The sequence below is a fragment of the Anser brachyrhynchus genome, assembly GCF_964034855.1.
Source record: "Anser brachyrhynchus genome assembly, chromosome: 3".
NCBI lineage: Eukaryota > Metazoa > Chordata > Aves > Anseriformes > Anatidae > Anser > Anser brachyrhynchus.
In genome coordinates this window covers 96,787,930-96,860,018 of record NC_137696.1, presented here as the reverse complement: position 1 = coordinate 96,860,018, position 72,089 = coordinate 96,787,930, and the positions used below count along the sequence as shown (strand labels likewise).

The following is a 72,089-nucleotide window of genomic DNA, read 5'->3' as shown; positions in this document are numbered from 1 at the left end:
AATTAGTCTTAACATGCTGAACCACATAGTTTAGGATAACATTTGATTTAATAGGATGTCCTGTCTTTTGTGTGTTTTATGTGTGCGCATATATATATACACATATATATGTAGATATGTATAATATGATTTACATGAAAGTGACAGTATTAGATTAAGGATTATGAAGAATACTCTGGAAAACATTAGGTATACCTGTGAAGTATTCTTTAGATAAACAGTTTAGTTTTACTAGTCAATAAGTGCATTTTATGTCAGAAGAACAGCTTGCAGATCTGCAAGCCAGTGCTTTGACTATCATAAAATATAATGTGGGTGGAGAAGTGTAGCATGTTACAAACATTTTTAAAAGCTGAATGAAGAAGGAAAGAGGAGGTGAGTGAAATTCAGATGTAATGTTTAGATGTTTGTCTACTAAAATGGGAATTTGAGTAAGTTTAGGATTTGAGTTGGCTTATGTTACTGGGGTGAGTTGAGTTGACTTACATTACTGGGAAGATTGTGAGGGAACTACCTCCACTAGCATTTTTTGACAAAATGTTTCCATATTTATGTAAAGATATTTCAGGCATTGAAGGTGTAACAGCATTGGCAAATAGAAATAGATACATTTCCGTATTTCCAAATCCAGCATTGGTCCAAGGCTATGAGCACTCAAACAATGATAAACAGGTTGGGCCTCAAAGTTACACAGTCAAGTGGTTTACATACCACTCCTAGTTGAGATTGCCAAGACATCAAAGCATTCTTATGATTCTGTCTCATTTACAGAAAATATGGTAAGCATACAAAATCAAAAAGTATTTCTGAATAATCTAACTCTGAAGTAGAAAATACTTCTCTGCAGCATCCTAGTGAGGATAACTTGCCTGATAGTGTTTTCTTCGTCTATAATGAAGTGTACATAATATTTCGAATACCTGAACCAGCTCATTCAGAATGATTCCAAATATGTATTGAACTCTTAGTTTACTTAATTCTGGACATGACAAAAATCACAATAAAGAAAAGATTCTGAAATGTAACACTAGGAGTTTTACTGGGACTGAAGACTCAAGGTGTCCAACAGGACATGCAGCCACATATCACGGAAATAAGTAGGTAGCAGTACAAAAATCAAGAGAGAAATCAGTGAAGGCTCCTTAGTAAATTTCTGAATTTTATTGCCATTTCTGGAGGTAATTTGAAGCCCAAACAATTAAGGTGTAACTTACAAAATCTCAACTCGTGTCAGTTCGATCTGCCAAAGCAGGTGTAATCTCAAACCAGTTCCTCCATGAGAATTTTGGGCCTCTAATATTTGATCAGATCATTCATCAGTTCTTAATAAACCACTTCACATTCAGATCATTAAGAAGTTTTGAGCTGTAGAAAAGTGATCACAACTAGTTTAAAAGTGGAGCAAAGATCGAGGTCATCTTAGACCTGGAAGACAACTGGACTCTTAGCCTTGAGCTAGTGTATGCAGAGAAGTAGAAATGAGAAATAGATGGGTACTTAAAATCTAACGTGCCTGAGAGAAAGAAACTAACCTTTTAAAAGGTCTTATTCCCATTCCCTTCACATAAAACCACCTGGAGATGCATGCAATATTCCCCTGGTAACTTTTTCATTTTATACTCCATTAGTTAAAAGTGCTTGCTTGCTTACAAGTTTGCAAAACTATTGCTGTTACAAAAATCTAAATTCCTAATATCAAAATAAAAGCACAATTACACCATATGACTAATATGCAACAATTTGTCTTCCTTTATTGTATAAAAATGTATTGTCTATTGAAAATGTTGTTGGTATACTCTTGTAGAGTTACATTTCTTAGTTCTTTTTATTTACTAGAATAGCCATATTCGTGGAACATGTTCAAGCCAACAGTACAGATGAAAACTCATAATGAATCTGAGGAGTTTTCTGAAAGTTTTAAACTTTTATATATATATATAATTGACAAAATAAATTATTCATTTAATTTAACAGAACAAATATATATGATTCAATTAACTATTAAAATGTATTTTCTCATGTAAAAATACATGTAGTTTGAGTTCTGAAAAACTATAACTAAAAATATATATTTATCAGGATATTTAACTCAACTTTTTTGTAATTATGCATCCTATTGACTAAAGATTGAATATTCTTATTTTTAAATTATTGCTCTCAACAGAAACAGTATTACTAAATGCAAGTTCACTTGCTTTATGATGGTGCACAGAAAGGAAAAATTAAAGATGGTTCTTCTTCCTGAAGTAGTACAGCTTCCTTCTATAGATATGAGTAGGAGCTTTTTTTTTTTTTTTTAAAGCCTCGTTTAAAACTATTTAGAAAATGAAACCCATAATCCTTTCTTGTTTGTTGCATTACAACATTATTTTCTCCTTTTTAATGCAAAGCTTGAAATACATTTTCTAACCACAGAAGCCTAGAGTTGTAGTGCAACTGAATTTTCATTGATTTTTAAGGTTTTGTCTTAGCCACCAGTTGAATATCATCATATGACTGATAGGAGTTTTATTTCAAAACAGCATGTGTCAGGCTGTAAATTAAAGACTTATCTTTTAATAAAATGTTTATTTAATAAAAGAAATTCTGAATGTTGCATGAATACATTTGTGTCTAAACTCATACCTGTTTATATTTAAAGATCTATTCTGTGTTACAATGTCATATATGTACAATATGGTGATCTCTAAACTACTATAAATTTGGTTTATGCCAAAAAAGGGGATATAGATAAGTATGCAAAATCTTATTGAGGACACAAACTAAAATGTGGCACTAAACCTCACATTTTATATTTATTTCCCTGTGCCTCTTCCCTGTATTAGTTGAAGTCAGAAAAATATTAGCATATACAAGGGCTAAAGATAAACCAATGTATTTCTTTATAAAGTTCGGAGAGCTTTTTCATGGTGTTCAAGTACAGGCAAAAATTTTAGTCAGTTTTCACCCTATCCAACTAAGTTCATTTACCTATTATAAAAATACTGGTCTCAAGTAATGAAAAATAGTTCAGCAACTAGAAATGCAGGAACTCTCTGAACCAAACATATTAGTCAGCAAAATGAAAATGTTGAATTAATTTCATTGTATTAAAATGTTTTTTGTTCTGCTCTATTTTCAGTTTTTATTCCTCTCTCCTTTGATTCTCTGTATTGTGTCATTATCTGAAAATTCCCTTATTTATAGCTCATTTTTCATCCAAGTACTGCTACTGTTCACGTTCCAGACTGATTCACGATTATAACTTTCAGTATAATTCTGTCAATTTCAATGTGATGAAACTATTTTTTGTTGACTTTACCCTAGCATTCTTCTGAAGTCTGATTCCTTTAATTCTGAGTACAAAAATGTTTGTAGTAACGTATCAGGATCATACACTGGCTGTTACATGCAACTCTAAAATACAGTCTTTGGCCCTTTCTGCTCTAAATAAATCCTGTGTAACTCTACTGGATTTTGGAGGAACGGAGGGATGTGTCTCATGGTAAAATCTGTTCCCTAAACTATATGTACAGTCTCCTGTGGATACATTCTCCTTTGCTATCGACACCAGAGAAAAGGTGATGCAGATGTTACAGAAGCAGAAAGGAGTTACTCCTTTGTGAGAGCAAGTCACTTCCAGCAGGATCTGAAAAATGTCCCCCAGAGAATTGTACAGAAGTGGCAGACACTTCCAGTACCTTTTGAAATGTAGATGCCATTTATAAGTGGAGACGTTAGCTTTCATTCAAATATAGGAAATCAATGAATCATAGATTTCTTTTCTAAAATAAAGTTTGTCTCGTGTTCCTGCTTTCTCAGCACAGGTCAGAGCCATTTCTGAAGCCATTCACTCTTCTCCCCAGTGGCAACGGTAGTGACCTCTTCTGACCAGGGACAACATTACAATGTGTGGCCCTGCTCAGTCAGCAGCTTTATGGCAATTCAGAATATGGAAGGCTTTGCTCTTTGGAAGTGCTCTGTTTCATTTTATTTTCTGTTTCAATTATTTATTTGCATTACTTTAGAAGAAGACTTGAAAGAGACAGCTCTCTATCCTGCTTTGTGATTGATGGTGGAGAAGACAGAAGAATGTACATGCTCTCAAGAAATAACAGCTGTTTTCAAACTCTGAAACAGAAGCAGCAGAAAGAAAAGACACTACACCACATTGGGCCCAGGGTATGCTGCAGGTGCTCAGCACTTAATGTGCATAAATCGGTGTGCAACTTGATGTTCTTAGACTGCAAGAGGTTATGGAGCCTTTTCTGTCAAGCTTTTTGTTCTTGCATGTTCACATCAGCTCTGATATTATTTTCATGTTCAGGATAAAATGAAATGCCAAAGTGCAGTTCAGGTGAAATCAATATATTTTACTTGGTCTTGTATTAAATCCAGGAGAATTACGTTGTTTTAAAAGAAAATTACAACAAAGCTGCAGTATATGAAAAAAAAAATAAAATCTCATAGGCAACGTTTAAGATGTACGAATAACTGAAGAAATTTAAAGTGAACTAGAAAATGTTTGAAAAGCAGGTGTGAGCAAAAAGATGTAAATTTTTAAATATACGTAATTAAAGATTTAGTGGAAAACAAAGCGGAAACCCAGAATCATTTATTATTTGAAATGTCACACCACATGAAATCTAATTGAAGTTTTTCAAAGTTCCGCCTATACTTTGTATATCACTGAGATATGCTGAAAGTTAAATTTTTGGAGAAGGAAAGATAAATTTTGTCATGGACTTACGAGAATACACTTTTTTTTGTTTGTTTTTGGTTTTGTGGTTTGTTTTTTGTTGTTTTTTTGGTTATGTGTTTTTTTTTTTTCCCTCTACGCATGTGATTTCCATAAGAAAAAAGCAAAAAAGCTAGGTAATTTTAGTAACAGACTCGTTTCTTTTTCCACTCCATTGGCAATATTTTTTTATTATTATTTTTATTACACCTCCACTGTTTTCAAAATTTATTGGGTATAAATTGCTCACAGACCTTGGGAAGAGAAAAAAAAAAGAAAAAGTTGACATACAAACAAAAACTGTACATGGGAGGAGAAGAAACAAGCTAACTACATCTACAATATGATGAACTGTAAATTACTACTGTTCGTGAAATAAATAATGATATGAAAATATTAATGCTCAGGAGCAGAAAAAAAAAAAACACAAATAAATAAAAAAAAACCACACATCTGGTGTCCTTTCATCTTGAATACTGCACTCAGTTCTGACCCCCTTCCACAGAAAAGGAAATAGCATAACCTATAAAGGTACAAAGAATGTGATGAAAGCTGATCAGTAGTATTACACAGAATTCTTATGAGGACAAATTCAATAGCCAGAAATTTTTCAGCTCAGGAAAGAGGTAGCTGAGGGAGAAATGAGAGATGGCAACCAAATTATAAATACAGTCATGAGTGAAGCTAATGAAGTACTATTATTATATATTTTCCAGAACATCAGAAGTTGAGGAGTCAAACAAAATCATCTGAAGGTAGGTTCATACAGAAAAAGGGAAACTATTTGCATACCTATTTTCTTTTTTTTCTTTTTTTTCTTTTATTATTAAATAAGACACGCTGTGGGATGCATTCCTTCAGGATGTTTATGAATCTGAAAGCTTAGAGACTTTAAGAGATAAAGGAATAAACCTACAATGAAGACTATTAAAAACTGGCAAAACCTCTGACACGGTTGAGTTTTTAGTCTTCTGATGCTTAAAAACACTGAAGTATTTTGCAAGGATGATATCTGTATGATTGCCCTGCCATATTTCATTTCCTTGAATATCTTATGTAAGCAACTATCAGAGACAAGATACTGACAAAGGCAAATATTAAATGTTATCCAGAAGAGCATTTTTGACCCAACTGAGAAATGTATACAAAATGTAAAGCATTTGAAGATGTAAGATGATACCCAAATGCAAACAGAAGTAACATCCCAATGTTTGCAAGTATCAAAAAATACAAATAAATTTGTGAGAAAAACAGAGCATAAGAGATAATAACCAGTAATCTTCCTCACACTGTCTGTGTCTAGGTATATACGTATGCGCACACACCAACTGTACGGTCAGCAAAGAAATGTGCTGATTAAGTATTCAGGATTACTGAACAACAAAACTTAATTTATTCCTTTCCAAAATCTGTTAGTGGGTGAATTGGTTGGTTAAAAAAAGAAAAAGTAAAATGTCATAGAAGTCATACTTTAAAACATAGTGTTGTATGGTCAACTGTCTTAAAAATTGGATAGTTCCTTGAATAACTGCAAAGTGGAAGGACAGTATTGTTTCCCACATCCAAGAATGTACAATTAAACTTATATAAATTTCAAAAGTATTCACTGACACTCTGTCAACCTAGCACATGTACAGTGGAAAAGTTTTCACATTCAGTGAAAAGCTTTACCAGAGAAATCAGTATGTTGTAAAGTATGCTAGCAAATGCTGTGTAATGCCAGCTTCTACACATTGATCAAAGAGCCAGTGAACAATGCATATTACTAAGGAGAAAGATTATGAAAATGCCAAGTTTTGAAGCATTTTCATAATTGAATATACGTTTTATCTCTTACTTAACATGTAAAAAGAAAAACAGTTAGGGAAAATATGGAGCATGTTTGTTTCTGGTAGGGGGGCCTGTGATTTTTCTCTTCTTCCTTAAGTTGTTCTGCATTTAATACCTACTAAAGTTTTTTTGGATGCAGTCCATCTTGTACAAAATAATCTTTTGTCTAGGTACTGAAAAAAGGAACCAGAAATGAAAACTAGAAAGAATGATGATTCAGAACCAAGAAAACAGAAGCTTTTGCTGGGTTGAGTGCAAGATATGATGTCAAAGAAAGAAATAAAAATATTTGAAAAAATGGACACCTCTCTTTGAAGCTGAGATCTTTATAAATGATACGACTGCATGAGGATGATGGCTGTATATCTATTTTTTAGGCATTGAGAAAAGAAGGATGTGAAAGACAGAGTACTGAAGGACTTCCAGAAGAAGCTGGAAGAAAGAGAAGAGGGAAAGGGAAAGGAGAGTTCTTCTCCAAGGGCCTTCTAACAGAATAGTTGACATAGGACAAGACAATGTGGATGAGTTCAGTAAAGAAATTATGCGGTGAAAAGGATTTCTAGAAGAAATGGTTAAAGATGCTGACAAAAAACTAAAGATGAATAAGGCATATGTGTTAATATTTAGGAGGCATTGTGCATCATTGTTATTGTTTTCAGTAGTCTAATTTCTAAATAAACAGCAGACTAAAAATATTTGCATTAGTTACCTCTGAGTATTAAATTCTCTCTCATTATTGCAATTCAGTTCTCATAATTGTGGCAAATGTTTTTTTTTAACATGTAAACTATGCTGAGTTTAATTTCAGATTGCCTCACCTGTTTTTTAATAGTATTGAAACAGTTGAAGACACTCAGTATTTTGTATTTATTTCCCCCTGTTGTGGTTTAACCCGGCTGGCAGCTAAACACCACACAGCCGTTCGCTCACCCTCCCCCCTCCCTCTCTGGGATGGGGGAGAGAAACGGGAAAGTGAAGCCGGTGAGTTGAGATAAAGACAGTTTATTAAGACAGGAATATAATAATAACAATAATAATAATAATAGTGATAATGATAATAGTATTAACAATAATAATGTGTAAGAAAACAAGTGATGCACAATACAATTGCTCACCACCCGCTGACCGATGCCCAGCCTATCCCCGAGCAGCCGGCCCCCCACCCCGGCCAGCCACCCCTATATATTGTTTAGCATGACGTCAGATGGTATGGAATACCCCTTTGGCCAGTTTGGGTCAGCTGTCCTGGGTCTGTCCCCTCCCAGCTCCTGCTGCACCCCCAGCCTGCTCGCTGGCAGGACAGAGCAAGAAGCCGAAAAGTCCTTGGCCTGGTGTAAACACTGCTCTGCAACAATTAAAACATCAGCATGTTATCAGCGCTCTTCTCATCCTAATCCAAAACATAGCACCCTACCAGCTACTATGAGCTACTTAACTCTGTCCTAACTGGAACCAGGACACCCCCCTAAAACACATCTGAAAAATATATATTAGGTTAAATTAAATGAAAGTCCTAATATCAACACAATCAATATTATAACATGTCCAGAGAAGGTCTGAAGCACCTCTCCTATGAAGAAAGGCTGAGAGCGCAGGGGATGTTCAGATGCAGAAGAGAAGGCTCCAGGGAGACCTCATTGCAGTCTTTTGGTACTTAAAGGGGGGTTATAAAAAAAAGGGAGAACAACTTTTTACAATTCAGATAGTGATAGGACAAGAGGTAACAACTTTAAACTAAAAGAGGGAAGATTTAGATTAGACATTAGGAAGAAATTCTTTACTATGAGGGTTGTGAGGCACTGGAACAGGTTGCCCAGAGAAGCTGTGGATGTTCCATCCTTGGAGGTGTTCAAGGCCGGGCTGGATGGGGCTTTGGGAAACCTGATCTAGTGAGTGGTGTCCCTGCCTGTGGCAGGAGGGGTTGGAACTAGGTGATTTTTAAGGGTCCTTCCAACCCAAACCATTGTATGGTTCTACATTGTGTATCATTCCACAAAAGTGAAACACTGCAGCATCAAAGAAAGCATTAAATATCCATCATTGAATAAAAATGTATTTTTCCACTTAACTGTACTAGACAAATTTGCTGTAAACAAAAATCTTTAAAAAGTCATTCCCTTTTTTTGACCCTTTTGAGAATGTTTGTAGTTTTTTATATATATATATATATATATATCAGCATCTCCGTAAATCAGAAAAAAAAAAAAGTGAGATAAGTCCAAGGACTGTGCTTTTTTTTTTTTTTTTCTTCTGTTTCACCTTCAAGAAAGTTCTTTCTCTACTTTTTCACTTCTATCTCTGATATTGCTATGGCTTTATGAATTTAGTTCCTATTATTTGCATCTGTCGATGTGCACATGTTTTTGTTTGTTAGCATTTATAAAAATGTTGGAAAGAAAGAGACAGAATGGGAGAGAAAATAAATTTACATCAAGATATTAGAATATTTTATCTCTTATGAAGGTGAAAGAGATCTGAGGTTCAGTTGTTCATGCTCATACCTTGTGCCATTAGTTAGAAGAAATTCAGCTTCTAGGATGAAAGAAATGTTTTGTAACAGTTTTGTTTTGTTTTCAAGTATCAGCACACTAAACCCACTCATTCTGATTTATATATTAGAAAGAGAATTTTTACAGGAAAAAAAAAAAAAGTGATTCAAGTGGTCTGTGTAACAATCAGCTTTCCTGTCTACATGTGGAGTGCGTGTATCTATTTCTTTGTATCTTCTAAGCAATCTGCTTTGTTTCCATCCTTCAAACAACATTAGAAGTTAACCTCTTTATTGATTGTAATTACTGCTAGTGATGAAGTTATAGGTATGTTGAGTGTTCACACTGACTGGTCAAGTACTCAATTGAAAGGGGTCAGAAATTCTCATTACTACGTCAAGTATTTGTGTTTTTCTGTAAGATCATGGTCAATTGATTGAAAGAAGATCAATAGAGGCCTGTGGGACTGAAGGAGTTTGCAGGGAAGTAACCAAATTGTATAGAATAGCAATTATATAAAGACTATCACTGGGTAATAGCTTAAATCCCTTTCTATGTGTAGCTCAACAGAAAGGAATTCCTATTGTATAGCTAGCAAATGGACACAGCAAAAATAGCCTGTTACAGTACAGTGCAATAAACTGGTACGTCCATTTTTAATTCTTCTTTTTTTTTTTTTTAATAAATTTTTGTAGTCATTCAATCCTCTTCACAAATCCTTTAAAAATACAGTATAGGAGTGAGAGATCTTTGTTAAAAATCTTCCATCTCATGCTAGAGGAGTGTATAACCCACTATTTTACCCATTCAAATTATTTAAATTATTTTTCCTGGCAATACTATAAAAGAGTCCACTGAGAACAGAGTTTTTTAATGCTGTACACAAATTTTAACCAAATTTTAAGCCAGTTTTAACCTGAAATCATAGATAGAACAGACAAAGGCATGGAGAAGGGAATCTGATCATCAGTTTCTATCAAGAAACTGAGGCAAAAAGATACAATTCTCTACTAATATATTTTGCTTGACTCTTTCTAAGGACAGAAAAAAAAAAGATAGGGAGGAAAAACCTGATAAAACTGATAGTCAAGCTAATACCCTTGTCTTAAAGTAAAATCTGGGGTATAAGGACTGATAATTATGCTTACAGCTGATGGCTGAGGCAGACTCAGAATCCAAGTTCCATGGGACTACAGCAAAGTTAAGAAACTAAATATGAAGTAATCCTAAAAGCAAAAGTGAAACAGAATCAGAAACCAGCCTGTGCATTGTCCAGGAAAGCACTTGTCTACCTTGACAAAACTATGCTAAGAAACATGCTAACAATTATATAGCGTGGGCAACATATATTTTCATGTTGGTTCCTTCCTCTGGCCTAATTATTTTTGGTTCTCTCTTCTTTTATCATGCTCTATTTAAATTGGATTGATTGATATCTCTAATCAGAATGTTGTATAGTTTAGTAGTTAGGACATTTTCAAGGATAGATCACTGCAGAAACACTTTTAAAACTGCATATATGCACAATTCCGCATAAATATTCACATTTGTTTTCTGGGAACATTTTGAAGAAACAAAAATCACAGCTGGAAGTGCTACAAGGAAATTAATAAAAGAAACCGTAAATACTAACAAAGTAAGTTTCATTTTATTTATTTATTATTATTATTCAAAAAAAAAAGTTTGTATAATTTACAGTGTCTCCAAACTCTCTTCATCACTGTGTTGTGACAGCATTATTTGTTCTGATAATCCACTATGCATTTTATTTTTGTCATATCATCTAATATTATGTAAAATCACGAAGTTGTATTTTCCATGTTTCTCTATGGTGTTTTTTCCAAAATACAAAGTATAGCATAGTACCATATAGCTGATTTGATGGATTCAGTTTAGAATCAGATAAAATGCACTTACTTGAACGATCCAGTAATTACACTGAATCATGTAATGTGTCTCTAGAGCCACTCTATTCTACTTTGCTTAAAGAACAGCTGACTCTGAAAAACATTTTGTTTACAACCCATTTTGTTTCTATATTTCTCAATATTTATCTTACATTGTTCTTTATTACTAGGAATGTTTGCATGAAAACAGGATCTTTGTTTTTCAGGAGTCCATCTGCTACCACTGCTTAGTCTCAGCCTGAAGTCACAATCCAGTCTTTATGACATCATCCTAACATTTAGAGAAACAAGAAAAATTGTCATTAAAAAAAAAAAAAAGAGAGAGAGAGAGAGAGAAAACACCCTCAGATTGATTCTGCCTTCCAACGCAGTTTAAAAGGAGAAACTAATGGACTCTTAATGACAGAAATTTTTATTTTTATTTTTTATTTTTTATTTATTTATTTATTTTTACAGATGTGCATAATAATACACAGCTAAGAAAACAGCAAAAGAATTAGAAACTCCTTTAAAAGGTGTGAAAGATACTCTAGGGAGCTGGGGAACTAGATTTCAGAAAGTGTATTTTGCTATGGTAACACCACCTACACCTCTTAAATTCTCTAATGTCATTAAAACCTATGCTGATTTTGCTTAATTGCATGAATTTCTTACTCAGACAAATTCTTACTTATCATAGAGAATACTGGGAGAGATATTGTCATGGCTTTGAGGAGACAGAATCATTTGCACTTCAGATGAGGTCCTCTCACTTAAAATAAATGATACTTTTACAGTTGACCTTGGCAGTATAATGACTTTGGCTGCAACAGAGTTAATTTTCTTTGTAGAGGTTTGTGTTCAATTTTTGATTTTTGATGGAAATAGTGGTGATAACACACTAATGTTTTAGTTGTTGCAGAGCAGTGCTCACACAGAGCCAAGGACTTTCCAGCTTCTCACAGTGCCCTGCCAAGGAGGAGGCTGGTAGTGCACCCCAAGCTGGGAGTGGACACAGCCAGGACAGCTGGCCCAGGCTGTTCAAAGGCATGTCCATGTGGCTTCAGGCTCAGCAATAAGAGCTGGGGTAAAGACGGAGGAAGAGGGGGACGTTTAGACCAATGGCATTTGTCTTCCCAAGGAATCGTTACACATGATGAGCCCTGATTTCCCGGAAGTGGCTGAACACCTGCCTACTGATGGGAAATAGCAAATGAATTCCTTGTTCTGCTCTGCTTGGATGCACAGCTTTTGCTTTACCTAGTAAATTGTCCTTATCTCAACTCAGGAGTTCTTGCATTCTTACCTTTCTGATTCTCTCCCCCACCCCACCTGGGGAGAGTGAGCAAGCAGCTGTGTGTGCTGAGCTGCTTGCTGGGGCTAAACCACAACAGGCAGAATGCAGATTTATATTTGGATACAGAGTATCTTTTATTATAGTTAATGAACTAGAAATCAGATTCCAGGTGCTGTGGCATTCTTATATATATATAAAAAAAATTTAATTGTCGAAGTTTTTTCTCTACTTGCCATAGAGGGACAGCAGCTGCGGAGGACAATTTACCCCTACAAACCCTTTATTTCTCTATTGACTTTCATGGAAACATAGATGACTAGCTTAAGGATCCTAACATTTAGATATTTGATGTCTGGTTAGAGAGGTCATATTCCAAGTAATAAATACAAAATGCAATCTCAGAATAGAGCTGTTTTTCACTGTTTCCACGATACCAGTCAAACAGTTCACAGTATCACAGTATCACAGATTTCTAGGTTGGAAGAGACCTCAAGATCATCGAGTCCAACCTCCGACCTAACACTAAGTACTCCACTAAACCATATCGCTAAGCTCTACATCTAAACGTCTTTTAAAGACCTCCAGGGATGGTGACTCCACCACCTCCCTGGGCAGCCCATTCCAATGCTTAATAACCCTTTCGGTAAAGAAGTACTTCCTAACATCCAACCTAAAACTCCCCTGTCGCAACTTTCGCCCATTCCCCCTCGTCCTGTCACCAGGCACATGGGAGAACAGACCAACCCCCACCTCTTTACAGCCTCCTTTAAGGTAACTGTAGAGAGTGATAAGGTCGCCCCTGAGCCTCCTCTTCTCCAGGCTGAACAAGCCCAGCTCCCTCAGCCGCTCCTCGTAAGACTTGCTCTCCAGACCCCTCACCAGCTTGGTCGCCCTTCTCTGGACTCGCTCGAGCACGTCCATGTCCTTCTTGTAGCGAGGGGCCCAAAACTGAACACAGTACTCGAGGTGCGGCCTCACCAGAGCCGAGTACAGGGGGACAATCACTTCCCTAGACCTGCTGGCAACACTGCTTCTTATGCAGGCCAGGATGCTGTTGGCCTTCTTGGCCACCTGGGCACACTGCTGGCTCATATTCAGCCGACTATCAACCAATACTCCCAGGTCCCTCTCGGCCAGGCAGCTTTCCAGCCACTCATCTCCCAGCCTGTAGCTCTGCTTGGGGTTGTTGTGCCCCAGGTGCAGGACCCGGCACTTGGCCTTGTTGAACTTCATACAGTTGACCTCAGCCCATCGCTCCAGCCTATCCAGATCCTCCTGCAGAGCCTTCCTGCCCTCGAGCAGATCGACACACGCACTTAGCTTGGTGTCATCTGCAAACTTACTGAGGGTGCACTGGACACCCTCATCCAGATCATCGATAAAGATATTAAAGAGGACCGGCCCCAGTACCGAGCCCTGGGGGACACCACTAGTGACCGGCCTCCAACCAGATTTGACTCCATTCACCACAACTCTCTGGGCCCGGCTATCCAGCCAGTTTCTAACCCAGCGAAGCGTACGCCAGTCCAAGCCACGAGCAGCCAGTTTCTTGAGGAGAATGTTGTGGGGAACTGTGTCAAAAGCCTTACTGAGGTCAAGGTAAACCACATCCACAGCCTTTCCCTCATCCACCAAGCGCGTCACTTGGTCATAGAAGGAGATCAGGTTCGTCAAGCAGGACCTGCCTTTCATAAACCCATGCTGACTGGGCCTGATCGCCTGCTTGCCCTGCAAGTGCCGCGTGATGACCCTCAAGATAATCTGCTCCATGAGCTTCCCTGGCACTGAGGTCAAACTGACAGGCCTATAGTTCCCCGGGTCTGCCCTGCGGCCCTTCTTATAGATGGGCGTCACATTGGCTAGCCGCCAGTCAACTGGGACCTCCCCCGATAGCCAGGACTGCCGATAAATGATGGAAAGCGGCTCGGCCAGCTCCTCCGCCAGTTCTTTCAGTACCCTCGGGTGCATCCCATCCGGCCCCATCGACTTGCACACATCCAAGCTCCATAGCAGGTCGCCAACCATTTCCTCATGGATAGCGAAGGCCACATCCTGCTCCCCATCCCCTTCCACCAGCTCAAGGCACTGGGTATCCAGAGAACAACCGGTATTGCCGCTAAAGACTGAGGCAAAGGCGGCATTAAGCACCTCAGCCTTTTCCTCATCCTTAGTAACTAGGTTTCCCCTCGCATCCAGTAAAGGATGGAGATTCTCCTTAGTCCTCCGTTTCGCGCTGATATATTTGTAAAAGGATTTTTTGTTGTCTTTAACGGCAGTAGCCACGTTGAGCTCCAGATGAGCTTTGGCCTTTCTAATTTTCTCCCTGCACAGCCTCGCTACATCCTTGTAGTCCTCCTCAGTGGCCCGCCCTTTTTTCCAAAGATTATAAACCCTCTTTTTTCTGCTAAGCACAAGCCGCAACTCTCTGTTGAGCCAGGCCGGTCTTCTTCCACGCCGGCTCGTCTTTGGGCACGTGGGGACGGACCGCTCCTGTGCCATCACAATTTCCTTCTTGAGGAGCGCCCAGCCTTCCTGGACTCCTCTGCCCTTCAGAACCGCCTCCCAAGGGACTCGGCCAACCAGCATCCTGAGCAGCTCAAAGTCAGCCCTCCGGAAGTCCAATACAGCAGTTTTACTGGTCCCCTTCCTGGCCTCGCCAAGAATAGAGAACTCTACCATTTCGTGGTCACTCTGCCCAAGACAGTTTCCGACCACCACATCTCCCACCAGTCCTTCTCTGTTTGTGAAGAGAAGGTCTAGCGGGGCACCACCCCTGGTAGGTTCGCTGACCAGCTGCGTCAGGAAGCTATCTCCCACGCTCTCCAGAAACCTCCTAGACTGCTTTCTCTGTGCCGTGTTGTGTTTCCAGGATATGTCCGGGAAGTTGAAGTCCCCCACGAGGGGACAAGCGCCGACGATTTTGCAACTTCTGTCAGTTGCCTATAAAACTCCTCATCCGTCTCCTCATCCTGGTTCGGCGGTCTATAACAGACCCCGACCAGGAAGCTAGCCTTGCCGGCCTTCCCGCGGATCCTAACCCACAGGGATTCAACCTTATCATTCCCAGCCTGGAGTTCCACAACATCAACATCAAAAGATTCTCTAATGTAGAGAGCCACGCCACCACCCCCTCTGTGCTGCCTGTCCCTCCTGAAGAGCCGATAGCCAGGCATTGCAGCACTCCAGTCGTGGGAGCGGTCCCACCACGTCTCCGTGATGGCAACCAAGTCGTAGCCTGCCTGCTGCACGATGGCTTCCAGCTCCTCCTGTTTGTTACCCATGCTGCGTGCATTAATGTAGATGCACTTCAGCTGGGCCATCGCCTTCTTCCCCGGCCTAGCCATTGTTTCCCCCGGCACAGCTCCAACAAGCCTTGTTTGAGCCCCGTCCCCCTTCTTACCTAGTTTAAAGCGCTCTCTATGAGTCCCGCCAGCTCCTGGCCTAGGATCCGTTTTCCCCTTGGAGATAGGGACCCGTCTGGGGCCATCAGGCCGGGTGCCGAGAAAAGCTCCCCATGGTGAAAAAAAACAAAATTTCTGTGCTGGCACCAGCCTCTGAGCCACCTATTAACCACGCGAGCTTTCCATGTCCTCTCCGTGCCTCTCCCTTCCCCCGTAGGGATGGACGAAAACACCACCTGCACTCCCGCTCCCTCCACCAATCGTCCCAGCCCCCTATAGTCCTGTTTGATAGCCTTGAGGCTTCTCTTTTCAACATCGTCACTGCCAGCCTGGACTATCAAAAGCGGGTAATAGTCAGAGGGGCGAACCAGGTTTGGAAGCTTCCTGGTAATGTCTCTGACCCTGGCCCCAGGGAGGCAGCAGACTTCCCTATGTGTGGGGTCAGGCCGACAAATAGTTATAAGTACTTACGTTGTGGACCAAAAAGCTACAGCTATCCATACTTAAGTGTAAAGAGTATGCAGTTTTGTGGGTAAATACATTAAAAAAATATTAGGCAGAAGGCTAACACTTTAGTGGTTTCTTTGTCATGGCTCCTTTCCATGTGTTTCATATTGATGAGGAACTGAACTCTCTGTCCACTGAAATATTTAGGCAGAATATATTTAAACTTGATTAAGATGCCAGAGTTCTTCAAACAATAGCAGTTTTATTGCCTCCTTTTCACATTCTGTGGTTTCCATGTTCCAATTGGACTAAATTTTCAACTGGATTAACAGGATGAAACATAGGCAAAGACTCCCATAATAAATGCAGCTCTCTGCTTGTTCACATATGAAATCATTATGGGTCACAGCAAATGTAGTCCAGCTAGAAAATGTGCAGGCAAAAGCAACACAGGAGAATGATACTTTCAAATCTACAACCCATTTAAGGTGCTCAGGGAGCATTTCTAAAAAATAAATTATTTTATTTATTATTATAGGAACCTGTTATTTACTTCTGAGATACTTTTGCAATCAGAAATTGAATGCAATTCATTTTTAGAAATTGAATGGAAATCAGAAAAAATATAATTCTACTGAGATCTTTCCAAACATCATGATTCAGTCCAGTAAACTATAATTAAGGTCCACATTCAGCAAGTGCATGTGTTCTTAGCCATGAACACTGATGTCAATCAATCTGAAAGAAGGATACAAAGGGCAATTTAAAGTTGCTCTCATTAGTTTTCATTTCATCCCATGTCTTCTGTCTTTTCAACTGTGTTCACTTTCTCCTTCCCTCATCCTTTCTTCTCCATGTCTTGTTGCCTTGTCTGCCTGGCTTCTCAGCAACCTGATTTTACCTGCAGCTCTGAGAAGGGAGTTCCAAGTGATTTTTCTGCTAGCATTCTTCAGGACAACATGGAGGTAAGTATGTACTAAAATGTACGCAGAACCCAAGGGAACCTTGATAGTTCATGGTACAGATTGTCTGCAAAGTCTCTCTCGCTGTTTTCCACTACTATATTTGTGTTTAATGTGAAAATGGATGTTTATGCTTACAGAAATATTATGTTACTTTCTTGTTTGAAAATGTTGAGTCTAGATCAATTTTCATTACATTGCACAAATGAGGACTCTAACACCAAGTATTATTTCTAGCTAAGTTTTCAATTTTTCTGTTAATAGGCAGCCTTTATTTCTTTTGTGTTCTAGGAAAGAAGTAAAATATTTGGAGTATTATTGCAGTGCTAACTAATGGGAATTCTTTGTTTAATTTTACCAAATTTTGCTTCATACCCAGACCGTTCCTGCCTTCATAATATCACTGTTGTTTTATAAAGACATTGTAAAAATGTCTAACATAATGCTGATTCTTCATTAAAAAAAAATAAAATTATGTATTCTTACAACGAATGAGATATGATTTATTTTTCTTATCCAAATATCAAATATTACAAGCTAAGTGGAAAAAAAAAAAAGAAAGAAAGAGAGAAAGAAGAAGGAATAGAAAGCTTATGAGGACTTATTGAGCAATTACATGAAATTTGACAGATACTTATTTGCAACACAAAACAACTAGCAGACTTTGTCACATATCAAAATTCACTACTTTCTTTATCAATCTTAAGTCACATCCTCTACAGGATATGATATGCCAATGCCCTGTAGCTGCATTTTTATTATTATTATTATTTTTTTAAATAAAAAATTTTAGGCTTAAGGATGAGAATTTCTACTCCATTCCTTCATGTAATCTTCTTTAGAGCTGTTTCACATCAGTATTGTAACTGCCTCAAATATGTCTGAGTGTGTATGCTTGAAAACAAAGAAAAAGCAGCTCCTTCGATTCTCTGCTTAGCATTTTAATGTGTCTCTTTTTGTCTTCCTCCAAAACTGGTTATCACAATTTTTTTTTTATTTAGATTTTTTCTTTCTTCAGACACATGATCTAATAGACCACCTATTTCATTTAAGGTTTAGAACTGACGCCTCCATCAAAAACATTTTCTAACAGGGATTAATGACTTTCAAGTCATTTCAAGAACAGTGATCACTTGAATTGCTTTAGCAGTTTTCTTCTTCTTTGGTAATGGATACTTTATTTTACATGTTAAGTAAAAATGATATTTCTTCCACTGTGTTACAAGGCTTTGAGAGTTCTGAGTTTTGATCTTATATTACTAATATCCTTTTCCATGTTAGATATAGTCCTAGTCAATTACTACCTTGTCTTTTTGACCAAGTGCCTTCTGGGCCAGTACTGAATGCACACTTATTACATAGAGAGAACGGTTTCCTTCCCACATGTGAGCTGCAAGTAGGTTCAGTTATTAAGTTTATTTTGGGGGCTTATAAGGTCTTATTTGTCTTATTTTCAGTTCATTTATAGACTTTACAGCCTTTACAAAGGCTCTTTAAGCAGTCTCAAATGTTTCAGATAAGATGTCAGGATATTTCAGATTCTCAGGAAATTTCTCTGCTTTCTAACTTTCAAAGAAAGCACTTACAAATATCTATCAGAAAGACCACTATTTACTCTTTTACTCTCAGATTTATTTTTTATATAATACAACAATATGTTTTTATGTGATATGGCAGTTTGATATTTATATATCATGTGGATATAATTAGAATGCATTTGTTATATATTATTGGATGATATATATAATAGACTATATTTAATATGTTTTATTAATCCTTTATTTTCATCAAATGGGTTTTGTAATGGAAAATTATTTAAGCTATTTTTAAACAATTCTTGGTAGAAAATTTTCCTCAAAACTCTTTGCTGACACATCTTTCCTCATCCAATTTCTGAAATCCTGTTTCTCTGCTATCCTAACACAAAGTGAGAACACTTTCTGTTCTACCAATACATGCCAATCATAAGAGCCATTTAAGTCCCTATGGCACTGTGCCATTCAGAGTTATCTGACTGTGAACATCAGAGTTCACATTTCTTTTCTAAAACCCTCCATTTCTCATGGTCTTCAAATATATTGGATGGCACAAGAAGATTTTCTTATGTGATCAAAATGAAACTCCAGTTTAAAATTATGCAAGATTGAAATGATCTGCATATTTGTTCAAGTGTGGTTTGCTAAGTAATAATACTTGCTGTCAATGAGGAAATCAAGGTGCTAATTTCACACACATTGCCTGGCAGTGCCCTTTTATTAACATGTTAGAAATAGTATAATATCATAAGTCACTACATGACTCATCTATTTTTGCTATATTTGATCTAAATGCATGTGAGTACAGTCTTCTATTAAGTGAATTTTGATTGCCATTAGCTGTGCAAAGTCTTGAATCCTTTGAATGTCAGAAAATGAGATCATCTTTCTCTAAAAGAATTAAATACTGACATATCCTATACCATCCAATTTATAAAATTTAATTTAAGAATAGAGGATATGGGGACAATGAGTAACTTCTTAACATTTTTCTTCTTTGCTTATTCAAGTTCAGACTTTAAAAGCAATACATTTGAAACATAACTTATGTGTGAATTGTACACAGACTTATTAATACAGTGCTGAGGAAGTAAAAAACTTGTTCGCTTGAATTTTTGTATCTTCTCTGAATTGTAACCTGTTATGCACATTTTCTACAGCTTCCAAGGCCTGTTTGTCAAAGGCATTTTTAATAAAGTTTAAATCCACAATTGTGATACTATCAGTCACACTGAGTAGCACCTTATGCCATAGCCAGTCTCACTTAAAAGTATGTAAATACATTAATCATGTAGAAAGGCAACAGAATCTAGTCCTATACATGACGTATCATTAGCCCTATTAATGGACAGTTGCAATCAACCTTGGGTCTCTTTAAAAAAAATATATATACTTTTTATGAGACAGATCACTTTTTTTTTCTTTCTTTTTTTTTTTTTTTTCTCAAAACAGTTCTTACTAACCTGTAACATTTATAAATTCAGACTTTTTGGTGAACCAGGGTGCATCAGGAAGAAAATATCCTTAGCTTTCTGTGCCAATCTAGCAAATCCTCTACAAGCAGGTCTTTCTCCAGTTCCTAGCTTGCAATCTACAGACTAGTCCCAATAACTCCGTTAATTCCAAGAGCTATGTTCTGCTCAATATACCTACTTCTAAAAGTGAAGCTTCACCAGTACTATTGTGCTCAGAAATGATCTCACAAAGTGAGATCTGAGCAGACTTTGGTGCCTGGAGATGGAATCAAAACAAAACAAAACAAAACAAAACAAAACAAAACAAAAACCAGAAAAACAGGCAAGGAATCTTCCAAATCTCCCTATATTTTTGGCTGTTGCACAATTTACTGTAATCCAAATGCTTTCTGTTCCATTGGAATATGAATTCATAAGTTGAACAGCCTCCTTCCCCTGTTTTGAGACCCAAACATCTTTTTCTACTTAAATTTCTTTCCAAGAATGTATATAAAACAAAATTGAAGTAGTGCAACTAAAAAGAACACCAAGTCAAAATATAAATTATCTTGTCAGAGCTTTTTTTTTTTTTTTCCCCACTCCTCACTGTGAGTGAAAAGTTTCTTTTCCCTTTAGCTCCGCTACTTGCAATAAGTCTCTACCAAAAATTAAATTTTCAAAACAATCTAAGAGTATAATGTATATCCTTTTGTATATTCTTGTACAGACTTCAAGTTCAGCTTCCTCAGAATTAATCACTTCAGTATTTTTTTAAGCAAAGGAGAAGGTTTGTTTAAGCTGTGGCTCAACTTTATGTCTCAAATTCTTATGACTATTAGATTTATTTTCCTTTTATAAGACTACTTTTATCACTTTGGTGCCTAGGAAAGTTTCCATGTTAATGTGAAATCTATATGAAATGAATTTTACTACTTTTCTGTAGTGACCTGGAGAGATAATGTAATACATTCCTGATGCTCTTTTTCAGGAAGACAATGCTTCTTGGACAAGATGGCAGATCACAATGTGGTGAGAATCTGGATTCCGTTTTACTCTTTTCTGCCCATATTGGTACTTGAATAACATTTTAGATTACATAGCATTATTGACTAGCTAGTCTTTCCTCAGATACAAAGATATTTTATTATACCAGCTGGGAAAATCTTTGTCCAAATATTTGTCTTCTTGTATTTGTGTTATTATAACCAACTCTTGGCCAGCCTTTCCCCCTCATTTATTTCCTATTTATATTCCATTTAAAACATGTCAGCATGGTTGATATTTTCCACATCTCACAATTCCCATGTTATGATCTTATGCAGTCAGAGCCTTGGGATAATATTTAAAATTGCATGATTTGTATTGAACCTTATTCAAACTTTATATATATATATATATATATATAATTTGATTTATGTTTATAATAATCCTTGGGCATGGTATTCTGGGTTGAGCATTTTGCTTGTTATACCATCTGTACCCTGTTTAATCTCTGGGTACAGAACATTTTCACATCTGGCTTCTTGCTGATGACAAGCTTCTGCATATAATTTCTGCTTCAGTGAATTTCAGTGTTTCTCTGGTAAAATGTAAATGCCTTTTTTTTTTCTTTACTAGTAATTTTTGTTTAATGCTGTATGTAATATTATGACTGAAGTTTTGATAAAGTGCCTATTATAACTATTTTGAGAATCTGTAAAAAATCTACAACTAGAGCAAGTTTTGAATTTGAGCATAGGAAGGTGAACAATTAGCAACTTGCCTCAATAACTGTATTTTATTATTGCATATATGTACATTATCCATTGCATATCTTCCATATCTACTTAAATATGTTTAGTGTGGCCTACTTTGAATAAATATACATTGAAAATCATGAGATGAATGTAGCTACAAAGACCTAAAAGAAATTGAGTTGCTGCAGGTTCTTCTGGTGCTTTGGTACTGATTAGGGTTTGCCCCATTCTTCACTGAAAAATATGCTAACTCTGATACTCTTTATATGAAGAAAACTATCTCTACCTCCTGAAAGAAGTTGTTCGGTACTAAATATGAATCCTTTCTAAAGTTTCCTGTACTTAGTCTTGAGTTTTATGAATTACAACAATAAATTTCAGGAAGAAGTGATTGTACTGACTCACCATCTGTATTAAATTTTTGTTCTCTAAAATGCTTTGGTATCCTTTGAACTGCAAGGCGGCTACAGCAATATATGGCTATTATTATGTATGACATTCAAACGCACATCAATCATAAATAGTCACAAATCCAAATACCTGAGCATCATACACATTATCTAGTAGCACACATAAACTGAGCTGTTAAGTCCTGAAGTTTTGGAGTTGCTTTTTGTAGTTGTTTGTTTCTGAAGTAAAAATGGTATTAAAAGTACTTAGGAATCTTCTTTTCTGACTGAAAATTTGCACTTTCATATGTAGGTGAAGTGCAGAAGTTACAACAAAATATTAAACAGATAGGCGATAAGTTAAGAAAGATTGCATTAGAGATTCCCTTATCACTGTAATCAATACAATATGCATATTATCACAGAAATACCTCTGATCTAGAAACAGTATATATATTTGCATCAGCATTGTTCGGTATTGTATTGAGTATTACCTGGGAATGTTAGCGGCAACGGGTGTTGTCATAGTTTCATTATGAATTCCCCTTTTTCACATAATTGTAGCTATAGTTATCTGTAAAACCTTTCCCACAAAGATATGGGAAGTACATGTAAAATATTCTGATGGTATCACTTTTCACATACCTTACTCAAAGTTACAGAATCAGACCCTCAAAGAAAAGAGTAGAGAATCAAATTATTTCCTTAGTTACCTACGTAGTTCCCTTAGCTCCCTTATTTCCCTAAATAGTTTCCTTACTTTCCTTATGTTCAGTAGTTTTTGATTATTTTGATGCCATTAGACCGTAACTGTTAAATTCTTCATCTTTTTGCGTGAATGGCTGTCTTCATCTGCTATTTATAGGTTCTTGGAGATGGAAGCAATCTTTGTGTTCTGTCTTCAAATGATGAATACAAACCCCAATGTTATTTCAGACTTGTTCATCTAACCATTCTACCCCTCAAGTTTGCTCAACAGATTGCTATAGCTTGAGCTCTGGCTCTTCCTGGAATAGAGTACATTACCATGCTTCATGTTTTAGCACACTTGGCCATGATGTCCAGGAAGAGTATGCACCATATCTTTCTCTGAACATGTCTATTCCTAAATGTACAGGGTATATTTTGAGGCCAGTCTCTTGCTGAGCTAATAGCTAGGAATATTGTCATTAAGTGCATGGGTCTTGCAGTAAAGCACATTAAGCCCACTCCTAAGTCAACTTACCTTCCTGTAGCTTGATCTACAGAACAGTGATCTCTTAATGTGTGCTTGGCATTCACAAATGGTGTTCAATCAGTTTCAGTACAACGTATTCTATACTGTCCTGAATGGACAAGAAAAGTTGTCAGACTCCCTAATTTGAACAAAATTACCACTTGAGGACATACCTGAAATTAGATCTCATCCCATGACCTAGCTATTGCAGCTGGAAAGCCATTTCCTTTCTAGTACTTCCAGGCACTAAAACTCTGTCCTTGCAGACAGTCATTTATCCATTTCTACTAGTCTGAAAGCTTTCATTTATTTATTTATCTACTTGTATTTCTGCAAGTGTGAGAAGACATATGGAAAATACTATACAACTTCCCTGATGTGATGTAATGTAATTTACTGAAATGAGAAGGAAGATTTTTTGTGTGAAGATAAACACATGAATTAGTTAAAAATAAATAAATAAATAAATAAATAAATAAAAATCAGGAAGTGATCATAATGATTTAAATCTTCACACAAATTTCAACCACAATTAGATTCCATTGTGTCAGATGCCTTACTGCAGGTAATGAGCTATAATTCTTATACTTAAAGAAACCCTCAGAGTTTTCAGTTATGAGTGGACAGGTCACATATATGTATATATATAAACCTATAGTATTTACAAATACAGCTGATCATACAGATATATATATATATATATATATTTTCAACTGTAGTGACTTGGCCTGAATTTCATTAATATAAAAGTGGTAAAAACTGATAAAAAATTAGCACCTCTGAGATCAGGTTTTTGAAAGAATCAGCTACAATTTAGGACCTTGTTAATAATCTGGCCAAATAATCTATGATTGCATTAAAACAGTGTGTAGGAAGTGTTATAATTTGAGCTGCTGAATGCTGCTTTTCATTGTTTGTTCAAAGAAGCCAAAAGATAGATTTTTAAAGAATTGTCTCCAGTTGTGGAGGCTGAGTACTTAAAAACCTGGCCTTGAGGTCTTCTCAAAATCTGTCTGTAATTGTGAAGCTGAAACAACCCTCTCAAATCATAGCTACTCAAAGTGTCAGGAATAGTCTGAATCTGTCTGGGTTTTACAACTTTGTCAATCAAGCCTATCACTAAATAAAATGTCAGATGCTGAGCTTGTCTATTTGTTGCCAATAAAGTTTGAATTATAACTTTGACAATGTGCTTGAAAATTCATAATTTTTCATCCTCTGCTAACTCTTCCAGGGAGACTTGCAAAGTATAGTCATGGTTTGCACTTGGAATTAAGTAATTTTACTCCTTTTAAAATGAGATGATATTTCTGAATACTATAGCAAAAAGAATAGAAAACAATAGACCTTGAAACAGTTGTATTATGTATTATGCTTCTGTCTTTCAACAAGGTTCATACTTTCACACATATAACCTATAGATAATTAAACATATAAATATGAAAAGATAATACTCAAGTTTAACATTTTATATTTATTTTAATGTGAATTCTGCTGCAAACTTCCCTTTTTCCCACACCTCTCCTGCCTGTAATCCCTTTCCTTTTTCATGTTCCTTAAAAATTTTCTTCATTTCAGTCAACTCTGTTCTTGCTTCTGAGTAGGTGAATTTATCATAGGGTGCCAGACTTACTTTTATTTCCTGATGCTTTTCAAAGAGCATAGGTTATATGAGGTACAGTATATATTTAATATTTATATCATCTGAGTGAGCTATATGTAATGTTTTCCTGATTTGGCTATACTGTTTCCTGAGAAGAACTGTCGTACGCTGTATCTGTAAAGAGGCCAATTTTTTTGACATGATCTGGAATTTTCTGGCCTCTGTGGCCAGCTACAAGCAATGAGAGAGTCTACATAACTCAAGCCCTTAATGATGCTACTAGGGGGAAACAATATCATAGAGAGGAGAAGTATGGGTGAAGAAAATTAAATGTTCATTTCCACCAAACTATAAAATTTTCATGGGTAAAAAGAATGGACTTTTTTATGTACAAGCTGCAAGTGCATGCCTGACTGTTAAAAAGGGAAGTTAAGGGAAGCACCATGTAAACGATGAGAGGTAATTATAGAATGGGAGAGAAGGAACACAAAGAAGTGTAGTCATGCAAAGGAGGATACTCCATGGACCATGTACAAGAATTTCTCCTGAAACATCTTCAGGAGTAGGTGGCTCTCCCCCACTGACATATTTAGCTGGTGGCTGATGTCTTTCAGGAGAGGCATTTAGTTTCTGAGCACAACTTTCTCAGTGGGGCTGTGATTTTAAACTTACTGTGTAATGGAGTGTATTACCATTTACCATATGATGAGATGGCCTTGTCTGTCAGCCAGGGAGCTGCTTAATGTTATATATGGGTCAAATGAGCCAAAAAAAGTGAAAGAGAAAAAAAAAAAAAAAGGAAAGAAAGAAAAGAAAAAAAAGCAAGAAAGAAAGAGAAAGAAAGAAAGAAAGAAAGAAAGAACGAACCTTGGACCCTCTAGCAAAAGGGGAAACTTCCGCTATGGCAAGCAGCCAAGTCATTTTTTAAAAGATCCATTTTCTCCTGAAAATTGATGGAGCAGCACTAAATAACTAAAGATAAAGGAATTCCAAGGGCAGGAGGATTTCTGCTGAACCAGCCATCACATTGATCACAGTAAGAGGTGATGTCCTCTTGGCAGAAATACTTTTTTTAATATTTGCAAATGCATTTATTTGCATGGGAAAAAAAAAAAAAAAGCAGTTTTGGTCAGAAAAGCAAAACAGTAAGTATGGTTTGAATCCTGGAAGACAGCTCTACAGTAAACATGAAATATGCCATATAGACAAAATGGCAGTTATGATCTATGGGTGGAATTCATTGTGCCCATTGTTCCTAACTTCAGAATTCTAAATGATAATTGTATGAATCCTAGCTAATTATCCTAGACTCTTTTTATAATCAATATTGAGAAAAATGTATCTTTAAAAGGCTTTTCAGCTTGGAAATCTGAAAAATTCCAGAATCTAATTAGTCATGTATTGCACACCATTGACTATAATAGAAGCCTGGGTGATGGACTTAAATGTGGACCATTCTTATAACACTTACATTAAGTGAGTTGAATTCCACCCTAACTATGTAAGCCATTATTCTGACAAACATATAGAATAATTAATCTTTGATTAAAAATAAAAGCCAAGTAAAGATCTTTTCCATAAGTCACATGGTTACCTTGTTTTTAGTCAGCAGTCTTACCCTTGTATAAAAATAGGCACAGCTCTCCCCAGCAGAAGTTGTCTATTCCCAAATGAGTGCACTACATGCAGAAATCATCCCTTCGAATCTGGTTAGTAACTACTTTTAAATAAATCCAAGAATCACATGGATTAAGTTAGTGCTTAGTTTTTCTGCAGCTAAACTGACAGACCGACAATTAACAATTTGATTCTTATATATAATGTATTCTCTTGTGTATACTGCTTTTGAAAGCAGATGCGTGATTGTATGCTGGAGCTGCAACAAGAAGATAACTGAAGGTCTGTGTGTGGCTCTTAAAAGATGCCTTCTTACATGATCACATCTTATTTTTATGATAGGACCTGCATAGTCTTATAGTTTAGTCTCATGGACAGTTTTGCTGCAGGTACAAAGCAGACTAAAATCATGTTGTCAGTAGATAGAAAAATAACTGTAGACAGGAAAGAGGCCCTGGGGAAATCTGAAACAGACATGAAATAGGAACCAAGGAAATGGCACTTGCTGTTCCACCATGTATGCTTCCCCCCCAACCCTCCCCCCCCCCCCAAAAAAAAAAAAAAAAAGGAGCAACTGCCATTTATATCACCCAGATCTGATTTAATAAGATCAATATACAACTGCCCCGGTATTCACAGTAAGCATAATACTGTGAATCCTTCCATTTTAATTATACTTAAGATTTTCTTGTTAAACCTAAAATATGCCCCAAGAAAATTCTTGCAATCTTTCTATGGATGATGGGGAATTTTCAGTTATCAAAGACAAAGCAGAAGCTCAGGCCTTCCAATCAGTCTCACTGATCCTAAATCCATATCCATAAATGCCCTGTGGTCTTATATTCTCTCTTGTCTGTCTCTTGTTTGCTTGATAGCTGTTGTGACTTGCTTTTAGTGGGAGTATATTAGCATCTAACCAGCAATTTGGTGTCATCTGAGGATTCTGCATTGGTAAAAATAAATCTTTCTTTTTATACTGCACAAACATATGGGGAAAAACACCCAGGAAAATGTCCAGGATACATCTAACAAATGGGTACTGCTTCCATTGCTTCCATAAAGTTAGGTAGCTTTCTATGTTGTCAGGTGTACATCCTCTTTTTTGATCTCCCTTGCCTTGCCTTGCCTTGCCTTGCCTTGCCTTGCCTTGCCTTGCCTTGCCTTGCCTTGCCTTGCCTTGCCTTGCCTTCCCTTCCCTTCCCTTCCCTTCCCTTCCCTTTTTTTCCCCTTTTTAATTTTATTTGTCGACTTATCTTTGTGTTTTTTTTTTGTTTTTGCTTGTTTCTCTTCTTTCTAATGTTTTGATTTTGAACATCATGAATCCCATGTCTTCAAAAAAAAAAAAAAAAAAAAAAACTACAAAGACAACTTGAGACAGTCATGTTATATCATAACGAATTAGAAAACTGTAAAACCATTCTTCATGCCTTTGTCTTCCTGTTTGTTGTGAAATATAGATTTATGGAACTGTGGAATGGCTTACCGAAGATTCTACACAACCATGTAAAAATTGTAATTGTGTGAATAGGTTATTCACAACCCCAGATTTATAGTGAGGAAATAATTAGATCTGGTCATAAACTATCAAAGAAAGAATAAACACTCTGTCATCTTAATCATCAGTTTTATTATTCTGAATTTAATAAATGGCATCAAATTAAGAAAGGTGTCTGATGTGATAAAATACAAGTTTGGGGGATGTTATCATACACCTGAGATATACTGTTCCTGTTCAATATTTTACAAGCCATCTTTATTATCCTCTCACACAACATCAGAACAAATCTGCATCTGTTAAGGTGAATTTTATTTGCCATTCTTGGGTCTAACTATTCCCTTGTTCTTTTCTTGTATTGAAAAAATGATCCATTACAGAACACATGGCAAATACTTATTAAGATTTATTTTATTTTTATTGCCTTTGCAACATTTGCTTTTTAGCTCTGGTTATAAAATCTCAAATCTTCTTCAGTTTGGAACTTGACATCTACCAATAAAAAGGCAAAATGAAATACACGCTAACAGAGAATAAGGTTTATGTTACCTTATATTTTCTGAAAAAATAAAAATAAAAAAATCACACAACAGCAAATATCTGAAGCACCACAGAATTTCCAAGCCATATCATTCAATTGTAATCATCCCGAAATGATGCAGAGACAGTGACTGATCCATATGCCTGCAGGAATACACAGTAGCTTTTGGAGGAAAATTGTACACAGAAATGAGCTTTCCTGTATCTGATCATAAGCAGATAAAGAGCATGGCACAATTATAATTATATGTTAGGGTATACATTAACATAGGCCATATTTATATGAGTCACCAGGGGTGGTGACCCAACCACTTCCCTGGGCAGCCTATTCCAATACTTCACAACCCTTTCAGTGAAGAATTTTTTTCCAAATATTCAACCCAAACTTCCTATGGTGCAACTTGAAGCAATTTCCTTTTGTTTTATCATTTGGTGCTTGGGAGAACCTGATCCCCACCTTGCTATAGCCTCCTTGAAGGTAATTGGAGAGCACGGTAAGGTCTCCCCTGAGCCTTCTTTTCCTCCAGACTAAACAACCCCAGCTCCCTCAGCCACTCCTAGTTAGACTTGTTCTCAAAACCCTTCACCAACTTTGTTGCCCTTCTTTGAACATGCTCCAACACCTCCATGTCCTCCTTGTATTTAGGGGTAACTGAAGCTGAAAAAAATAGAATCATAGAATATCCCTAGTTGGAAGTGATCCACAAGGATCATCAAGTCCAATTTCTAGAAGCCACCACGAAACATATGTACTTCACTTTTTATTCTACTGGGTTATTATATTTTTTGTCCCAAGGATCACAGAGGTTTTTGGTATTTTTCTAAATGTCTGTCATTTACATTTGACTACTAGAACTATTGGAAGTAATCTGTTGAGTCTGCACCAGTGCTGACTTAATTTGTTTTGCAATGAACAAGAGAGATAACAAAGTACCTGACTAGTTATATCTGCAATTTATATATAAGCGGGAAATGAAAACTACTTCCCAAAATCAAGTTCTAAGGAAAACAGAGCATTCAGACTTTTCATAACTGATTTTCAGTATTATGTTCATTAACTAATCCACAACAGTCTTAGAAAGCTATCTTTGAGAATAAAAATAGTCACTCAAAACTTAAACACTGTATCTCAAACACTGAAGTCACTCAGAACACTAAAAAAGAGAAAGAAATCTATCATTCTACCAGAAACCACAGAATATATTATGTACTAGAAATGGGGAAAAAATAAAATGCCATTGCCTCATTCCAATGCCTCTCTACATTCTTCTAGATAGAACCTAGTAAGAAGAGAAAATAGCACAACATTTTTGTGACAAAGCTTGCAACGTAAATGGGAACTGGTACAAACAGTATCTGTTGTTATTATCATCTTCTTGTAATGCTATGATCCCCTGTAGTTACCTGACTGCAAAGTCATATAACTATTAGCTTTCAATTCAAATTGTACTTTTGGCAGTGGGTCCAGTTAACTGAAATTGCAGTTTCTTTTTCACTAAAAATAGGCAAATAATGAGATACAATGTGTTGAGTAGTTTGAATTCAGTCAACAGTAATTGATAATTCATAGTTACATAAAGGGCTGGCTTTAACTCTTGTCTGTCTTTTGATTTCAGGGCTGATTTTTCTACAGGGGTTGTGTGTGTGCCACTGTAGATTTGGAAGCTTTGGGTTAATGAGATGTGTTTGTATTTAAGTACAAAGAAACTTTGAATGACACCACTTAGGCTAATTCAGTTATGTGGGATGTAGTGAACATTTAAAAATAGACTACATGGCTTTATATCACAGGATTGGAGATTCAAAGTTATTTCAATACACAGTAAGAATTTTTCTGCTCAGATACTACAGTGAGAGGCCACGCTGACAAGCTTAAGGAGTGTCTGTGAAGTGTTCCAGTTGATTAGATATACCCAGGGTTGTTCCCTCATCTACAACTGTTTCTAATGTTTTTGTGATACTGGGAGGAGAGTTATATATTCATACCAGATTCTTTGCCTATTCTGAAGCAAAGAAAACTCCATATTGTAAAATCTCTTTATTTTTGAAAATTCAAGATTATTAAGAAATATTAGTCAAGATCTTAATTTTCACCTTCTCAATGAATAAAGAAAAATCTAATGGAGAAAAAAAAATCTAAAGAGGAGGAAAATCTAAATGTGCTGTTTCATTATCTTTAGGTATATTCAGTGCAGCAGCATGAGGAGATATTGACTGTCTTAGAAAAGAGAAATAGCCCCGTAAAAATGAAATATCAAGAAGACCTCAAATGTCTTAATTCAATCATTTCTTAGAAGTGACAAGTTGATGGGGTTCCCCATTTGAAATATGTTAAAAGCATTTCATTTTTATAAAAAGTGGTCATTTCATTTTTCCACCACTTATTAATGTATCTCCAGAATTGAGGTACACCACAAATATTGCAATTTTTTTTTTTTTTTTTTTAAAGACTAGAATTCTGGAAGCAATGTAAATTTAAATGAGATAACAGAATGGTTGAAGTTAGAAGAGGACTCTGGAGATCATCTAAACCAACCTCCCGGATCAAGCAGAGACACCTAGCATTGCTAGGTGCATTACCCAGCATTGTGTCCAGACAGCTTTTGAATATATCCATGGAAGGAGACTCCACAACCTCTCTGGGCAACCTGTGTCAGTGCTCTGTCATGCTCACACTAAAGAAATTTCTCCTCAAGTTCAGATGGAACTTCCTGTGTTTCAGTTTGTGCCTGTTGCAAGATGCAACATCATAGTCCTACTATGATGTACAGGCTGGAAGGAGACACTATTTTTGAAAATCTTTTTTTTTTTTTACCGACATTCAAGTTATACACACAATAAATAATAATAATAATAATAATAATAATAATAAACTATTTTTACATTAAAGTTCAGAGATGAGCCTTTCATCAGGCATTCAAGAACTCTTGCCATATTTGGACAAAGTATCTCTCTGAATGCACCAAATATGCTCTTTTATGAAACATCCCCTCACAATTTTCAAAATTTGTTCTTCATGTCTGCACTATTAGAATTAAATCCACATATTTTTAAAATCTGTCTCTTTAAATCCACATATTTTGTCCATTTTCTAATTTTGTATGCTTAGACATCTCACAAAGTGACAGTCAATTAACTGAAAATTAGGCAGAGCTGGAGGTTTTTTCCCTGCTAATTCACATAACTTTTTTTTTTTTTTTTTTTAATTTTTAGCTTTACATCTCTCTCTTTCAAAAAAGGCCATAAATGTCAAAAAGTATTTGACTAGACCAAATACTCTACTTTCTTCTGGTTTGGGTCTTTCCTCTCACATTTTTTTTTCCACCTAAGCTTCAAATACACTCTTGACCTGAAACATAAATAAAATTGTCTGTAATTTTCCAGAAATATAAATCATATTGTACACAATTGTAGTAATTGTGTACATAGATTGTTATTCAGAGACTCACAGGCCTCTGTATAACAAACAGTGTTTGTTAAAAGGAAAAACTAATTTATTGAGGCCTTGGGAAAGGATAACCTTCTCATGGAAAATTAAATCTCTTGAAAAGCATGGTCAGCTGCTGTCTGATGGCAATAGGAGTCTCCATTGCAGTGATCATTGCACTGTCATCTTCAGCCACATCATGACCTCTCCAGCATATGCATAATCTGCTGCTATTGGTTAGCATGCAAAGCATCTATTATATATCAACTACATACAAAACAATTTTGTGACTATTTTTTTCATTTCAATTAGTAGTTTTCTATTGGCCCTTAATGATTTTTTTTTTATGGTGATTGACTTAGGAATAGAGAATGATTATGATTTTTTAATTATTATTTTTTTTTTTTTTGATTCTATGGAAGAGTAGGATTTCCTTCCTCCTTCCCTTATCAGTGGTAAACAGGATCAGTATATATATGTAAGTGCAGAAAATCTGCAAAACATGCATGCAGATTTGAAAGACACTTCCAGTTCTCTCTATCTTGTATTAAAAAACAGCGTCGCCAGAAAATCTTTTTTGTAAGATAACATTTGCCTTCATCCTTGTCATGATGGATTTATTTTTGTTCATTCTTTTTTGGCATCTGACCACAAAATACACCACATACAATGCATTGCAAAAGTACAGTTGTTAGGAGGATGGAAATGGAAAAATAAGCATTTCTTAGTATTAAAAGTAAGAAATTGTTTCCTACTTTTTGACTATCTGTTCTACTGAGATTTGGTTATGTTGACATACTTTTATTCCCTCTGTAAGGAGCAGTGTATTACTACATTTATTTATAATATTATTATGTGTGCAATATAGTGAGCACTTAACAATTAATTGTTTGTGCTATTTGGTTATGTGAATTATGTTTCTTCCCTAATTTGTTTTGTTTCTGGTTTTTATTTATTTATTTGCCATACATCTTTGCCCACTTAGAAGTTTGTGTGGATGAAATAGAAACCTGCTATGCTGTCATTAGTTTGTTCTGTTCCTATCCGGTCTACAGCTATGGAAAATCCAGCCAGAAGGCAAGATTTTTAAGCATACAGTGTCTGTTTCCCTTAGCCTCCACCAGCTATGGAAATTAAAGAAGCCTTAAATGATTTTCTACCCTATCAGAGCATTAAGCAATTTGTTTCCTAGGGCAATAACACTTTCATTCCCCGTAGACTGCCCTTTTACACAACCTTCACGCTTAGTTGTGTACATTTTTTTTTCTTCTACCTCCATTCACTCTCCTTTCCAGTTTCCCTAGCTATAACTGAACTTTATCACATGGAAAATCTTTATCCTGCTGTCTTCAGACCACTTCAGCTTGTGGTCATTTTCCAAATTTTTAAAGTTTTGTCCAGCATTTTTTTTCACAATAATTTTAAAAACATTTTAGGGATGTATGTTCCATTTATTGCAATCTGCAATTCTGAGTATTTCCCCTGGGTCTGTTCACCTCATGGCATCTCTGTAATTCTGTTCTCCTCTTAATTATATTTCAGCATGCAAAAACAATGGAAGATAAAGTCTCCTCTGATGTTAGACAAAACCTGCCACATATCTTACTAAAATTTCCTGCCAATAATGATTTTGCTGATAAGATTCATAATTACCAAGACAGTACACTGTTTAGTATCATGTGTAGAAAATCATAACAACCTGATTAAGATACTGACAGTGTTAGAGTGCTGCTTACGTTCATTATGGAGGCTGGACAAGCCACCTAAGTGACTGACAAATAATTCCATTATCTAGGAAACCACCCTGTTTTCAAGGGCAAAATTAAATGTGGCCCAAGGACAACTGCTTCCAGGGTAGAATTCTTCACATTTCCTACCTGTGATTCCCACATGCAAGAGCAGCTCAATTATGGTTTTCTTATTTGGGGGAGTGATTAATCTTTTCATCAGAGAGGCTGTATTTGTTATCCTAGAGAAGCGCGGGGATCATAGCCCAACTGATCCTTTTATGTTCACCTCACAGTGCCCAAACAGTTTAAAGATGTTTCAGCCTACTCATTTCTACATTCAGTATCAAATGTCTTAGAAAATGATTGTATTGTAGAAACCAGAGGGCATTTTTTCTGAAACTTAGTGATGTGGTTTGAAATTTTGATCAGTCTAAGAAAGAAACAGACTTAAAAAAAAAAAAAAAAAAAAAAAAAGCTTTATTATCAGTAAAATGTAGCCTTGCAACACAATATGTATAGAGCTATTGGTATGACTTAGTCTACACTGAATGCTGAGACACTTCTTCAATCAGCATAGTTCTTCACTCAGATATGTAACAGGCAAAAAAAAACTTGTTTTTGTTAAACAAGAATCTATTTAATGTCTGTGATTAAGATAGCTGAATTTAAATTTGATCTGCTAAAAATCTCGGTTTGTCTGATTTCCATTTCCAGAAGCATAAGGACTGATTCTGGTCACTTTCCTTGCAAAAAGAAGTGCCTTCTGTTTGACAGTTATCAACTAAGCTTGACACTCACGGAAGGCTGCTCACTTATATGGTTTCTTCATGTTATGGCATGCCTGATGGTATCTCTAAATCTGCAGCTGAGACATTCCAAAGCCTAAAATATCTTGGACCAAAGGACTTCATAGCAAAACAACAAGCAGAATTAGGTGCTTTCAAACAGTTTGAGACAATTTAACACATAAAAAGCAGCCTAGTGAGGGGACCTTTCATTCTTACATGGTCCCAACAAACGTAGGAAAGGTAATGAAGCCAGGTAAAACTAAATTTGCCAAACAGGAGGACAGAAACTTTTTGGAACAAATTGAGGAGAAACCAATGGAATGGTAACTCCTGTCTAGGTCACTTTTATGGGTGGTAGAGGTCTAAATTTAGGTAGCTGAATCAAGCCTTTAGGTTATCAGTGGAGAGGGCTTAAGTTGTCTGGGAATCAAAGCTCAGTAATGTGCAGCATGTGTGTGTCATTCACCCAGTTTTAACAAGAAAATTGCTGCTGAGCTGTGAAAGAGTACAGCAGCTAGGGCCAAGCAAGATAAATAAAGGGAAAACATAGAAACAAAAGTGTTGAGATAGTAATAGTAACACAGAGGTCTAGAAGAAATACACCATCGTTTAAAAAAAAAAAAAAAGTGCATAAAATATGAAGTAAAAAAGCAGAGACCTAGGAAATCTCATACTGGGAAGGATTAGCCCAGGCTAAAGACTGATGGAAGCCAACTCTTCTCCAGATGACTAATGAGACCCTCATCAGCACTGGGGTGGTGGGAATATTAATGCCTAGCCCAGTATCTTGTGAGTCCTAGCTCTTAGCTACACCTACTAGCCTGTAGTTTCTGGGTGCTCATGGGGCTGTGCACAACAAAAGCATACGTTAAAAAAAAAAAAAAAAAAAAAAAAAGCGGTTCAGTGCAGGGGAAGGTTGCACCAAAGGACTAATTCAGAATGAGTTTAATCACACTCCAGAGGCTAATATTCAGGCAGAAAAATGGAAGATCAGTAAGTCTGATCTTTAAAGCAGCCATAACACCACTGAGAACAGATAAACCAATCAATGCAACCAGCCATCCAATCTGGTCTCTTTTGTTCTCTGATATCCACATCTTCTAGTTTGGTAGAAGTGGTTAAAAAATTCCATTACAAGAGTTTACATTCTTTTTGAGAGATATTTTTTCTCTGCTTGACTGCACAGCGAAATATTTCTCTATTACTTGTTTTTAGACATTGTCAATATATTTTCTTCATGTGGATTGTGGATAGACTTTTATTTTTTCATTTTTTTTTCAAATGAAAGATGAAATTATTTTCTCACATTACACCAGAAAGTCAGGACCGAACAGGCAGATGTGGTGCTTATGCTTTTATGCAATCCTGTTAGTACCTTCTTAATTAATTTTCCATGGGTCTGAAGGGTTATGATCCTCTATTTGCACAAAACAGCACTAAATCTGGATTTATTCAACCTCACTTTAGGCTTCAAACAGAGACATTTGAGTTAGGTGCATAGCCACTCAAGGCTCTCTTAATACTTATTTGAGAGAATTAGGGTCTCCACAGCATGATTCAGATCTTAGTTCATTTGAATTTCTCTCTTGAGGTGCCACTGTTAAATACAGAAACAGCTTATGCTTTTTTTTTTTTTTTTTTTTTTTTTTTTTTGTCTAGGTTTGTCAGGTTTTGTCTAGGTCTCCTCAGGAATGTGCCAAAAGATAAGTGGAATGAATCTAAATTAAATTTCCTGACAAAAAGCTTAGGTGAAAGGGGAAAAAAAAAAAAAAAAAAAAAGCCTCCCCAATGATATATATCATATCTGAAAGTGGTTAATATACCAAAAAGGGAGAATGCATATTAGGCTTCCTTTCAAGCTTACTCCCTAATTTCCAGGAACATATGGCCCGTTAACTCACCTGACTGCAATTGCATTCAGTACTAACTTGTATGCCTATGTTATCCTGTCAGACGACAGATTGGTACTTCATTGCTTGAGAGTTACATGCTGATGTGCTATCAGTGTTCAAATGACATTGGGTATATTTTTGCTAGGTTCTGCTGTGAGTTAGAAAGTTATGCAAGGTTTTTCTTCTCTTCCCATAAGCTCTGACACTCTCAGCCATCTAATTCTATGAGAGCAAGGAATGCAATCAGAACCCAAACTGCCCGAAATAATGGCATATTTGACCTGACTTATACAAGAAATGTGGTGGGTTTTTTTACTTGTTGTTGTTGTTGGTGGTGGTTTTTTTCTTAGTATTATTGCAACACTTCCTCAGAGGACTATAGTAGAAGCCCAAGCTATAGTCAAAATGAAGCATACCTCCAGACATCAGTGCTTTGTAAAACAAAACAAAACGGAAATTAATTTAAAAATGGGATGGGAATCCTCCCAGCTACAGGATCTATATGTGACTCAAGATCTTTCTATCAGAACTGGGGTGGATAGTCAGCTTTTATTCAGATCTAGGACACAGAGTTCACACCGAGTAGTAGCCACAAGAACAAGATGAATTATTGATAAGCAAAACCAGAATATTAATATACAGAGGAGTATTTTTTGTTTTTAACTTCTTCTTGTGCCAGTGATAAAATATTCAATATCATTTGTTAGAAGTATCATTATATCTGATATATCTGATAAATTAGGTATCGTTAAATATCTTCATCCCAAGTCTTTAAAAATGCAAGCTTTAATGCTTTCTAGCTCCTATTTTGGATTTAAATGTTGCCAGTGAAATCAAGATACATGAATTATTAAGAACAATGATTTTGACAAGGCATTCAGTCCCTCTGTCTGGCATTGATGAGTCCTTCTATTCATACATTTTCAACTTTACAAAAGCAATTACCATACAGATATCAATAAACTTTCATTTCTGCCTTACTACATTTTTTTATTGTTGTTGTTATTTTAATTGTCTGGACTACAAAAACCACAGAAGGAATGAGCATTTCTCAGATCATTTCTCTAGACCACAGGAGATCAAGGTCCTCTCACTAAAACAGTTGATACTCATATCACTCAGATGGCTGGAAATTTCCTTAGTTATATCAGAGTGTTGAAAACTTCATCATTTTACGGGTTTTATAGAAAATGAAAAATATATATATAACATGAGACAAGAAAAAGGTCTGATTTTGCAGCTTAGTGAAACGGCATTACAGCTAAGATGAAAAAAGTCTATGTTTAGTTTCCAGTGCTACCTAATCAGTATACCTAGTTATCCATGAATGAAAATTCAAAAACCATCTTCAAGTGTGTGTGTTCTAACCCATACTTTGTGGCATCTAAATTTTGTCTAAAATGAAACATACTCAGAATTTAAACAGAAACAGCAATTACTCTCTAGAGCCGTTATATGAAATCCAAATTGGTAGGTTAAAGGAATAGACTTGGATTTCCATGCCACTCAGGTTATTTCAGTCAAAATCATGAAACGAGTATAATTTTCCACAAGCAAAATAATATCAGAACCCAGAATCAAAGAAATATGCAGGTCAGAAGGAGCCTCATGTCATCTAGTCCAACATGCTCCACAGAGCAGAACTAATTAGGTCAGTTTGTACAGGACTGTGTCCAGTGGAGGCCTGAATACCTCCAAGGAGGTATTAGCTCAAGGAGGTATTACCTCCATGCTACTTCTCTCTGGACAACCTGGTACAAGGTTTGGTCACCTTCAAGGTAAAATAAATAAATAAATAAATAAATAAATAAATTCCTATGTCTGATTGGAATTTCTCTTGTTCCAGCTTGCCTCCCTTGCCTCTCACCCTATCAATTCTCCTTATCCGATGAGCTGTAGGCAGCAACAAGGTTTCCCTCATCCTTCTCTTCTGCAGGCTGAATCAGCTCTGGTCTCTCAGCCTCCTCTTGTCTGGTGTGTGCACCAGCCCCATGACAATCCTGTTGGCCTGCACTAGACTAGCTCCAGAATGTCCATGTCATCTCGTACTGGGGAGCCCAAAATATGGCAGTGAGTTGTGGTCTCACTGGTGCTGAAGAGAGGAGAGGGATTACCTCCCTCAGTCTGCTGGCTACAGTCCTTCTCATGCAGCACACAACACCAGGATCCCCAGGGCCTTTTCCGCAAAGCTGCTTTCTAGCTGGTTGGCACCAGAATGCATGGGTACATGGGGTTATTCCTCTCCCAGAGCAGATTTTTGCATTTGCTCTTGCTGGACTCTATAATGTTCTTGTCAGCCTGTTTCTACACCCTGTACAGATCCCCGATCTTCAGTAGCAGCCCCGCCCTCCACCATGTAAATGTTCTTCCCCCATCTTTTGTGTTAACCACAAATTTGCTGAGAGTACATCCTGTCTCACCATCCTTGCTGTTAAATAAATTAAACATTATTGGTTGCAGTACTTATTCCTGAGAGACTGCACTTGCTACTGTTTAGCAACTTCACAACGTTCCCAGCGACGCATTTGCCTCGATCCCCCGTCTTGAACATGGGTGTGATGTTCGCCTTTTTCTAGCCATCAGAAAACTCTTCCAATTTTTCCATTAACTTTGGAAAATTATGGAGGTTGGCCTTTCAGTAACACCAGCCAGCTCCTCTGGTACCCTTGGGCATATCCCATATCCATATGGATTTTTCTACGTCTAATTAAATAATATTCAAAAGCAAGAAACAAAAAGTCTGTGTTGAAATAATCTGCTGAAGACATCTGAAGGTTAAAAGAAATATTAATGTAAACTTTTGTTTTAATTTCAAGCCCAGAAAATTTTACCCACCAAGTTGCTTGGACTATTATTTTGCTTGATTGGACTAAAGCTGGTATATTCTTCCCACAGAAAAAAATCAAGTCATCCAAAATGAAAAGGAAGTCCCATGTAAATGTGAATTCCCCACATCAAAGATGCAAGGATGGGAGGAAATATATGTTTCAGCTAAACTTTAAACCACTCCTAAACCTTTAAACATCTCTAGCTGACATATCATGTCATTCTATTTTTCCATTCCTTCTTATATAATTTTTTTTTTTTCTTTTCTTCTCTTTTTACATTCCCAAATATATCAGCTGCCAAGCATGGTTCTTCAGGCTTTGTAGTGCATTTGTTAGCTAATGCTCTGTTGTTATTATTATTTTTTTTTAACGTGTCTTTTGGTCATTCAGATAAATTTCCCCATGCTTTCACTAGGTCTTAGTTTAATCAAACATATTCTCTGAACAGGGATTTGTAGACCAATGATTTAACAAACTCTACAATACAATCCTACTAGAAGCAATAATAGATGTATTGGAACAATGTGTATACTGAATTGACAAACATCAAACACGAGAGAGATGTCTTTTTAACTGATGCTGTTGTTATCAAAAACATTCCAAGCAAGTGACTTAATTCTATTATTCCAGGTTTTTGACCAAATTTTGTTTACTCAGTCAGGGGAAACTAAGGCTGTTTGTAATGCTAATTAATTTTGCACAAACCACTTAAAAATTAAAGTGGCATAATCACTGGAAAGTAAAGAGCTATTAGACTGCATGCAATGAAAGGAAGGGTAAAGCATTTTTGCCCTGTAGACTGTTATTGGCAAAGGATAGAAATTTTGGCTTTGAATTATTAAATAAATAGGTTTGGAAGGAAGTGTGAAGAAAGGTAGAAAAAAAAATATTTAGTCTATTGCATTGTTTTCTTTGAGAACATAGCCCTGAAACATTACCTCAGTTCCAGTAGACAGAAAAACAAAGGATTAACACTATACATACACATGTATACATTTAACCCACAACTTTTAACATGATTAAACTCCCTGGCCCCCCACCCCCCACCTTTTTTTTTTTTTTTTTTCCCCTGTAGCCCAGTAAATATGATTTCTGTCCTTACCAGGGGAATGCCCTGGCTGTGTGCTGACCCAGCAGTGCAGAAGCTCAGCATGGCCTTGGCCTGAGCTGGATTTCATTGTTTTAATCCCTGCACAGGGGCCCAGAAGCTGCTGGTGCTCTGCTTGAGCTTCAGCTCTGCGCATGGCCCCGCTCGAGAGAGGGTGACAGTACCACCCCCTGCAGTCACTGCCTGAGGAACAACAGCCTTTTGTGTGCACGGTGCTGGGGCCACTGCCAGGCTGCAGCCAGCAGCCCAGAAGGATACAGGCTGGATGAGAAAACTTACATAGATAAACCCAAGCAGACCCCAGGTTTGGCGGAAAGGTTCCCCTCACCATCATAACCTTCTGGTGAAGAAGGCAGAATGCTGGCTGGTCCCTGTGCTACCCCTGTCTGAGGACTGACATGGTCAACCTTAGATCCAGAGGGGTGTGGGAAAGGAGAGCATAACCTCTGATAAAAGGGGCAGCTCCTACTTAATTGTAGCAGTAATTGTACTGTGAAGTCTTGTAGTACCACTGTGACTGGACTACTAATAACTTTTGTATTTTCATTGGGTTTTTAAGATTTTAACAAGGCTAATAAATTCTTTGTTCCACATATATACACTATGCTCCATTATCGTCTATAACAAGGTTTGGAGTGTAACATATATCTAGTGACACAGAGGAGGGAACTGCTTTTAAACAGTATCATCTGCAGTTGCATTTCATAAATGTCATCATCCCATAAATAATCTTCAACTTCGTAACTCACAATTCATTCTCTGGTCTTTTTAAGAATAAAGAGGGCAGGTCTGGCTTCAGGATATAGAGAGGTAAGGTGCTGAGAGTGGTTTATATGAATGCTTATGTAAATACACCATGACTTTATTCATTTTTTAATTTTTTCCTCTCTGGTGGACCATGGGGGTCCACCCATGGACCCAAATGGGGGTGGACCCCCTGCCCTGTCGGGCAGAGGGAGGGGACCTAGGAATTAAGGAGGAATGGAGACAGGTCCCTGCTCGACCTCACAGGAGATGCCCCCCTCTACCACCCCCACCTTCCCAGGTGCGAGTACACAACAGGTTTGAGGCCCTAGAGCTTGAGAGACCGGTGGGTAGAAAGTCTACCCAGGAGGATACCTAGGGCGAGGAGGTCGACTCCACGCCTCAGGACTGCCTCCACCAAGAAAGACAGAAGGGTAATTGTTGTAGGCGACTCCCTTCTCCGGGGGACAGAGGGCCCTATTTGTCGGCCTGACCCTACCCGTAGAGAAGTCTGCTGCCTCCCTGGGGCCAGGGTCAGGGATGTTGCCAGAAAGCTTCCCAGCTTGGTTCTCCCCTCTGACTACTATCCGCTTTTGATAGTCCAGGCTGGCAGTGATAATATTGAAGAGAGAAGCCTGAAGGCTATCAAACAGGACTTTAGGGGACTGGGACAGTTAGTGGATGGAGCGGGAGTACAGGTGGTGTTTTCGTCCATCCCTACAATAGCAGGGAGGGGTACAGAGTGGACACGGAAAGCCCGCCTGATTAACACGTGGCTCAGAGGCTGGTGCCAACACAGAAATTTTGTTTTTTTTGACCATGGGGTGCTTTACTCGGCACCCAGCCTGATGGCCCCAGACTGGTCCCTATCTCTAAGGGGAAAATGGATCCTAGCCCAGAATCTGGCAGGGCTCATTGAGAGGGCTTTAAACTAGGTAAGAAGGGGGACGGGACTGAAATAAGGCTTGTTGGAGCTGTGCCAAGGGGAACAATGGCAAGGCCGGGGGAGAAGGCAATGGCCCAAATGAAGTGCATCTACACTAATGCACGCAGCATGGGTAACAAACAAGAGGAGCTGGAAGCCATCGTGCAGTAGGCAGGCTATGACTTGGTTGCCATCACAGAAACGTGGTGGGACCACTCTCATGACTGGAGTGCTGCAATGTCTAGCTATAGGCTCTTCAGAAGGGACAGGCAGCATTATATATTAGAGAGTGTTTTGATGTTGTGGATCTTGAGGCTGGGACTGATAAGGTTGAGTCTCTGTGGGTTAGGATAAGTGGGAAGGCCAACAAGGCAAACATCCTGGTGGGGGGCTGTTATAGACCGCCAAACCAGGATGAGGAGACGGATGAGGAGTTCTACAGGCAGCTGGCAGAAGTTGCAAAATCATCAGCGCTTGTTCTCGTGGGGGACTCCAACTTCCCAGACATATCCTGGAAGCACAACACAGCCCAGAGAAAGCAGTCTAGGAGGTTTCTGGAGAGCGTGGAAGATAGCTTCCTGACGCAGCTGGTTAGAGAGCCTACCAGGGGAGGTGCCCTGCTAGACCTTCTGTTCACAAACAGAGAAGGACTGGTGGGAGATGTGGTGGTCGGAAACTGTCTTGGGCAGAGTGACCACGAAATGGTAGAGTTCTCTATTCTTGGCGAGGCCAGGAAGGGGACCAGTAAAACTGCTGTATTGGACTTCCGGAGGGCTGACTTTGAGCTGCTCAGGACGCTGGTTGGCAGAATCCCCTGGGAGGCAGTTCTGAAGGGCAGAGGAGTCCAGGAAGGCTGGGCACTCTTCAAGGAAATCTTAATGGCTCAGGAGCAGTCTGTTCCCACGTGCCCAAAGACGAGCCGGCGTGGAAGAAGACCGGCCTGGCTGAACAGAGAGTTGTGGCTCAAGCTTAGGAGAAAAAAGAGGGTTTATAATCTTTGGAAAAGAGGGCGGGCCACTCACAAGGACTATAAGGCTGTTGCGAGGCTGTGCAGGGACAAAATTAGAAAGGCCAAAGCTTATCTGGAGCTCAATCTGGCTACTGCCGTTAAAGATAACAAAAAATATTTTTACAAATACATCAACACCAAAAGAAGGACTAAGGAGAATCTCCATCCTTTACTGGATGCAGGGGGAAACTTAGTTACAAGGGATGAGGAAAAAGCTGAGGTGCTTAATGCCTTCTTTGCCTCAGTCTTTAGCGGCAAAACCAGTTGTTCTCTGGATACCCAGTACCCTGAGCTGGTGGAAGGGGATGGGGAGCAGGATGTGGCCCTCACTATCCACAAGGAAATGGTTGGTGACCTGCTACAGCACTTGGATGTACGCAAGTCGATGGGGCCGGATGGGATCCACCTGAGGGTACTGAAAGAACTGGCGGAGGAGCTGGCCAAGCCACTTTCCATCATTTATCAGCAGTCCTGGCTATCAGGGGAGGTCCCAGTCGACTGGCAGCTAGCAAATGTGATGCCCATCTACAAGAAGGGTTGGAGGGTAGACCCGGGGAACTATAGGCCTGTTAGTTTGACGTCAGTGCCAGGGAAGCTCATGGAGCAGATTATCTTGAGTGTCATCATGCGGCACTTGCAGGGTAACCAGGCGATCAGGCCCAGTCAGCATGGGTTTATGAAAGGCAGGTCCTGCTTGACGAACCTGATCTCCTTCTATGACAAAGTGACACGCTTGGTGGATGAGGGAAAGGCTGTGGATGTGGTCTACCTTGACTTCAGTAAGGCTTTTGACACCGTTTCCCACAACATTCTGCTCAAAAAAATGGCTGCTCGTGGCTTGGACTGGCATACGCTTCGTTGGGTTAAAAACTGGCTTGATAGATGGGCCCAGAGAGCTGTGCTGAATGGAGTCAAATCCAGCTGGAGGCCAGTGACTAGTGGAGTCCCCCAGGGCTCAGGACTGGGGCCAGTCCTCTTTAATATCTTTATCGATGATCTGGATGAGGGGATTGAGTGCACCCTCAGTAAGTTTGTAGACGACACCAAGTTAGGTGCGTGTGTCGATCTGCTCGAGGGTAGGAAGGCTCTGCAGGAGGATCTGGATAGGCTGGACCGATGGGCTGAGGCCAACTGTATGAAGTTCAACAAGGCCAAGTGCCGGGTCCTGCACCTGGGGCACAACAACCCCAAGTAGCGCTACAGGCTGGGAGATGAGTGGTTGGAAACCTGCCTGGCAGAGAAAGACCTGGGAATACTGGTTGATAGTCGGCTGAATACGAGCCAGCAGTGTGCTCAAGTGGCCAAGAAGGCCGACAGCATCCTGTGTTGTATAAGAAGCAGCGTGGCCAGCAGGTCTAGGGAAGTGATTGTCCCCCTGTACTTGGCTCTGGTGAGGCCGCACCTCGAGTACTGTGTTCAGTTTTGGGTCCCTTGCTACAAGAAGGACATGGAGGTGCTCGAGAAAGTCCAGAGAAGGGTGACGAAGCTGGTGAGGGGTCTGGAGAACAAGTCTTACGAGGAGCAGCTGAGGGAGCTGGGATTGTTCAGCCTTGAGAAGAGGAGGCTCAGGGGAGACCTCATCGCTCTCTACAGGTACCTTAAAGGAGGCTGTAGAGAGGTGGGGGTTGGTCTATTCTCCCACGTGCCTGGTGACAGGATGAGGGGGAATGGGCTAAAGTTGTGCCAGGGGAGGTTTAGGTTGGATATTAGGAGGAACTTCTTTACTGAAAGGGTTGTTAGGCATTGGAATGGGCTGCCCACGGAAGTGGTTGAGTCACCATCCCTGGAGGTCTTTAAGAGACGTTTAGATGTAGCCCTTAGTGATATGGTTTAGTGGAGGATTTGTTAGTATTAGGTCGGAGGTTGGACTGGGGGATCTTGGAGGTCTCTTCCAACCTAGACGATTCTGTGATTCTGTGATTCTGTGGTGTGATTAACTAAAATAAAGGCAAATTCTTAGGTTTGGTCAGACCATGTATCTTTTTCTCTATTTTTGTCCAGTTTACAATAAGTCAGGAGAAACAGTATACTGAAATGCTTAAAAGAATCTCGATAACTCCTGGCAGTTTCTTATTTCTCTTAAAAAAAAAATAAAATTATTTTCACTTCTCTTTGGAGATTATACTTCAAGATATTTGGTCATGTTTAGTTATAAGACACGTTACACAGCTCAACCTTGCCACAGAGAGAAATGTTTTTATCACCTCTCTGTTCTCCTTGTGCCTTAGCATAGTTTCCAGGAGGATCTTGCCAGGTGAGGCTCACAGATGTAAGGCTGACTGGTCTGTACTTCCCCAGGTCTTCCTTTTTTCCCTTTCTGAAAATTGGAATTACTTTTCCCTTTTCCAGTCACTGGGAACTTCAACTGACTGACACGACTTCTCAAATATGATGGAGAGTGGCTTAGATACTACATCTGCCAGTTCCCTCAGGACCCTGAGATAGCTCTTATCAGGTTCCATGGAACTGTGCACCTTCAGGTTCCTTAGATGGTCTTGAACCTGATCTTCTCCTACAGTGGACGGTTTATCAGTCTCCCAATCCCTGCCTTTGCCTTTTGTGACTTGGGCAGTTTGGATAGAGTACTTGCCGGTGAAGACTGAAGCAAAAAAGTCACCAAGTACGTCAACCTTCTCCATGTCCCAGGTAACTAATCTCCTGTTTCCTTCAGGAGGGGGCCTACTTTTTCTCTGATCTTCCTTTTATCGCTGACATACTTACAGAAGCCTTTCTTGTTGCCCTTGATATTCCCAGACAGATGTCATTCTGTCAGGGCTTTAGCTTTCCAAATTAATCCCCGGCTGCTCAGACAGTGTCTCTGTATTCCTCCCACTATACGTGTCCTTGCTTCCATCCTCTGTAGGTTTCTTTTTCTATGTGTATGAGTTTGGCCAGGAGTTCCTTGTTCATTCATTCAGCCATCCTGGTGTTTTTGCCTGACTTTCTCTTTGTTGGGATGCATTGCTCTTGAGCTTGGAGGTGGTGTGAATACTAGACCTTGAATAATATCCTTGGGCCTCTCTTCCTTACATGGTACTCTGCCAAGGAGATCTCTGAAGAAGTCAAAGTCTGCTCTCCTGAAGTCCAGGCTGTGAGGTTGTTGTGCGCCCTTTTCACTGCCCAAAGGAACTCCACCATTTCATGATCACTGCAGCCAAGGCTGCCTTTGAGATTCACATTGCCTGCAAGTCCCTCTTTGTTGGTGAGAACGAGATCCAGCACAGCACCTCTCCTAGTTGGCTCCTCTACCACTTGGAGAAGGAAATTATCACCAACATGTTCCAGGAACCTCCTGGATTGCTTATGCCTGCTTATGCCTCCAACAGATATTAGGGTGGCTGAATTCTCCCATGAGGAGCAAGGCTTGTGAACATGAGGCTGCTCCTATCTACCTATAGAGGGCCTGATCTGCTCAGTATTCCTGGTCGGGTTGCCTGTAGCAGAACCCCACCACCTATCTGGACAACCCATTCCAGTGTTTGACCACTCTCACAGCATATTAAATAACAATAATAATAGTAATAATAATAACAATAATAGTAATAGTAATAATACTAGTAATAATAATAATAATAATTTCTTATGTTCTGTTGGAATTTGTTTTAATTTGTGCCCACTGCTTCTTATCTTGCCAGCTGTATTAATAAGAAGAATTTGGTTCCCTCTGGACACAGGTAGTGGGTGCTGGATGGATGGAGGGACTGTACCAGCTACTCAAATGATCCATGAATATCTGTGTGCTTGTAAACCCAGAGAGTGCCATGCATGTGCCTTCACTGGTGTCTCTACCAGCTGGTTAGGAGGAAGGGGTCTTGGCTGTCTGAATCTCTTCTATGTGAGTCCTGTGCATAAGTGCTGCTGAAGGCAGCCCTTGGCTGGGGCAGTGTGTAGGACCAGTCATGTCAGTATCCCGTATCTGTGTGTCTCTGGAATGCAAGCTCATTTTTTCTGCTGGCTGAACCTTCAAAGGGGAAAGTGGCAAATGCATCCCCCAGCCTGGGCAGAGACCCCAAGTCCCAGGCATAGCCTCAGAAGCCAGACACAAGTGGTTCTGGGCCATCGTGTGGATTCCGACTCTGTGTGCTTATTGGCGCAGTGCACCGGGCACGAACCTATGGAGAAAAAGAGCAGCTGGAAGAAGTGGCTGTGCTTGCTCTTGTTGCTCTTCATTTTCACTTAACAAGCCCCTTCACAGCCTCCTGAATGTGGGCCCCACATAAGCAGCAGACCTCCGTAGATGAGGTCAGCAGATTGGGGTCTCCTACCACAATCACTTGCTGCTTCCTTCTAATGGTTCTGGGTGGTTCTGGTTCCTCAGCCACCAGAGACACTTCTTTAGAGAATGCACCCAACTCGTTATCAGCTATGATAGCAGTGGACCTATTCTGTAAATACACGTCATGAGGGAGTCTCATGGAAGAAGCCACTTACTTACCTCATGGTAGAAGCCACCAGCTTCCAGCTTTTGTCACAATGGAAGATCTGGTCAACTTCATTCTCAACCTATCTAACACTGTACAGTACTGAATCTCAATACTGAGATTTCTCCTCCTACAGATCCTTCACTAAGTTGCACAGGCTCTGAAGAGATCATGTGCTCCAAGCAAAATGCCCCAGGCACTCCCTACAGCTTAGGTTTTACAGAACTGCATACTCCTCCTGAAATTCCACCTCGGTTCATGAGTTCAGCGAAGAGACACTATACTCAGCAGCACCTAAGGACCATATCCTGTGACTGGCATTTCTAGAAATACACATGCTAGAAGGAGAAAGCTTACTAGGTACTTCTTCATGCCTAGCTACATGAACTGTTGTATCAGTTGCCTGCCTCCGAAAGTTGCATTCTGAGCCTGTCTATGCTTGACTGTCCCTAAACAAGAGTGGGCTAGAACAAAGGCTCCAGGAACTCTTTGATAAAGCACAGCTGACACAGTTTGTTAGGAACTGCCAGAGCACTACCTTTACTTTAGCCTTACTAAATGAAAAGCAGTAGAAAGCTGTTAATCTGTTAGAGGCCAAATCTAATAATCTGTTAAATTGGCTCTTTTAATGAACCATAGCCAGTAGATTAAGGGATGGGATTATCCTCTGCTCAGCATTCAACAGACCTCATCTAGAGTGCTGTTTCCAATATAATCAAGTCTCCCAATATAAGGAAAACATTGATAGGCTGGAGTGAGTTTAGCAGATGATACAGAGCTACCTGTAGGCTAAAGCACTAGTCCTGCGAGGAGATGTGGAGGGAACTGAGTTTATTCAACCTGGAGAAGAGATATCTTTGGGGGGACCTAACAGCAACCCCTATAGCCTATGGAGAGATGGAGGTGGGTTCTTCACAACTACTTCTGGCAGGAGGACATGAGAATGTGCTTAAGATGAGACAACAGTTGTTCAGATTGAGTGTAAGGAAAACCTTTTTTCCCCAAAGCATGGTCCAATGGAGGAGTTTGCCCAGATATATTGTGTAGTCCTTATCAGTTGAGATTTCCTAAATCAAGTTGGATAAAACCCTGAGCAAGCTGGTCTGTCCCCATGGCTGACCCTGTTTTGAGCAGATAGTTGGAGCAGAGACCTGCTGAGGTCCTTTCCCTCTTGAATTATTCCATTGTTCTATGGCTGGAATGATTATCCAGACATGGAAAGTGCTCCTAATTCTTAAAGTGTAAACATGGTCCAGATTCACAATTATGTGTCACAGATTTAATAATCCATTATTGACTCTGGGAAATTAAATAATTTTATACAAGGAATGTGACAAACACAAATAAAAGTGACATGAAAATAGTTTTAGTGATGACTGAAAATAGTAAAATGCATGTTGATAGTTTTTTCTTATTTGAAAAAAAAAGGGGATTAGAATAAATATTTCTCAGTGTTAGTAAGAGGATATGTACAGTATGAAACACAACAATGACTAACATAAAGCCCCTTTTTGGATGAGGAAACTACAAACCACTAGATGATAGATAGATGAAAGTAGATGATAAGTGGACATGTGAAAATGAATCTTTGGAATCATGGATTGGTGGGGAAAATGTATTGGTTCAATTTGAAAATAAGTATCTTTATCTAGATAGTATCTTTAGCTAGATCCTCAAACTGTTAACAGGTAGTATATTATAATTGAATGAAGAGTACCTGATTGTTGACAACTCTAGTATCATTATATATATATATATATATATAGTAGTTAGTTAGTTACTATGATATTGAATTATTTCATGTGCTTTTTTTTTTTTAAAAATCTTTTATGAAGATTTTGTTGTGTAGGCACACAAAAAATGACTCCCCATTTCTCTATTCTCATCAGAATTTCTGACATTATATTTTAAGATAGATTGGAAATTCTGCCTATACTTAGGTACGTATGTTTGAATAGAAATGGTGAAAGCAGAGAACTTGAGTTCCAATAGATATCAGCTAAGGTTTTAAGTTGTATCTCAACTTTTAAAGAATTCTACTGAAGATGAAACGTTAGTAGTCAATACAATTGAAACAATATAATCTATAGAAAGATCATTTATCATGGATGTTGTGGTTTAACCCGGCTGGCAGCTAAACACCACACAGCCGTTCGCTCACCCTCCCCCCTCCCTCTTTGGGATGGGGGAGAGAAACGGGAAAGTGAAGCCGGTGAGTTGAGATAAAGACAGTTTATTAAGACAGGAATATAATAATAACAATAATAATAATAGTGATAATGATAATAGTATTAATAATAATAATGTGTAAGAAAACAAGTGATGCACAATGCAATTGCTCACCACCCGCTGACCGACGCCCAGCCTATCCCCGAGCAGCCCGGCCCCCCACCCCGGCCAGCCACCCCTATATATTGTTTAGCATGACGTCAGATGGTATGGAATACCCCTTTGGCCAGTTTGGGTCAGCTGTCCTGGGTCTGTCCCCTCCCAGCTCCTGCTGCACCCCTAGCCTGCTCGCTGGCAGGACAGAGCGAGAAGCCGAAAAGTCCTTGGCCTGGTGTAAACACTGCTCTGCAACAATTAAAACATCAGCATGTTATCGGCGCTCTTCTCATCCTAATCCAAAACATAGCACCCTACCAGCTACTATGAGGGAAAATTAACTCTGTCCTAACTGGAACCAGGACAATGGAGATAAAAAGCAATAGTCTTTTCTAAATGTTTCATTTGTGTTCATTTTTAGACCATGAAAAGTTCATATCCTTGCTCTCTCTCTCTTTTTTTTTTTTTTCCCTAGATGTATGGTTTTGATAAGTATAAAGAAACTGTATATTTACAAAAAAAAAAAAAAAAAGGTTGTCTGTTTCACGAGTCTAGATAGGAAATGCTATTTCAGTTCTATTTCAAAATGTCTAATTCAAAATGTAATGTAATTTCAAAATGTCTAATTCTCTGTCATTTCCCACATTAGCACTTTTTTTTTTTTCCAGACAAAGCAACAAAATATTTCCATATGCGCTTTTCTTTTCTACAATTTTCCTTTAATTCCCAGTCTATAATTGGAAAATCAGCAGTAGTCATGTCTTGAGTAAGGTGGATGTGTTTGTGATATGAGATCTGACAGGATTTTATTTTTATCTTACTAAATAGAATTTTAAATTATAAAATGAATGTATACTTAAGGCATCTGAATGTCAGTCATATTCATATGTTTCAAGTGTACTCTAAGTAAATAAGTGCAGTTATTTAATGAAAAGTGCTTTGTATGACGCATGCTGGATTTGCCAAAATTCACATGCCACATTTCTATCCTGTAAATTAGCTACTGGCAAACTGTGATTAACCTAGATGGATAACTGTTCTCTAAAACTCAGTATACATGTTTTTAATATGGACAAGTGAATTTTCAGTGGATCCAATGCCAAAGAATCAACGACAATAGTAATTAAAATGTATATTTAATAAAAAACATTATTGCAACATACTCAAAAAGATGTTTTTTTAGCAGAACAATTGCCTACCTGGAATACAGTGTTGTTACAAAACAGACAAGCATGATTTCTATTGTATAGTCAGCAACAGCTTGTATTTGGCTGCAAATGTTTTGATTTGTGCCAATAATTCTGTAGTTGAATAATTTCAGCTATGGAATGTCGAACAAGATTCAAATATTACTGTAATGCTATTTTTAGATTCTAAATGACACCCAAAGGAGAAAAGACAGAAGAAAAGAATGACTTGCTGGTTAATGATTTCCAGAAGGAGTTGAGCTGTTTTAGAACAATACTTTTGCTTACAATCAAAACAGAGCATTCTGCAGATTCAAGATAAATAGATTTTTTATCTAGATTTACACATAATTAAAGTATAGACTGGCAATTAAGAAGGAACTTTTCATCATAACTGCTTGCATCACAGTATTTAGGACATTCCAACTCATCCTTCAAGTACTACACCATTATCAGGGATACAACTCTATTCACCTCTTAACTTACACCAGCAGGAAGGCAATTATTTCTTCTGGCTACGATATAGTAATTGATAAGATGCAGTAATAATTTTCATTTACTCTTTAAAGTAGTAAATCCACAATGAACCCAGTTCATAGAGTCTCTCTTACAAATAATAATGTCCTATCCAGTAAATGTAGTTTTGTTTGTTTGTTTGTTTGTTTGTTTGTTTGTTTGTTTTCTTCTCTTTTCTTCTATATGTGTGTGTGCATGTGAAGTGGCTATGCCATCTAAAAACACCGTTTGTGCTTCACGTAATTCTGTTTCAGAGACATCCTTTTTCCACAGTTTACCATTCGGCCAAGATTCTATACATGTTCTTATACATTTGCATGGTTGCTTTCAGATTAGTCTATAAAAGAGCTTTCTTGAAGACTAGTCTAATTAATACTAATTTACTTAAGTTATGCTTAGTTAGGTAAGCACAATCTGTCATATAAAATATAAAGATATCTGTTTTTATTACATTCTTCAACATAGCAATTTTTTGTAAAATTAAAATTTGTACACGGAGATGATATCAAAGAATCAAAGAATCAAAGAAATGTTCAGGTTAGAAGGGACAATCTGCTCAAAGCAGGACTAATTAGGTCAGTTTGTACAGGGCTGTGTCTGGTGGAGGCCTGAATACCTCCAAGGATGGACATGCTACTTCTTTCTGGACAACCTGGTACAAGGTTTGGTCACCTTCAAGGTAAAATAAATAAATAAATAAATAATTTCCTATGTCTGATTCAAATTTCTCTTGTTCCAGCTTGCCTTTCTTGCCTCTCACCCTATCACTGGACACCTTCAAGAAGCATCTGGGTCCCAGTTCTCCTTGTCCGATGATCAGGTAGCTGTAGACAGCAACAAGGTTTCCCTCATCCTTCTCTTCTGCAGGCTGAATCAACTCTGGTCTCTCAGCCTCCTCTTGTCTGGCGTGTACACCAGCCCCATGACAATCCTGTTGGCCTGCACTAGACTAGCTCCGGAATGTCCATGTCATCTCATACTGGGAAGCCCAAAACATGGCAGTGAGTTGCAGTCTCACTGGTGCTGAAGAGAGAAGAGGGATTACCTCCCTCAGTCTGCTGGCTACAGTCATTCTAATGAAGCCCACAACACTGTTGGCCTTCTTTGCCACAAGGGCACCCTGCTGGCTCAGGGCCAACCTCAAGTCCACCAGGATCCCCAGGGCCTTTTCTGCAAAGCTAATTTTTGGCACCAGAGTGCATGGGTACATGGGCTTGTTCCTCTCCCAGAGCAGATTTTTGCATTTGCTCTTTTTGGACTTCATAAGGTTCTTGTCAGCCTGTTTCTACACCCTGTACAGATCTCAGATCTTCAGTAGCAACCCTGTCCTCCAATGTGTTGACAGCCCCACCCACCCCACACAAATGTCTGGTGTTGTTTGCAAACTTGTTGATTGTGCAGTCTGTCCTGCCATTTGGTCCATTATTTGGTTTTACTACTCTCCGTAACAACACTCTTTATTTCCCTATAAATTAGCTGGTGTTTCCAGATGCTGAAAATCACAAAGTAACACCATTTTTTTTTTTTTCTGTAATAAGATCTTCTGAAATTCTTGAATGATACATAGTCTATGCCACCTAGTATTTTCTTTGAGAAGCGACACAATTACTCTTTTGTCAAAACAAACAAACAAAAAGTATCTTAAGACTGTTCTTTTTTCTGTTTCGTATGTTAAAGCCTATTTTTGTTGTTGATGTTGTTGTTGCTGTTATAGTGGCTCTGTTTTGGGTGGATTTAATTTTCTTGCTTGTCGAGGGAAGTGATTGTCCCAGTCTACTCTGCAATGGTGTAGCATCACCTTAAATATTGCTTACAATTTTGGGTACCACGATATAAGAAAGACATAAAGCTGTTAGAAAGCATCCAGAGGATGGCTACAAAGATAGTGAAGGATCTAGAAGGGAAGACATATGAGGAGTGGCTGAAGTCCCTTGGTTATTTCAGCACAGAGCAGAGCAGGCTGAGGGGAGGCCTCATGGCGGCCTGCAGTTTCCTCACGAGGGGAGCGGAGGGGTAGGCGCTGATCTCTGTTCTCTGTGGACAGCAACAGGACCTGAGGGAACAGCATGGAGCTGGGAAAGGGGAGGATCAGGCTGGGTGTTAGGGAAAGGTTCTTCACCAAGAGGGTTGTCGGATGCTGGAAAAGGCACCCCTGGCAAGAGGCCACAGCATAAAGCTTGCCATAGTTCAAGAAGTGTTTGAACAATGTACTCAGGACATATGATTAGATTTTGGGGTGGTCCTGTGTGGAGTCAGGAGTTGGACTCAATGATCCCTGTGGGTATCTTCCAACTCAGAATATTCTATGATTCCATGATTTTTCCTAGTAGCCTGTATGGTGCTGTATTTCGGTTTTGTGACTAAAAGAGTACTACTGATTGTAGCTTCAATATGGAATTGAACTGATGTTCATAAAACATTTATTTATTTTTGCTTAACACCTCAGGTCTATAAATAATTAAATAATTTAATCTCTAATGTGTGTCCTGATTCGTTCTGATATCTTGATTTTGTGAGCTCATGAAAGCTGGTTCTGCTTCTAAGTAGGAGACAATCTGAAGTGGGCCCTTTTTTTTCTGGGAAATGCTGGAATGATGATTGCTAGGGAAAAGAGAAAAAAAAATATATATATATATATATGAAGAAGAAAGAAGAAACAAAATAACCCACAACAAAACAAAAATAACACACATTTTCCCTACCTTAGCCAATTCTAACAAATGTTCATGACATCATGAACAAAAAAAACAAAAACGAAAAACAAACAAACAAACAAACAAAAAAAACAAGTGGAGATGCTGTTGGAAATTATAAGCAAGGAAAAGCTTTTTTAGAAGTTTCTGTTCTCTAACTTCTGTGATCCTGGGACATTAAGTACATCTATAACATACATAAACCAGTAAAACAATTGACTAAATAAATACAGTAGATGTTTTACATCTCATAACTTAATTATATGTGAGTAGCTACCTGAAATTATTGCTAGAATAGAATCACAGAATCACAGAATCATCTAGGTTGGAAGACACCTCCAAGATCACCTAGTCCAATCTCTGACTTAACACAAACAAGTCCTCCACTAAACCATATCAAAGCTGAAACTAGTAAATACAATTATATATATAAAAAAAGGCAATGAAACATCATACTGCAGATTTTTTTTCCATTAAAAATAAAATAAAATAAAATAAAATAAAATAGACTTTGTAAGTATTCATTCAAGACCCTCGTTTATATATTTGTTTTAAGCTCTTTGCGTAATCCAGTTTGTCTTGCATTGTTTCATCTGTGGCTATATTTTATATCAGACTGACAGAGCCCAAGTTAATGTGTCAAAGAACCTGATAAAAGGGCTCTTAAAGCCAGTAGAAAATTATAAACAGTTTTTTTATGTTTCTTTAAATGTTTGTAATATATGGGATTTTTTTTCATGTTTTTGAAAGAATACATAACTGATTGAAAGTCGATATTTCTTTATCTTTTTTTCATTGGTAGCTGACAGTAGAACATGTCATTATTTTTATGAGAACACCTGTGCTCCTCAGAATACACTTCTGAGTATATATACAGTCATACAATTTCTCCCACTGCTTTTTCACTTGGACTGGTTTAAGTCCTCAGGCTACAAGAGTCATCAGACTTTGGTTTAAGCTGTTTCATGTCTCATTATCAGCTCTTTCAGTTTTGTTAGCTTGTTTGCTCTCAGAAAACAAAACCAAAAACATCATATGCAACTTCAATCTATTTTTTTTTTTTTTCAGAAAAAGGGATTAAATTGTGTTAGTTATTTTGCAGCAGATGCATTTTTCAGAAAAGGTTACTATAATCCTTCCAGTTGAGACAGAATATTCAGTCTTGTTCTACCTATTAAAAAGAAAGTAATGTAAAAAGTTTTCCCCAATGATATTACACAAGCATATCTAACTTCCATGGACAGTATCACATCTTCAGGACCCTTCCTAATGGTTCTTTACACAGTCAGACTGGAAACCTAAGGTTCTTTAATATTCCAACTTCATTATTCTCATTTTCTATAATTTAACAACTTCTCATATTATACTTAATGGAAAAGTCATGCAATATTGAGCAGTAACTGCTGTTAATTTCCTGCTGTATATCATTTGCATTTTTTGTTGCTAGTGGAGAGTAATTAACATGCTCTAATTATCATACTGATTGTCTTCTTTAGCTCATGAGAATATAGTCATCTCAACCCTCGTTGATCTTACAATAGTACATTTTATAGCCTTCAATAATAGTATCCAGGGACATACACAGCTTAGTTTTTTACTGAAAAATGATGTGATCCAGCAGTAACAGGTTCCCTAAACGGTTCAATTTGGAACAGAGTAATGTAAGTTTTTATAGTGCCTATCAAAAAATATGGAGCCCTGCTTCTGTGGTAGTACAATGCCATCCTTTTTAGGGAACAGAATTGCAGTTGTATTATCATCATCAAAAGAAAAAAAAATGTTTGCTTGTATTCCATTCAGATTGTCTTTTATTCCTCTGTCTGTGAACAGTTAAGAGAAAAGACACATTCAGCTGGGAATACACTTATAAGCAATAATGAGCGTTCTTTTCTTGAAAGGATGCTTATAGAAGAATAGACATTTATCTAAAGGAAAAAACTTTTCTTAATCTAAAAGTTCTACCTAATCAAAGTCCTTATTCAATTTTAGGTTCATCTGCAGCTATCTTATAAAAGGTAATGCAGATAGGAAAAGCTAAGTGAAATCATGTAATCTGTTTGAATGTTATATACAAGAACAGTGAGGCTTATAGCTTTTGGAAAGAGAAGAAGCATTAAATAAAATGAGATACAATTACACATGCAAATATATTGTTTTCACAAGATCAAGACAAACAATTGGTGACATTCAAAAGGAAAATTTTGTATGCGTCTATTCTGCATATATTTTATATTATATATATATATATATAAATATAAATATAATTGTTTAAGCTAAGAGATAAAATATCAACAATCTGCACTGTCTTATGACTTCCTGGGAGTCAGAATTTCATTTGCAGCAGACTCTTCCAGGGGATCAGTAGCTACTGTAAAGATTCATGCCTTCATTTTAAATATTCTTCATGAGTGCCGAAATGGATAACATATCTCTAGAGAAACAGTGATATATTCAATTTTCTGTCTTTTCAGGACTATCCATGGCATTTGCTTCTTTTAGAATGCCTGAAGAATCTGAAGATGTAGAAGAATTGGAAATGCTAGTGGAGGTGTGGGACAAGTTATATTCTTTACATATTTGTGTATGGTAAAGTCTGTTTTGCATTATAGATCCCTTTTTCTATGCAATCCCAGGGTAGCTGTGTTCAAACGTGACTGAAATACCATCAGTGGATGATACTAAAGACTGATTGCTGTTAACAGAGAAACAAAGCAAAGGCATCAAAGATATTCCAAGAGGGAATTTACTATGAGTTTTCCATATCTATGAGGAGTAGCAAGATTTTTTTATAGAGAAGACCCACATGGTTTTGAACAGCACAACGGACTGAAGTACTTAGACAGACCACAGAAAACATATATTGTAACATTGGACCAGTGACAGAAGATATAAAGAATATCTTATCATGAACATGCAAATAAGGATTATTATTTTTTTAATGTTATTGTATTGTAACATTATGTAATTATCTATAGGTGTCAGATGTTATGCAACCATATTTTTCTGGATGCTATCAAAACACATAGAAGACATGGTACTTGCTAATTGATCAAACTCAAATTGAACAATAGGGAAATTAATTTACTGAGAACCTTGTTCCTCCAGTGAATAGAACATTAAGAATTAAAGAATATATAGAAAAGAGTAATGTTTATTAATGCTTAGAATCCTAGAAGCAAGGCATAATCTTTTCTTGATTTTTTTTTTTCCTTTCAGTCCTTTCTCCTTTAATACTATATTTGGGTTAGAGAAGAAGTGGTGAGTCATTCAGTTGAGGTATCTGCTCCAGGACTCTATCAAAAGGTTCAGTATGGCCTTTCTAGTTTTGATGATTCACAGAAGTATTTAACTTTTTGATATTTTCCTTTTGGTTTCTGAACACAGATATGTAAAGAAAAGGGTACATACAATATCCTTTGGAAGAACAGGAAAGAGATGACATCCAAAAATAACCCCAAATATACACTCAGAGTGAAATGTGACTTTTAAAGTTCGAAGTTGAAAGCAATACACATGTATTTCCCTGAATCAGAAAATCACTTGCACTTAAGTAGGTTGGTTATTGGTGTAGTCTCTTATTCTTGCTTTCTTTGAACTAAGGTTAATATTTTAAATGGTACTGCAAAATAAATAATTATTAAAATAATAACATAGATAATTTATTCCTGCATTTTACAAAACATTTTTGTTACTGGAGACAAAGTAGTTTTTATTTCAGATAAATATGGTGTATATATTTTAAACAATTTATTCTTAAGAGTTGTAACTTCTGTTCTTTAGTGTTGACTAACCATCTTTAATTTTGGACATGCTTGTCCCTCACTGAAAAGAGAACAGTCTGGCAGTCTATTACAATGATAATTTGTTTTCCCCTGCAAAGTCATTCAACTTTAAAAAATAAAAATAAAATTCTGATTTATCTTGTTAGTAGACATGAAGAAGTTATGGCGATCCAACTTTTCAATTAAGATTTAATAAGCTCTAAGATTTCTGTACCTTGTTGTCCTGGTTTCAGTTAGGACAGAGCTAATTATCCTCCTAGTAGCTGGTAGGGTGCTATGTTTTGGATTAGGATGAGAAGAGCGCTGATAACATGCTGATGTTTTAATTGTTGCAGAGCAGTGTTTACACCAGGCCAAGGACTTTTCAGCTTCTCGCTCTGTCCTGCCAGCGAGCAGACTAGGGGTGCAGCAGGAGCTGGGAGAGGACAGACCCAGGACAGCTGACCCAAACTGGCCAAAGGGGTATTCCATACCATCTGACGTCATGCTAAACAATATATAGGGGTGGCTGGCTGGGGTAGGGGGGCCGGCTGCTCGGGGATAGGCTGGGCATCGGTCAGCGGGTGGTGAGCAATTGCATTGTGCATCACTTGTTTCATACACATTATTATTATTAATACTATTATTATTATTATTGTTATTATTATTTTCCTGTCTTAATAAACTGTCTTTATCTCAACTCACCGGCTTCACTTTCCCGTTTCTCTCCCCCATCCCAGAGAGGGAGGGGGGAGGGTGAGCGAACGGCTGTGTGGTGTTTAGCTGCCAGCCGGGTTAAACCACAACACTTGTATTTACATGTTTGAAAATTTATAATTTGAGCTTGACTTACTTAGTTTAAGCTACCTGTACAATTAATAGAAACATGCCTCTCTAAAGTTGGACTCATTTCTCTATCCTAGGAGTTGGCCTAGTCTCCAAATCTTATAATGGATTTTTTTAAAGGACATTAATTGAATTACTCCATCAATAAATAAATGCATAATAATAATTAAAAAGTGTTTGCTCATTGTGATTCATTCATTAGGTTTACCTAAGTAATTTTCTGTCTCGATGCTTTCTTTCCCAGATTCCAAGGAAAGAAGTAGTCACTAGCCTAGCAAATTAATTACTGAGCGCTAAATAGTTAATAAGCAACATATCCAGAAGGAGCTATAGAAACTTGCCTAAGACCTGAACTAACCTTTTTCATGCTTATTCTGGTGCCAATGGAAGCCAGATTTTTTTCCACAAGTTTCAGGAGCTATATCTGCATATGGATATTTCTCATGTGAATAGAGAAAAACACTATTTTCCCCTTTTTTCTCATCCAGGGTCCAGGGAGAGCAATGTCAAACAGAAGATCCTGTGTCAATGGGTCAAAGGCCCTGAATTAGCTGCAAAGCTTGTGCTTCATCCTCTAATGCCTTGTGACTGACTTAGTGACTTGCCAAGGACAGATTTAATTATGTAAGCTTAGCCCACTATCAGTTAGGTCCAATGACTTTAATAACAATTGCCCTTCAAACATTTTGTCGATGACACTATAACTGCAATTCTTAGTCTATAGTAGAGATTTCAACATACTGCATTATGTACAAAAATGTGTATCAATAGCAGAGGATGTTTTACAGTTAATATCCTTTAAGAGTATGAAGCAGTACCCTAGTATGGACTACTGGCCAAATTAATTTCCTAGAGGAGTACAGATTAAACACAAATCATGGTTTCAAATGTGGAAGGTCATGTTGTTCAGACACAAAGCTTCAGTTCAAAGAGCGACTTTATGACTTCTACCACTTCTTTACACTCCGAATTATTCATCAAGATATTTTACTATCACAAATTTTCTTACCCTTTAAATTCAGAAAACAAAGTTTGGGTGCTTATATTAATAAACCCCTTTTTTTTTTTTTTTCCCTGTCTTTTTTGAGTAATATAAACCTCCTAGCATTCCCATGACAGAAGAAAGAATATAACATTAAGTTTCAGCTTGAGTACAAATTCTCTCAATGCTTATATTGTGGAAAGTGAATCAAATTTGCCCTTCAGATTTCTCTACATGAATTTCCACAAAATAATTGGAGGGACCTAGGGAGATGTCCAGCCCCCTGCTTAAGCAGGATCATCTAGGGTAGGTTGCTTAGGGCTGAATCCCCTCAGGTTCTGAATTTCTCCAAGGATGCAGACACCACAGCCTTTCTGGACAACACAACCTGCTCCACTCTTTGACTATGTTCACAGTAAAACAACAACAACTACAAAAAGGTTTTATTTAAATTTCCTACATTTCAGTTTTTGCCCATTGCTTCTTTCCCTTTCACTGGACACCACTGAGAAGAGGCTGTCTCTGCTCCCCACCCCAATTAGGTGTTAGTGCATATTGATTTAAAATCATACATTTAAACCAAGGTATATATTTTATTTTTCTTAATATTAACAAATCAAATATTTTTTCTGGTGACTGCAGTATACACTAACTTTTTATTTCCTACAAATTACCAGAGAAAGTTTGAGCATGTCTAATATTAATAATTGTGTAGATTAGTAAAACAGAAAATACAGTTGAGTTGCACATTGTGGGCTTTTTTTGTTTGTTTGCAATTCATCTTCCTAAGGAATATGTTACCATAAGAAGCAGTGAAAAAAAAAATCCATAATATTTTTTGTAATTACTATTATAGATGGAAAAAAAAGATGGTTGTTTTGAATATAAAACTATTTCTTACATATAAAAATGCAGTGATGTAATCATTAATGATTTAACATCCTTGTTAAGCTGAAACAAGATAATTTTAACAAATACTCTAACAAAACTATTGTTGTAAATATGAGAAATATTGTTTGAAAATATATAGATTTATAAGCAAATTTAAGTCAATATATCCAACATGAGATATGCCCATCTTCTTGAAAGAATTAGACAATTAGTTTAATGTTTAAATATCCATCATTTTAAAAATTAATATTTAACATATATCCAGTACACTGCTATTAATACCACTGTAGAAGCTTCTTGATGACCTTCCAACAGTGATGACACCAATGGACAATTACTATTGATGACTATAGGATGAAAATTTCACCTCTAAACTTTTTGAACTACTAATTGAGTTATAAATAGTAGTCCTATTATGTGAACAACCCAGTATTCAATTAATGGTTAATGATGCATAGGAAAATAGCTTCAAACGCTCTAAAATGGACTTGAGATGACTTGCAAATTTCACATGAGGCTTCTGAATACTGAATTGTGACTAACATCTAGTGATAATACTTTTATACTTTTCCATCATGTACTCTATTACATACAGAATGAACTCTGGAAAGGATCAGATGTAGTAACTTACTGGATAGTCCCAGAATCCTCTGAAAGATTAAAAGACAGAAGTGGATCAAGTGTTTTGATTTCTTATGGAGTTTTATTATCTTGGAATTGCAAGTCTCTGAACATTTTTTATTATATCTTCTCATACTCTATTCCATTCCCGAATCTTACGATTACTTAGAAACACTTATTTGATGAATATTTGAATTTTTATTTAATGAAGTTTTGCATGTGATTTCTAAATACTTAGTAATTTTTAGGTGGGGAAGTCACAGGGAAATCATAAAACTATATGAAAGAAGGTTTAAATATCATATACTCCCTTCCCAGTCCATAGCTAAAAATAATGAATGTCACTCCAGAGAGAGATTCTATAGTGTTTTGCAAAGCAGTCTGTGATGGACATATCACAACTTCTCTAAAATGTTTTAGTGTTTCGTTATAAATAGGATCATACAAAATGCATAGAATGTTTTTATTATATATATAAAGCCTTTTTTTTCATATTTTCTGACCTAGTTCAATTCTAATACAAATTAAGCCCATGCTAAATATTTTTTAGTTTTTAATGGTGCCCTTTGCATAGTTGAATGATGTTGTTTTGTCTTCCCCCAGAGTCTCTTCTTTCATAAACTAACAGCTCCAGGTCTAATCTTTTCCTGGGTGTCTCATTTCCTATTTCTTTCATTATTCTCGATGTTCTTACTTAAATTCTTATCTGGCCGTTCCATATCTTTCATAATATTCACTATCCAAATCTGACAAGAGTATTCAGTTGACATGTTGCTACTCCTAATGACAGTGGAAATGTGAAATCGTCTAATATGGAAAATATATTCTTGCATCCTAATAGTGTGATTGTCTTTTTCACAATGTGACATCATTGCTCATGTTTGACCTAAGAACCGAAGTAACAAATGTAAGATTCTTCTTAACAAAACTCTAATCTTGTTGCTTGTTTCCCATTTTTGAAAATTCAGGATATTGCAACTAAAGTAATAAATAAATAAATAAGGTTTTGGAACTGTATTGAATCATATTTTTTCAGACCATCCAACAGTTTCTGGAAGTTATTTTAGCTTTTAATCCTGCTAATTGCTAGCATATTTAATAAGAATATTTTATATGTGATCATTGAAGTCCTTCTATGAAATATTTAGTAGTCATATAACCAGGACAGACCTTAGGAGAAGATTTCCTAGGAGACAGTAGGAAAAGTCACATTAACCTCTCTCTTTCCCCTTCTGTATGTATAGCCCAATATTATAGGACTTGTAACTACATCAATTCACAGCTTATTTATCTGCATTATGGCTGAATCCACCATAAGACCATCATAAGAGACACTCTTCCATTTTTACAGTGGATGACTGATTGTTCTGTTTCCTTGACTATGAGAATGTTGAAAACGGAAAAAAAAATCATAAAAGGGAAGAAATCAAAGATTAAAACAACATGTAGAGAAGAAATAAGAAAGCCATCCTACAATCTCAGCTGTAAACCATGTTATCTTTTCACCTACTGTTCCTCCATCTGCTGTCATTGGTGAGTTCTGTGTCTAATATTACACTATAAATGAATCATTTGTGTTTGTTGCATGTAGTAAAAATTATAGGATAGGTTTGGTCACTTTGTAAATAACTAGTTTAACACACAGCAATATACAGTTTTAACAAGTATCAGCATTATATGAGTTGAATACAGGGTCATCTTTATCAGAAAAAATATCTATGACTAGGCATAATATATGATTGTCCAATTAGGTTATAGATAAGGGTAATTGCTATAGGAGATCTTTAAGATTCTGAATCCATTAATCTAATGTTTCATATTTAATGAAATTGTCTGCATTTTTTTTGTTGTTAAAAATGTAAGATCATTTAATAGCATGAGTCATCACTTCCCTGACACTGATTTTGTATATAAATATTCTCTACCTTCATCAGCAAGTCTTCAGTTTTCATTTTAAATTTTACTGACCTTACTGTCATGAACTTCTTAGAAAAAATAGAATAAAATGAGTATTACTGTGGAATAAGTACTATCCAGGAAACAATGCAGTACTTACTCTTAAACATCCTGAGTTTATCATCAACAAGTAAAGCCTTCTAAAACCTTCTTTTCTTCCCAAAGTATCGTGGCTAATTTGGCAGAACACGTTGAGTATTAAATGTAGGACTGGAATCTCATTTCAAAAATCTGTTTGGGTATATCTCTGTTAGAAATAACCTCTTCACTTCCTTTACCATGTAAAGGATGTTTTTTTGCACAAGAACTGCATGATGAGTATCAGGAGATATATTTTGAAAAGGGGAAATACATCACGTTTGGTATTTTTGGCAAAGAATTACACAATTCTCTGATACATGCAACTCATTGTGATTGTAACTGATTCTTGACCACTGGCATGGAGTCAATAATGAGTTTAGAAGCAGTTACTGGATTATTCTCAGAAATGAAATCACATGATTTATTTTATGTCGGTGTGCAATGAGGGCAGGATTCCTTGGTTTCATTTTTCATGTCTTCTGTGTTTTGACAATATAACTTTTAAAATAATATACCTATATTTTACATAAGGTGCCAATAACCTATATCAACAGATCTTTGTGTTTCCATTCTTTAGAACTTCATTGTTTTATGCATTTCATATGTTTCATCAGCAAAGCTCTTTGGAATAAGGTTCACACTCAGACATCAGCTTTAGACTCATGTGCCTGGAAATGGATGTTGTGAAGTATTTTTTAAAAAATGTGAAATTATTATGGTGCTGTTTCCTCTCAGAACACTGTCCAGAGACAGGTGTTTTCTCACATCATGTGATAAGACCAAAGAGAAGCTGGGGAGTCTCCCTCCTTGGAGATACTCAAAAGCAATCTAGATATGGTCATGGACAACCTGCTCTAGGTGACCCTGTTGGGCAAGGGGGTTGTACCAGATGACCTTCAGAGGTCCTTTCCAACCTCAGTCACTCTATGTGTGTCTGTGTGAAAGCAGTACAGCTGCAAAACCTCTGAAATTGGGCATATAAAAACACCCTGATCTAAAAGAAAACAGAGCCTATACAGTTCATATTAATTGGAATTTTAAATGAATTGATATGTCCTAAATATCAAAACATATTTAATGTTTTAAATACTAGTACTGAGGGTTTCCTCTGAAGTTGCAGATCAGCAAAACAAGACAGTCTTAAGGTAAAAATAGAAAAAAATGAGCCATTGCATATAGGGGCAATTAATGGCAAGGTAGCAAAACTCCAGGTCTAGGAGACAACAATGTTCTATTTGTGGCTTTATTCCCAGATTTTAGCAATGGCAAAAGAGTTCCTCCAAGTACTATCCTACAGCCTCCTCAGCCTTGCAAAGCATATGCATGCCTTACTGATACTTTCATTTTACACTGGATTCTGTAATAGTGAAGGGGTGAAACTATGTGAATAGTGTCTCCCCTCAACAACTGAGGAAAAATCTCAAAGTGAAAGGGCTGGAAGCAAGTGATGTGCTCTTTGGTATCTACCTGTAAGCCTCCATACCAAGGAACTAAGCACTGCATTTCTGCTCTTGCAGGAGGAAGAAAGCATCCAGCAAGCCATGGTAGCTTATTGACAGGTTTGGGGAGTTCAATTGATTTAATTCCCTGAGCAGCTAAGAGGGAATGGTATTTGGGGAGGATAGCATTAGCCACAAAAATGAAAACGAAAGAAATTAAAGAAGCAAATTCATATTTGTCGATCTTGTGACAGGTTTTTAGGTGGTCTTTCTGTCAAATTAATGTCTGACTAATGTTATTAAGGACAAGAGCAGAAGTCTGAGATTTTCAGAACTGAATTTCTTAAGGTTCCCTTAAAAAGCTATGTATGAACACTGAAATTGGTAGCTTAGCTTTTACAAACCTGAGAACTTTGAGTGCTTCCTCTAGTATCAAATTTCAGGCTGACTTCAGAGAACTATTTTGAAAATCTTGGTTTACAGTTCTGTAAATTTCTGTCCTATATGCATGTCCGTATGTGCATGTCCCATAATGTGCTAATTAACAAAGGATCTGATACTGCAGCACGGAAGTTGCAGGAATTTTAACCATGGACATTAATGGAATAGAGGCTCATCTTCTAGCAGCAAATGGCAGACTGAAATAGGTCAAATAGGTTCATCTAATGATTGTCACCTACATAATCAGCAATCTATTAAGATTGATGAGGCTCTCATAGGATATTCTGTACTTCATCTAAGCACACATTAAAATCAGATTAATCAGAAAGGTCTATATATCTTCTTTCATATTTTAAAATATGAAATTCAATCCTTATTTATTAAAATAATAAGTTAAATAATTATAGTGATAATACCTTATGCAAATCAGGTTTTAATTTTGTTGGTCATACATTATTATCTGCTGAAGGGAATTATTATCTCAGAAAGGGAAAATTCAGTTCTGAAAAAGTAATCCAAAGCCATATTACACATACCCAAATTTCCCAGTCCTGAATTTCTGAGTAAGACATTGTCACCCAAGCTTATTCATGCTGTGATGGGGCAGATGTAAGTCTTTGTAGGAATTTGATGTTATAATCTTTGCTACTTCACTTTGTTGTTGTTGTTGTTATTCTGTTATTATTAACATTAGTGTTAGTAAATAAAGAAGGGAAAGTAAGCTAAATTGTGTTAGTGTATAAAAAACTGAAAACAAGGAACTGTTGATTTGACATACAATCAAAATTCTTATGAAATGCTGAATCAGGTTCTTAATTTCAAAATACGATTATCAGTTTAATGTTCTGTCAACAAACATTTGTAGATACTAAGTGAAGAACATAAGTGGAAATGCAATGGTGCTATGGCGCTATCACAAGTTGTCCTTAAATTTTAATATTAGAACAGCAGATATTATTATAACCAAATCGCCTATTTTTTTTTGTTGTTGTTTGCTTGCTTGTTTTCAAAAACAATCAGATAGTTTGAAATGAATTATTCATCTAGGAACTTTGCTTTGTATGAGAAAGTAACTTTAAAACATCCATCTAACTGAGATTTCATACAATGAAACATGAAATATGCCAGGGTTAGATTCAGAGAGGAAAATTCAACACTATGAAAATGTCAGTGCTCAGTGTTCACAGTGCCTCGTTATTGTATAGATTGTGGTTTATAGTAATCAATCTAATATAGCTGACTTGTATTTCATTTCATTTTGTTTCGTTTTCCCTTCATAATTATTTTAATAAACTATTTTCCAAATCACTATTACTTCTAAGTCATCTTTATTTTAGATCAAAGCATGTTGCTTGCATATTTATACACAGACTTGCATTCAAAAAAAAAAAAAAAAAGGTTTATTCTTTCAGTTGCCCTAAAATATATAAGTTAATGGAGATGATATCAAAAGTACAGATAAGGCCACACTTTGTCATGTAAAACAAAATCTTGTAATACTTTATGAGCAGGTAAGAAAATATTTATATATTGACAAAGTCCTTATTTATGGTGTGTTGTAATTGTTCTGTCCTTTTTTTTCTTCACCCACCTCAGGTCCTGATTTACCACATATGATTAGTATTGTTTCCCTACTCACTCTTATTTGTACTTATGTATGAAGTTTCACCTAGTTTTCAGCTGGGTTTTCCTTCTAGTAGCTGATATGGTGTTATGTTTTGGATTTAGGATGAGAATAATGCTGATAACACATGGAAGTTTTAGTTGTTGCAGAGCAATGCTTATGCTAAGCCAAGGATTTTTCAGCTTATTATACAACCCTGCCAGAGAAGAGACTGGGAGGGAATGGAAGCAGAGCAGCTGACCCAAGTTGGCCAAAGGGATATTCCATCCCACATGATGTCATGCTGAACAATAAATATGGGGTGGCTGGCCAGCAGGACCACTGTTCAGAGATGGGCTGGGCTCTGGTGAGCGTTGTGCATCACTTCCTTTGTAGATTCTTATTTTAATCTTCACTGTTATTATTTCATTTCCTTTCCTGTCCTGTTAAACTGTCTTTATCTCAGTCTGTGTACTTTTACCTTTTTATTCCACCAAATTCTCTCATTCTCTCTCCCATTCCATTGGGGGGGGGGGGGGGGGGGGGGAGGGGGAAGGACGAGGAGGGGGCAGGGAGGGGGAGTGAACAGCTTTGTGCTGCTTAGCTGCCCAGAGGGTTAAACCACAACAACTTATTACATATTTTATTCATGTTGTGTAATCAGAGAAATAGTTTTGCCAGTCATATCCTACATTGTTCAGGGACTGTTGGACTACAAGAACATCCTAATATTTGCCTCTTATTTGCAAAAAGTTGAAAAGGGAATTTTGCTCCCATTTTCACTGTTTTTCTTCCTATCAGAGTTCATACATCCCATCTGCCAAACTGTTTCTTTGAACTTCTCTTGTATTTACAGCTATGCCAAAATGGACTCCAGTTCTCTGCTACAGGTAGTGGTATCAGTCTACTTTGACTTTCCCCTTTTGCTGTCTCTATTCATGCCAAGGTCAAAAGGGTCATTAGGGACAGTCAACATGGCTTCACCAAGGGGAAGTCGTACTTGACCAACCAAGTCTTTTAAGAGGATATAACCAGGTGGATAGATGATGGAAAGGCAGTGGACACGGTGTATCTTGATTTCAATAAAGCTTTTGGCACCGTTTCCCACAGCATCCTCACAGCTGAACTGAGGAAGTGTGGTCTGGATGATTGGGTAGTGAGGTGGACTGTAAACTGGCTTAAGGGAAGAAGCCAGAGGGTTGTGGTCAATGGGATGGAGTCGTGTTGGAGGCCTGTATCTAGTGGAGTCCCTCAAGGGATGGTACTGGGACCATCGTTGTTCAACATATTAATCAATGACTTGGATGAGGGAATGGAGTGCGCTGTCACAAAGTTTGCTGATGACACTAAACGGGGAGGAGTGGCTGACACGCTGGAAGGCTGTGCTGCCATCCAGCGGGACCTTGACAGGTTGGAGAATTGGGCGGGGAGAAATTTAATGAAATATAATGAGAGCAAGTGTAGAGTCCTGCATCTGGGCAAGAAAAACCCCAGGCACCAGTATAAGTTGGGGACTGTCCTGGTGGACAGCAATATGACCATGAGCCATCACTGTACCCTTGTGGCCAAGAAGGCCAATGGCATCCTGGGGTGTATTAGAAGGGGTGTGGATAGCAGGTCAAGAGAGGTTCTGCTCCCCCTCTACTCTGCCCTGGTGAGTCTGCCTCTGGAATATTGTGTCCAGTTCTGGGCCGCTCAGTTCAAGAAGGACAAGGAATTGCTTGAGACAGTCCAGCGCAGAGCCACAAGGATGATTAAGGGAGTGGAACATCTTCCTTACAAGGAAAGGCTGAGGGAGATAGGTCTCTTTAGCTTGGAGAAGAGGAGACTGAGGGGTGACCATATTAATGTTTATAAATATGTAAAGGGTGAGTGTCAGGAAGACGGTGCCAGGCTCTTCTTGGTGACATCCAATGATAGGACAAGGGGCAATGGGTGCAAGCTGGAACATAGAAGATTCTACTTAAATATGAGATAAAACTCTGTTATGGTGAGGGTGACAGAGCATTGGAACAGGCTGCCCAGGGGGGTGGTGGAGTCTCCTTCTCTGGAGACATTCAAAACCTGCCTGGGTGCATTCCTGTGTGACATGACTGAGGTGTTCCTCCTCCAGCAGGGGTATTGGACTAGATGATCTTTCAAGGTCCCTTCCAATCCCTAATATTCTGTAATTCTGTGATTCTGTGTGAACAGGAGGGCTGTCTCCTCTTCCATCACTTGGCCCAAGAGGAAATACAAGTTCCTCTACATTAAAATAAAAATTAGCCCTGCAATCGCACCATATCATCCAAAGCAGGAGTTCTGCTTGTATTGGGGATGAAGAGGAGGTACTCAGGTGTCTTCTCAAAACATGCGAAAGGTTGATAGAGCACTGGACAGAGGAAGGAACAGTTCTGCTGTGGTCCTATCAGCATGTACAGAACTGACTGTGAAACAGTTCCTTGTGGTTTGGGTGAAGGAATGTAATTATTCACAGGCTGACTTACATGTAAATGATTTTTCTGAAAGCTCATTCATGAATCACCATTTCTGTGAATCTGCTCATATCTGCTCCTCTTTACCTTCAAGTATGTTATGAAGAATTTAAGGTATTATTGTTATGTCTATTTCATATATCTTCTAATTATTAGTATAAATTATTGATGCTTCTAAGGTATATGAGATACTGATAAAGCAATTTTTCTTAGAAAAAATAAAATAGTTTACTGCTTTCTTTTTCTGCAAGGGTATCAGAGTCTAACTAGAAAACTTGATTAGAGCACCAGTTGTATTTAAGCTATTAATTATTAAATATTTATCTTGCTTGAGAGACATAACTGGAATGTTTCGTTGCAGTCCTTGATTATGTCCACCATTTGTCATACCAGATGGATGATTACACAAATTGTGTTTATAGTCTGTATACCCGGAAGAACATTTAACAAAAATAAACTGATTCATATTTGTTGTTAAAAAAATGGCTAGGGTTTTGCAACAGATCCCCAGCTAAATAGATCAACGTCACTTCATTTGTTTCAACAAAGCCGTGACATTTTATACTATCTATGAATTTCACATAGTTTTCTGCCATATCAATAACAGATGCAGAAATTCTGTACTTAATATATATATATATATTTTACCACCACAATTTTTTTTTGTTTCCTATTTTACAAAGCAGCAAGGTGCTAACACTGATGTATATTATATGTACATTTGAGAAATTATTGCCATATACTCTGTAATACTGAAAAACTGCTTCCTTTCTGATCATACAAAAAACTAATTACTGAACGTTTTTAATGTCAAAAACTATATTCATGGAATTAAAGGAATGGGAGTGCAAAATACACAGTGCTTCCTAGGTTTAAAATTTTGTTTGTTTGTTTGTTTGTTTGTTTGGGGGGGGGGGGAATTGGTTGTTTAGCCTCCTTATGTAATTCATGTGTTTTACACATTCCTCTTTACTATTTGGACTGCCACACTATATCTCTATGGAGTGTGTTGACTGCAAGAAATCCCCACACTTTGCATTAAACATACCTTCTTATTCTATTAGTCTATTCGTTTTATATCTCTGTTTGATTTCCAAAGAAAACCTAGAATTGGAAAGGTAAAATACCAACCGTACCACCACCATCAGAGTAGTTTTGCTCCATTTTACTTCTCCTCTGGTGTAACTCTGACTCTGTGATCCTTCAAGAAGCAAGGCTTTGTGAGGAACAAGCATCCCTTTACCATTGTTGTGCACTGTCCATTTTTCCCCACAATCCCTTCTGTGCACATGCTGAAGAAGTACTCAGTCTCTCCTGACTTTCCCTCTCCTCCTCACATAAAAGAGTATTTTCCCTAATATTATCTCTTTGCTTCATGAGGTTTTCTGAACTCCAGGTCAAGAAAATATTGATACATCTCGGAAATTTTATTTCAATTAGCAGCTTTGCTGTCTTTGATCTCATATCATGAGTAATGATTTCTTAGGCCAAAGCTCTGCTTGGCAAGTTTAGTATTACTTAAGATAAAAAATGGAGTAAAATTATTTACTTGCATTCCTTGGACTCCTTTACCATTCTCCTCTCTCCCCCCCTTCATAGCCTGATGCTGTGAAACATATTTCAGGAAGCTGTACCATAATTTTCTTTTTTATGTGTGCAGAGTTTGTGAGCTTGGAGTATGAGTTTCTTGGAGATAAGATCCAGTATAGGAATTGCAGAGCTTGCACAATTTTATATTTTACACCCATACCTATTGCTGACAAAAGCTGTAATTCAAATGCATAGCCAAATCCGTCCATGGACAATAAATAAAGGATATTAAAAATAAAACCACTACAGAAACCATATACCTTTTGCCCTTATTTAAAAAGAAAAAAAAAAAAGGCATAAGACTTAACAAGGAAATTGAGGTGTTGATTCTGGCCTTACTGAAAAGCAAGCTACACAGTTTTAGTGATATTTTATATTTACTGAAGCTATCTTTTAAGGCTTTAGGCAGGTCTCTAAAATACCCTCTGTTATTTTTAGTTCTCATTCATCATACTGATAAGCTTTAAACTTCAGCAGTGTAAGTTAAGCTCTTTTTAACTTTTCAGGTCATCTGACTGTGAATGTCACAATATACTTCCAAACCAATTCAGTTATGCCAGACAGAAAAAATGTTGAATATTATATATGTTCAGAAAATTTGTAGGCCATATGCAAAGCATGAAATTGTGTCTATTATGGCATATTTTCTAGAAGAGGTGGTATAATTGGAACAGGTGCAAAAAATATTGATCAGAAAGGTCCTTTTAAGCCAATTCTTTCTCTTCATCTCAAACAACATTCATTTAACTTCGAAAACCAAGGAAATACTTTCAGTTACATTTCTAAATCTTCTATGACACGGATACAAAAGCCATAATATCTACAGCATTTTATATACAATCTTTGACATATTTCTTTTGTTGCTTGGGCATGTTCATGTCATTCCCTCTATGACAAGATTTCTATAGCATGCAATAGTTTGCAATGCCTGTCCCAGAGGTATTCTGTTATATCTTTAAAGCCATTTGCACCAAAATGTCTGAGTTAGGCTGGTATTAGACCACTTATTACTTTATTCTGTTTTCATTTTGTTTTATATCTGGGATAATATATATTATATATATAATGTATATTATATATACAATATATATAATATTGTTTTATATGTGAGATATTTGTGAAACACATTGAAAATCTATTTGAATAGAAATTAGCCTGGGGTGCTCCAGTGGTACAGCTGTATGCATAAAATGGCAA

The 72,089-nt window shown here is 37.5% G+C and overlaps 1 protein-coding gene and 1 long non-coding RNA gene across 7 annotated transcripts; both read left to right on the top strand.

Moving 5' to 3' along the window:
• Positions 1–3,903: 3,903 nt before the first annotated feature.
• On the top strand, positions 3,904–8,686 carry LOC308193655. The gene is made up of 3 exons (XR_013949840.1): positions 3,904–4,161; positions 5,434–5,472; positions 6,718–8,686. It is a non-coding gene; the product is annotated as an uncharacterized lncRNA (long non-coding RNA).
• Positions 8,687–16,793: 8,107 nt separating this feature from the next.
• On the top strand, positions 16,794–63,185 carry LOC308191582 (uncharacterized protein; the record flags this gene model as incomplete). 6 transcript variants are annotated; one of them, XR_013948145.1, is made up of 5 exons in its annotated part: positions 16,794–17,032; positions 21,007–21,047; positions 56,679–56,755; positions 58,325–58,451; positions 59,303–63,185. XR_013948145.1 is itself a non-coding variant. In XM_080584123.1 (4 exons), 4 exons carry the CDS (start codon positions 16,794–16,796, stop codon positions 59,363–59,365), a joined length of 420 nt encoding a protein of 139 aa, XP_080440249.1. In that variant the 3' UTR covers positions 59,366–63,185. The 6 variants fall into 6 exon arrangements, 4 of the variants coding, with proteins under 4 accessions (XP_080440249.1, XP_080440248.1, XP_080440251.1 ...); XR_013948146.1 differs by lacking the exon at positions 59,303–63,185 and adding an exon at positions 57,424–57,510 and having other exon boundaries at positions 58,325–58,901; XM_080584123.1 differs by lacking the exon at positions 58,325–58,451.
• Positions 63,186–72,089: the final 8,904 nt, after the last annotated feature.